Source organism: Drosophila kikkawai, chromosome 3R (genome assembly GCF_030179895.1).
Source record: "Drosophila kikkawai strain 14028-0561.14 chromosome 3R, DkikHiC1v2, whole genome shotgun sequence".
NCBI lineage: Eukaryota > Metazoa > Arthropoda > Insecta > Diptera > Drosophilidae > Drosophila > Drosophila kikkawai.
Window position 1 is genome coordinate 3,582,791 of NC_091731.1, and position 72,089 is coordinate 3,654,879.

The 72,089-nt window shown below is 40.7% G+C and overlaps 2 protein-coding genes and 1 long non-coding RNA gene across 3 annotated transcripts; all 3 read left to right on the top strand.

Moving 5' to 3' along the window:
• Window positions 1-5,138: 5,138 nt before the first annotated feature.
• On the top strand, window positions 5,139-16,188 carry LOC138929020 (trichohyalin-like). The gene is made up of 3 exons (XM_070287485.1): window positions 5,139-6,083; window positions 7,568-8,672; window positions 16,004-16,188. Exons 1-3 carry the CDS (start codon window positions 5,139-5,141, stop codon window positions 16,186-16,188), a joined length of 2,235 nt encoding a protein of 744 aa, XP_070143586.1.
• LOC138928949 (uncharacterized) lies at window positions 16,186-18,936 on the top strand. Its single transcript, XR_011445360.1, has 3 exons — window positions 16,186-16,516; window positions 16,586-16,767; window positions 16,824-18,936. It is a non-coding gene; the product is annotated as an uncharacterized lncRNA (long non-coding RNA).
• Window positions 18,937-32,233: 13,297 nt separating this feature from the next.
• LOC121503272 (uncharacterized) lies at window positions 32,234-33,245 on the top strand. The gene is made up of 2 exons (XM_041777549.1): window positions 32,234-32,672; window positions 32,755-33,245. Exons 1-2 carry the CDS (start codon window positions 32,234-32,236, stop codon window positions 33,243-33,245), a joined length of 930 nt encoding a protein of 309 aa, XP_041633483.1.
• The last annotated feature ends 38,844 nt before the right edge of the window (window positions 33,246-72,089 follow it).

Here is a 72,089-nt window from a genome sequence, read left to right on the forward strand (position 1 = left end):
TTTCTGTTCTTTCACTCGCCAGTCCAACGCCTTCCTTTGCAAGTTCGTCCGCGGTTTTGTTACCGTCTATGCCTTGGTGGCTGGGAACCCAGTAGATCCTCACTGACTTAGTCGTGCTTAGGCTATCTAGTGACTCCCTGCTTGCCAGTACATTTTTGGAACTGACGGCTGATGATTGCATGGATCTTATTGCCGCTTGACTGTCTACGAACAAATTGACCGCCTCGTGTGGACGATTTATGCTCTGCGCAAGCTCTGCTGTTTTCCTGATGGCGAATCGCCGTATATTCCGCCCGGAATATACTGCAGTAGCTTGGTAGCTTATACGACAGCCTCCTTTCAGAGTCTGAACAGTACAGCGGGCATGTACTTCCACCTTCCATCTTGGAGCCGTCGGTGTATAAATTGAGCTATTGAGCATGGTCCTGACCTGACTTCCAGTCATTTGGTCCCATGAATACTGTTGTGTTTACATCCGGGCACGTTCTGGGTATCATGTAGTCAGATGTACTGCATGTACATGTCTCGACCAATTGAACTGTGCCCGAAACCTTGTAGCGACCAGTTTCCTGATGCAACCAGACGTTGTGCCGCCTTTCCTGCTGTCAGTTGCGCTTGGATATCTAGGGAATATATACCGATTATGATTTCGAGTGCTTTGGTGAGGGTTGACCTCAGCGCCCCTGATATGCAAAGCAGTGCCTGCCGCTGGGTTCTCTCCATAAGCTTATTATACGTTTTCTTCTCCATGGCTTGCCACCACACTAAGATTTCATACAGCAGAGTCGGACGAACCACCGATATGTAGACCCAATGCATTAGAGCGGGTGAGAGGCCCCATGTGCTGCTAAGCATCTTCTTGGATGCATATAGCGCTATGGTGGCCTTGTTCCCTCTCTACTAAATTGGCCTTCCACGTCAGCTTGCTGTTAAGTACAATGCCGAGGTATTTGACTTGTGTTTTCGGGGTCAGCCTGGTTTTGTTAATTTTCGGGGGGATCCATTGCGGCACCTTGTATCTCTTGGTGAAGAGAATAAGGTCCGTCTTATCCGCATTGATATTGAGTCCTACCTTCTCCGCCCACTCACATATCTCCCTGAGTGTTGTTTCCATGATCGAGCTGAGGGTCGATGGACAGACTCTCGTGATAATTATGCTTATGTCATCCGCATAAGCTGTTATCTTTGGTGCTTTCCTCTGGAATCTTTTGATTAGGTCGTCTACCACCAGCTTCCATAGGAGGGGCGACAGAACCCCACCTTGCGGCGTGCCTCTGTGCGCTCCTCTCACCATGGAAGCGGTGCCCCAATCTGATTGTACCCGCCGGCAACTTAGAAGATTTTTTTTCCACAAGTTGATAGCGGGGGACGAGTTGGTCACTTCTAGGCGATCCATTATTGCGTCCGTACTAACGTTGTTGACTGCCCCAGATATGTCCACGAACACTGCAAGTGCATACTCCTTATTGTTTAGGGCTCTCTCAATGGTGGCTACCAATGAATGTAGTGCCGTCTCCACTGATTTCCCCTTCGTGAAGGCGTGCTGGTTGGTCTACAGTTGTCTCCCTACATCGTTCCTGATGTATAGGTCCAGCAGCTTTTCCAGCGTTTTAAGTGGGAATGACGTGAGGCTTATCGGTCTGTAATCCTTGGGGATCACGTGGCTGCACTTTCCTGCTTTGGGCAGGAAGACAATCCGAGAGGCCCTCCATTGGATAGGAATATCGCCCGTGCTTAAACAATCTGTATATATTGCGTAGAGCCATGGGGTGATCACTTCCTTTGTCGCCTGCAGCATGGCTGGGAATATTCCATCTAGTTCTGGTGCTTTTATCCTCGCAAAGGAGTCTATAGCCCAGTGGATTCTACTAGAGGATATAAGATCTTTTGGGAGATACTCTACTCCAGTTGCTAGGTCCTGGTGCTTATTTGCATCGGGTACCTCAGTGCATCCTGGGAAATGCGCATTCATTAGTGCTGTTAGGGCCTCGTCGCTGCCCTCAGTCCACTGTCCGTCGTCGCGTTTGAGCTGACTCTGTATGGTTGGCTGCTTCGATAGCAGCTTCCGGAGTCTAGCCGTTTCCGGGGCAGTCTCTATATTGGAGCAGAAGTTTCTCCATGAGTTTCTTTGCGCCTTGCGTATTTCTTTCTTTGTATTCCTCATTGATGATATAATTATTCGCCTGCTTGGCGATTTTGAAGAATTCTTTGAGTTTGTTGCGTCGGAATGAAAGGTCCTTATTGCACCAGGGTGGCCTGGTCCTCTTTCTCGTGTCCGATATAGGGCATGATGCGTGGTACGCATCCAGCAGTTCTTTGGAGAGGGTCTTTAGGGACTTTTCTATGTCTTCCGCGGATTCTACTATGCCCGGAGAGATCGCGAGCCGTGTCGCGATAGTCTCGTTGAACTTTCCCCAGTTAGTATTCCGGGGGTTCCTGAAGACTGATTGATTTGGAGAGTGTTCGAATTCGTATTGGAACCGTATGTACTTATGATCTGAGAAGGATGGTCTCTGAAGGACTCTCCATTCTGATACCAAAGTACCTTGTCCCCTTAGACAAGATCAAGACAGAGTTTGTGGGTCTAAGGTCTAAGATGTACGCCTTTACAGCGTCGAGTGCAGGTAGCGAGCCCGAAAAAAAGTGTAAAAAAAAAATAAGGGCGTGAAGCGAAGTGCTTTGAAGATAATTACATTCGGGAATTATAAAAATTGTTTGTTCATAGGACAACAAGAAAGTGATAGCATGTATTTATTTCGGTCTAGGGGGCATGAAATTAATACATATAAAATTTTAAAAATAACATTAGATAATAAGGATGATAAGAGGCTAATATGTGAAGACGGGCTTGCCACAAAAGCAATAGGACACTATTCGAGAAGAGAAGGGGAACTTATAGGATGTATCTCAACTCTAGCAGCCAAATCACGGGGGTTAAATAATGAAACTCTTGCGATAATGAGTGAAAGAAAGAGAGAAGACTTAAAAAGAAAGTTGGAGGAAACAAACAGTGCGCTCGAAGAATATGAACGAGATTTAGTTTGGCATTATATTTAAATAGCTAAACTAGAAAATCCAGAATTTGTTTTATAAAATAAAACAGTATAAACTAGATAAGGTAACCCTAAGTAAAAATCATCTGTAAAGTTCGATAAGAATATAAGTACTCGATATATTGTTATCGACCATGTACGATCGAGAGAAGTACGAAGTTAAAGAAATAAAGAGTATTACATATCAGGTGTGGGGTAAAAGGCCCGTATAAAATAGAACACCTTGGTTATGAAATACAGCGTTATAATAAAGAAGACGAGACTGGAGCTGAAAGCTATTCTGGAGCGGGACAAAGTGTTTTTCCAAGACGACGCCACTATCCATCAACTGCGCACGGCGACAAAAATTATAATGGACACGCAGAAGTTAGCTGAACTGGAGAAGCAGAACCTTGACGAACCTAGCCTTAAGCAGTTGGAACCGAATAAGCTGAACTTGAGCAAGAAAGAGACGGCGATTGTGCGTCGGCAAATGACGAAATTGTAGTATGCACATATATTGAATACCCACTGTACTTAACGGGTACACACTGTAACACTTAGTTGCAATGTTTATTCAAGGTCTCGGTCATGTGCATGTGCCTTTAAGTGTTTAATTAATATATATATCTAATTAATTCACTTTTAGCTTTTGCGTTTTCTTATCCCCTCTTTGTGTTGTCCCGTTTATTTGCTTCTAGCGGCACTTAGGCGGCTCAAGCTTGTGACGCCGGTAGGCACACAATATATCTTATAAGGAAGAAATAGAATAAAATAGAATCACTTAGGGACATAAGAAATGGATTGGCGACATTATGAAGATAATTTGAATTGAATGCGCGCGCGCGCCACTGATCGCGAGCGGAGGGTCACACTAGACCGAACGACTGGCCACACTATTCGGGGAAAATCCCGCACAGGACTCTGGCCACACTAAAGCCGCGCCAGGGCCTATATAAAGCGGACCACGGCCTGGATGAATCACTTAGCAGCCGACTGCGATTGGGTCGAGTTAACCTCCCCAGTAGTTAGCAGCGAAGTCACTTTTTGGGAACTCTGGTTCCTATTTATAAATTGTAGTTAGGATCTCTGCTGACTTGCGAGTCCAATCTGACGACTTTCGAGTCCAAAACACTGCCGACTTGCGAGTCCAATTCTCTCTGCTGACTTGCGAGTCCAATCTCTGACGACTTTCGAGTCCAAAACACTGCCGACTTTCGAGTCCGATTCTCTCGGCTGACTTGCGAGTCCGAAACACTGCCGACTTTCGAGTCCACTTCTCTCGGCTGACTTTCGAGTCCGAATCTGCCGACTTTCGAGTCCGAAACACTGCCGACTTTCGAGTCCACTTCTCTCGGCTGACTTTCGAATCCGAATCTGCAGACTTTCGAGTCCAAACGTCTCTGCTGACTTTCGAGTCCGAATCTGCAGACTTTCGAGTCCAAACGTCTTCGAGCTGACTTTCGAGTCCGAATCTGCAGACTTTCGAGTCCGAACTTCTCCGAGCTGACTTTCGAGTCCAACAAACGGCGCTGAGCTGACTGTCGAGTCCGACAACTACTGGGTTCGGTTGACTTTCGAGTCCGAACGCATTCTCTCGTGGTTGACTTTCGAGTCCGAACGCATTCGCTATCGGGTGGCTTTAAAGGCCCATACCCTGGCAGGACTATCGGCATCCCCCCTATCGGACAGCCGCACTCGGGACGAGGACGAATCGGAACTACGGCGTACCCCAGAATCGAGATCCGGCATGAAATTATTGAATTATTATTATTGTACCTTTTACGTAAATAAACATTAAGAAACATTTACGGCATAATCCTCTAGCGTTCTACTCTGGGACGGGGTCTGAATCTCTTACAGCAACCACGCCTGAACCAAATAAATATATCTGCACAGACCCTGGACGTCCCGCTGACTACCCGTGGACGACAGGACGTTACAGATTGGCGCCCGAACAGGTTGAAGTGGTTGCAAGAGATCGACACCAAGAGTAATGGCTAGCAGGCAGATTTAAGAGAGAGGCAGCAAGACCGTGAGCCAGAACAACGACCACAAGGAAACGGTCAAGGATTGTACGAGCTAGACGGACGCAAAGTGAAGATCATGGAGAGGATAAACGGGGAAATCCTGGATCAAGTACGGAGCTGGGGAATAACGTACGATGGAAGGACCAACCCGCTGGAGTTCATCCGGAAGCTGGAAGGTTGGGCGACGGGATACGGCATAGGGCACGACCAGTTGGTGCAAACCATGCCGTTCATCCTGGAAGACGCGGCGAGCGATTGGTGGAACTGCACACCAAACAAGCTTGACAGTTGGGAGAAGGTCACGGGAGAGCTGGTGGAGTACTTCTTGCCGCGGAGGTATCAGGAACAACTCAAGGAGCAGATCCAGCATCGGAGGCAAGGAGAGACCGAACCAACGAGAGGGTTCGCAATGGAGCTGATGCAAATGATGAGGTTTGCGGAGTATACGGCGGAGGAAAAATTGAACCGCATTTACCTGAATTGCCGAAGCCAGATAAAACTATATACGAGGAGGTCGGGGTTCAAAACACTTCCCGAGTTTCTCAAACTGGCAGAGGTAGTTGAGATGATCGAAGCAGAAAGTTTCGATCAACCACAGCACAGACTCGACCAAGAGATCTGCAGAGAGTCCGACGGTGGGCCTGTTAAAAGGGACCCCAAAACCATCGGATGCTGTGAGACGGCATGGAACCGATCAGAGCACACAGGGCAGGCGGTTTCGGACCAATGGAATACACCAGGAAGTGGAGAGGCCAAGGTGTACATTCGGTCAGCCGCTAGGAAAGAGGGCACCGAGGAATTAGAGGAATCCGACATGGTGATCCAACAAGACCTGGAAGAGGAATCGAGGCAAGAGGAAGGTGGAAGCACCACGGCGCTAGCAGGCGAGATAAGAAGGATGGCAGAGCAAGTGGAAGAACATCCGCACGGGCAGGAAGACGAGGATCAAGAAGAAGAAATGCTAGAGGACCAGATGAGGGCGGACGTAGAGAAGAAGGACGCGGACCAAGGAGAGGAGCCAGTACAGGAAGCAGACAACTTCGCGAGAACAACGGCAGGACGAGCATCGTGGAAAAGAGACGGCACGATTACACAAGCAACGGCGAAAGACTGGAGCGAACGGAGAGCGACGGGTCTAGTGGCATCCCGGGAAAAAGAACAAGGAGCGAAACGCAGGAAGCAACGGCACAAAGACGGAACGATGGACAGGACCCCGAACTGGAGAAGCGTATTCGACCGGGGAAAAGATCTTACGGTGTGGAATCACACCGTGTCCCAAACGGGGGGGGGGGAGTGTGACGCCGGTAGGCGCACAATATATCTTATAAGGAAGAAATAGAATAAAATAGAATCACTTAGGGACATAAGAAATGGATTGGCGACATTATGAAGATAATTTGAATTGAATGCGCGCGCGCGCCACTGATCGCGAGCGGAGGGTCTCACTAGACCGAACGACTGGCAACACTATTCGGGGAAAATCCCGCACAGGACTCTGGCCACACTAAAGCCGCGGCAGGGCCTATATAAAGCGGACCACGGCCTGGATGAATCACTTAGCAGCCGACTGCGATTGGGTCGAGTTAAAATTCCCAGTAGTTAGCAGCGAAGTCACTTTTTGGGAACTCTGGTTCCTATTTATAAATTGTAGTTAGGATCTCTGCTGACTTGCGAGTCCAATCTGACGACTTTCGAGTCCAAAACACTGCCGACTTGCGAGTCCAATTCTCTCGGCTGACTTGCGAGTCCGAAACACTGCCGACTTTCGAGTCCACTTCTCTCGGCTGACTTTCGAGTCCGAATCTGCCGACTTTCGAGTCCGAAACACTGCCGACTTTCGAGTCCACTTCTCTCGGCTGACTTTCGAATCCGAATCTGCAGACTTTCGAGTCCAAACGTCTCTGCTGACTTTCGAGTCCGAATCTGCAGACTTTCGAGTCCAAACGTCTTCGAGCTGACTTTCGAGTCCGAATCTGCAGACTTTCGAGTCCGAATTTCTCCGAGCTGACTTTCGATTCCAACAAACGGCGCTGAGCTGACTGTCGAGTCCGACAACTACTGGGTTCGGTTGACTTTCGAGTCCGAACGCATTCTCTCGTGGTTGACTTTCGAGTCCGAACGCATTCGCTATCGGGTGGCTTTAAAGGCCCATACCCTGGCAGGACTATCGGCATCCCCCCTATCGGACAGCCGCACTCGGGACGAGGACGAATCGGAACTACGGCGTACCCCAGAATCGAGATCCGGCATGAAATTATTGAATTATTATTATTGTACCTTTTACGTAAATAAACATTAAGATACATTTACGGCATAATCCTCTAGCGTTCTACTCTGGGACGGGGTCTGAATCTCTTACAGCAACCACGCCTGAACCAAATAAATATATCTGCACAGACCCTGGACGTCCCGCTGACTACCCGTGGACGACAGGACGTTACAGATTGGCGCCCGAACAGGTTGAAGTGGTTGCAAGAGATCGTCACCAAGAGTAATGGCTAGCAGGCAGATTTAAGAGAGAGGCAGCAAGACCGTGAGCCAGAACAACGACCACAAGGAAACGGTCAAGGATTGTACGAGCTAGACGGACGCAAAGTGAAGATCGTGGAGAGGATAAACGAGGAAATCCTGGATCAAGTACGGAGCTGGGGAATAACGTACGATGGAAGGACCAACCCGCTGGAGTTCATCCGGAAGCTGGAAGGTTGGGCGACGGGATACGGCATAGGGCACGACCAGTTGGTGCAAACCATGCCGTTCATCCTGGAAGACGCGGCGAGCGATTGGTGGAACTGCACACCAAACAAGCTTGACAGTTGGGAGAAGGTCACGGGAGAGCTGGTGGAGTACTTCTTGCCGCGGAGGTATCAGGAACAACTCAAGGAGCAGATCCAGCATCGGAGGCAAGGAGAGACCGAACCAACGAGAGGGTTCGCAATGGAGCTGATGCAAATGATGAGGTTTGCGGAGTATACGGCGGAGGAAAAATTGAACCGCATTTACCTGAATTGCCGAAGCCAGATAAAACTATATACGAGGAGGTCGGGGTTCAAAACACTTCCCGAGTTTCTCAAACTGGCAGAGGTAGTTGAGATGATCGAAGCAGAAAGTTTCGATCAACCACAGCACAGACTCGACCAAGAGATCTGCAGAGAGTCCGACGGTGGGCCTGTTAAAAGGGACCCCAAAACCATCGGATGCTGTGAGACGGCATGGAACCGATCAGAGCACACAGGGCAGGCGGTTTCGGACCAATGGAATACACCAGGAAGTGGAGAGGCCAAGGTGTACATTCGGTCAGCCGCTAGGAAAGAGGGCACCGAGGAATTAGAGGAATCCGACATGGTGATCCAACAAGACCTGGAAGAGGAATCGAGGCAAGAGGAAGGTGGAAGCACCACGGCGCTAGCAGGCGAGATAAGAAGGATGGCAGAGCAAGTGGAAGAACATCCGCACGGGCAGGAAGACGAGGATCAAGAAGAAGAAATGCTAGAGGACCAGATGAGGGCGGACGTAGAGAAGAAGGACGCGGACCAAGGAGAGGAGCCAGTACAGGAAGCAGACAACTTCGCGAGAACAACGGCAGGACGAGCATCGTGGAAAAGAGACGGTACGATTACACAAGCAACGGCGAAAGACTGGAGCGAACGGAGAGCGACGGGTCTAGTGGCATCCCGGGAAAAAGAACAAGGAGCGAAACGCAGGAAGCAACGGCACAAAGACGGAACGATGGACAGGACCCCGAACTGGAGAAGCGTATTCGACCGGGGAAAAGATCTTACGGTGTGGAATCACACCGTCTCCCAAACGGGGGGGGAGTGTGACGCCGGTAGGCGCACAATATATCTTATAAGGAAGAAATAGAATAAAACAGAATCACTTAGGGACATAAGAAATGGATTGGCGACATTATGAAGATAATTTGAATTGAATGCGCGCGCGCGCCACTGATCGCGAGCGGAGGGTCACACTAGACCGAACGACTGGCCACACTATTCGGGGAAAATCCCGCACAGGACTCTGGCCACACTAAAGCCGCGCCAGGGCCTATATAAAGCGGACCACGGCCTGGATGAATCACTTAGCAGCCGACTGCGATTGGGTCGAGTTAACCTCCCCAGTAGTTAGCAGCGAAGTCACTTTTTGGGAACTCTGGTTCCTATTTATAAATTGTAGTTTGGATCTCTGCTGACTTGCGAGTCCAATCTGACGACTTTCGAGTCCAAAACACTGCCGACTTGCGAGTCCAATTCTCTCTGCTGACTTGCGAGTCCAATCTCTGACGACTTTCGAGTCCAAAACACTGCCGACTTTCGAGTCCGATTCTCTCGGCTGACTTGCGAGTCCGAAACACTGCCGACTTTCGAGTCCGAATCTGCCGACTTTCGAGTCCGAAACACTGCCGACTTTCGAGTCCACTTCTCTCGGCTGACTTTCGAATCCGAATCTGCAGACTTTCGAGTCCAAACGTCTCTGCTGACTTTCGAGTCCGAATCTGCAGACTTTCGAGTCCAAACGTCTTCGAGCTGACTTTCGAGTCCGAATCTGCAGACTTTCGAGTCCGAACTTCTCCGAGCTGACTTTCGAGTCCAACAAACGGCGCTGAGCTGACTGTCGAGTCCGACAACTACTGGGTTCGGTTGACTTTCGAGTCCGAACGCATTCTCTCGTGGTTGACTTTCGAGTCCGAACGCATTCGCTATCGGGTGGCTTTAAAGGCCCATACCCTGGCAGGACTATCGGCATCCCCCCTATCGGACAGCCGCACTCGGGACGAGGACGAATCGGAACTACGGCGTACCCCAGAATCGAGATCCGGCATGAAATTATTGAATTATTATTATTGTACCTTTTACGTAAATAAACATTAAGATACATTTACGGCATAATCCTCTAGCGTTCTACTCTGGGACGGGGTCGGAATCTCTTACAGCAACCACGCCTGAACCAAATAAATATATCTGCACAGACCCTGGACGTCCCGCTGACTACCCGTGGACGACAGGACGTTACAAGCTTTCGTTTGTTTTCTCTGCTCACCCACGCTTACGCTCCCGCTCTCTTGTTTTTTTTCGGTACAGCTTATCAGCGCACAGTGGTTAAAGGTTTGTGAAAATGGTTTCAAAATTTAATTGGGATATTAAAGGCTGCCAAAAAGAGGTTTTGGGAGATCAGCCCAGCCTTCACTGCTGGCTTTGCGATGCGGTCGTTCACGCTAAGTGTCTAAGCTTAACGGGCCGTATCGCCGACGAAATTTCTGCCAAAAATGGCTTGCGCTATAGTTGCCATGCCTGTCGTGAGGTGGAGAAGGATATGTTATCCTTCATGCGGCAAACCAAAAGTCGATTTAGTGAACTTAGGGTCAATTTTCGTAAAACAAACGACCTGTTCACAGAGCTGGACGCTCAATTTAGCGGCATGAAGCTGTTAAGCGAGTCGCCAAAGCGAAAAAAAATCTGCTGTTGGTCGGCTGCAATTGGGCGAACCCCAGCTACCAAAGATTTGGCACACTCCCTCGGCACAGCCTCCGACACCGACACCGACACCAACTCTAATGGTGTTAAGATAGGGAACGGCTAAAGATTCGGCATTCGAAGGTGCCGGGGCAGAAATGGCAGCAGCTCCGCCAGTGTTAACAGTTAAGTCCGCTGCGGGGTCTCAATCTCTGACTCCGCAGACTTAAAAAAAAAATCTCAGCTATCCCAAAGGGCAAAAATAGGGCTGAACCACTAGCAGAAGTCGGTAATGCTGCGTTACCAAAGACCCTCACCGCTATTCCACCATTAAAAACAATATTTGTTTCCCGGCTTGCCCCTGATCTCGCATCGGAAGATGTACTAGCTCATTTACGGAGCAAAACACAAGCCAAAAATGTGAAAGCGGAAAAATTCAATTTCTCATACCCCAGAGATATCTCATCTTTCAAGATAAGTGTCTCCCTCGATCTTTTTGACACAATTTGTTCTGGTGACTTCTGGCCCGAGCACGCTGTAGTCAAGGAGTACGAGGTAAAGATAAAGAAAAAACGGCCTTCACGGCTGGCACAAACCACAGTGACTGCGGGCGTCACGGCAGTGCCAAAAAACTAAATACCTCCCTCCTACTTTCCTATCAGAATACTAGAGGCTTACGCAGCAAGCTCTCTAAATTATATTCTGATAGTTTTTCGTTTGCATCCCAGGTGATTGTGTTTACCGCAACCTGGTTAAAGCCGGAGATTCTCAGCTCCGAAATTTTTCCGGGTAAGTACACAACTTATAGATTGGACCGTCTTTCCCAGCGAGGTGGTGGAGTTTTAATTGCCGTTGACTCCACCCTTATTTCCGAACTGGTTCAAATTGACGATCTCACAGGTATTGAATTTATCTGTGTAAAACTATCATTTCCAGGTAGTTTTATCTATATAACTTGTTCTTACGTTCCTCCATCTGCTGAAGAGCCTATTTATTGGAAACACCTTTCGGCAATTCAGGCTGTTTCCAACATGCTTACAGATAGAGACCAACTAATAACTCTAGAGACTTCAATATACCTGGAGCTCGTTGGTCATCAGATGGTACGTCTAATGTCCTCCAAACTGCGGCACAGTATGACCTCATAGATGGTTTGCTTGACATTTCGTTGTCCCAAGTTAACCATGTCGTAAATTCTTTAAATCGCCTACTAGATCTGTGTTTCGTCTCTGATCCTGTAGGTGTAAACTTAACAAGAGTCGATCCATTGACGCTCCCGAAGACCCTTACCATCCTACTTTCGAAGTGACCATCGATTTGGGGACTGTCGTAAAGACCAAACCTGATTTGAGTTGCTCAGCGACTAAAGTTCGCTGCTTTCGTAAAGCAAATTTTTAAAGGCTAGATATCTTGATTTCTCAATTTAATTGGTCTGAACTTTACAGATGTACTGACATGGCGTCCGCCGTGGATATTTTTTACAGTGCCATGAATTCGTTCTTTGCATTGTGTGTTCCTTTAGCCTATCCGTCGGTTTCTAGTAAACCACCTTGGTTCACCAAAGAGCTGACACGCCTAAAAAACGTTAAGTCTAGGCTTTATAATCGCTATAAACGCACCGGATCTCTCACTGTTCATTCAAGATATCTTAGTGTTCGGTCGGATTTCACAGTGCTTAACGCGCAGTGTTATAAAAGTTATTTAACTCGTTGTAGGGTTCAGTTCACGCAGGACCCGGAACAGTTTTATAACTTTGTTAACACTAAGCGAAAACCCAATCGGATCTTTATCGTGTAAAACCAGTTTACTCACCGGGTCCCGATGGAATACCAGGCTGCGTGCTCAGGTATTGTGCTAGAGCTTTGTGCAATCCCCTTCTGAAATTGTTTACCTTATCTTTAGAAACCTCAGAATTTCCCCTTATTTGGAAGGAATCATTTATCATTCCTCTCCACAAAAAAAGTTGCAAATCGGACGCCAGCAACTATAGAGGAATCTCTAAGTTGTCGGCAATTCCAAAACTTTTCGATAATGTAATTACTCCCCACTTGCAGCATTTATGCAGATCCGTAATTTCACCATGTCAGCATGGTTTTATGAGGCGAAGATCGACCACTACAAATCTCCTGGAACTCACCTCTTTCGTTATTAGAGGTTTCCAACGTAACTTTCAAACCGACGTGATTTACAAAGACTTCAGTAAAGCTTTTGACTCGGTTAATCACTCTCTTCTTGTAAGGAAGCTTGATTTAATCGGGTTTCCTGTCGATCTTCTGAAATGGATTTTGAGTTATTTGAGTGACAGAACTCAAAAGGTTATTTTTAAAAATGCTCTATCCAAATTCCTCACAGTCACTTCTGGCGTCCCACACCTCGGCCCGCTGCTATTTACATTGTTTATCAATGACATCCCGCTGGTTCTAACGAATTCTAGAGTACTTATGTACGCTGATGACGTTAAGCTATGCTTGCAGTATAAGGACAGCTCTTGCCAGTCAGACCTGCAATCGGATCTTAATAACTTTCATGGTGTCGTGCTAATTTATTACATCTCAACAGCTCTAAATGCAAGCTGATAACATTTTCACGTGTCACTCCCCAGTTCGCCACTTATATGCTAAATGATTGCGCTCTTGAAAGAATATCTCTTGTTGATGATTTAGGCGTTCGCTTAGACCCGTTCGTTCTCAGAACATATTTCGTGCATGGTTAATAAAGCCAAAGGCATACTCGGTTTTATTAGGAGGTGGTCGAAGGAATTCGATTCCCCTTATATAACGAAGACCCTTTTTACTTCGTTAGTTCGCCCTATATTGGAGAATGGTTCATGCGTCTGGAGTCCTCAATCTGTACAAAAGAACTTTTTACTTTTCGCCCTCCGTGGCCTACCTTGGGATGCTGATGAGAGGCTACCGTCCTATTCAAGTAGACTCCTATGTATTAACTTACCCTCCCTAGCTAACCGTAGAACGATGCTTGGTGTCGTATTCCTTCATAACCTAATAAACGGTGTTGTTGAGAGCCCCTTTCTTTTAGGGCAGCTTAACTTCCACGTTCCCCGACTAACATCTAGAACCCTTATCCCTTTATTTGTAAATCACTGTAGGCGGGAGTTTGAAGTACATGAACCCTTTAGGGTTTTATGTATGGATTACAACCGCCTCTCTGACATTATAATTCGTAGCGATAACCCTTCTATATTAAAAACTTTAATACTTGCAGAGTTAGCTCGTAGTGTAGCACCGTAGTCTAATTTTGCATGCGTGTTTACTTTTTATTTTACCAATTTATTTATTTTTGCATGACTTGTAGTAGTTATCTCGTAGTGTAGCACTAATTTTGCATGCGTTTTTATTTTTTATATTTTGTTTATTTATTTATTTATTTATATGGTTATATATTTTTATTATAATTTCATTATTTTGCATGCGTTTTTATTTATTTATATATTTATAGTTTATTATATTTGTACTCTCCTTATGTTTCCTCGTTCATTTCGTCTTTCCTTCTAACGCGTCTATCTAGTTCGCGATTCGTGCCGTACGTCACACGGCTGCGCCCCTCGGTCGGTTGGGCGGGAGGTGGAAGCGGGACCCCGCGCGAAAAAAAAAAAAAATAAAAAATAAACCTCAAAAGGACGTAATACGAACTACCCACTTATGTATATATTGGCCCGCACACAAAGAGTGCAAGTGTCAGCATAAATGCTACACGAGCGGACCACATGTATGTGCTATGTATTTAAGAATATATATACGACTCTCCGCTGCCGCTGTTGGCGGCACAGACGAATGTGTGTTCGGAGCGACAACAAAGGTTGCTCCGACCAAACCAAAACTGAATATATCAATGACCAAGCCAAAACTGAATATACCAATAAAAGAATCCAAATCAAAACCTATTTAAAACCCTGTCTACTTATTTGCTGGAGGACTTGCTGAACCTATTACATGGCGACCTTGATGGACTTCGATAGACCACTTTAAATGAAAAACTAAACCAAGAAACAACTGAAAATCTTCGGATGGAAAACTAATAAATCTTCCGATGGGAACCAAAAGCTGGAAAACGGAGCAAAGGCAAAAACAGTGAGTAGAGTTTTATGTGTGGTAAAAGAAGTGGAGGTTAAAAAATTAAATGCCAGAAAGGCCGAATTACTGAAACTATTGAATAGCGGAAGTAACGTTCAGTGGACCCACTCGGTAAAAATACATGCCGAAGTGAAGTATATAAAAAATATACTAAATAAAGGGAAAAATAACGCAGAAAAAAACACAGAGACACCCGCAGTTAAAAACCTAGCAAAAATTAATCCGAGATTGCTTTGGAAAAAGCGGAAATCCCAAAATTGAAAAAGGAGTGCCCTAAGGACTGCCCGGGACCTCTGGAGAGCCCATTCTGCATAGCCACATGTTTGAAGCCTGTCCGATGACCAGCACCGGCACCGCCTGAGCTTATAGGCGCAGGACAACTGTAGCCGAATCTACAAGTGTGAGGGGCGGGCCGCCCCTTACGCCTTCGAAGGAGCGTCAGCAAAGCCAGGCCGGCGACGACCAGCTGTCGCAAAGGACATCAGCCTGCATTTCTACAAACATTTTGCACTGCGCACAGTAGCGCCTCTCGAACAATTAGCGTTGCAAAAATCAAAAAAGTCATGTTTGCAAAAACGATTTTAACCATACTTATTCGACAGGAAATTTAACAAGGATTCAGAATCTGCAATAAAATCAATTTTACGATTTTTTTTTTAGAAGTTATGAGCATTTAAAGTTGAACTTTGTTTCGTTTTTTGCATCATCAAAAAAAAAATGTGTAAATTGGTCGACTTTCAGGTAATATTACAAAAAAACCATAGAACCAATGGTCATGGTTTTTACTTTAAATGATAGATACATTCATAAACTATTAGGGAACCTAAAAAAAACGACACTTTGATTTGGGCTTCTACAGGTAAATCGCTACCTGCCAGGTGTCCATTTTTTTCACCTTTTTCTGCCTAAAGTAGTCTATATCTTCTGACGCCAATGAAAGCCACTGACTACACTATGTCTACAAGTTACGTGGATCTTTCCTGGACCAGAATTAACTTTCATCGGCTGCGTCGAGCTGCGTCTGCGGAAATGCAACGCAAAAAACCAAAACAACTCAGGGTAAAATATACCAAAATACCGACACAATTTCATACATTTCAAGAAATATACTAACTGTAGCGCGTGGCGGTTACACTTCGAATTAAAAAAAAAAATTTTTTTTTCAGTTTTCAAATTATTTTTATTTGAGCAAATACATAAAAATAAACATAAAAAATTAAATAAAAATTTTTGTTTAAAAATGGTTTTTATTGAAAAAAAATTATTTTTTCACTTTGATACCCTTTAAAAAGGCGTATTTGTGGGCGTGGTACTTTATGCAGTACATATATATATTTTACAACAATTACCTGTCCAATGCCGTTTAAATTATTCGTTTACCTTATTTGGTTCAAAAGATATGATTTTTGCAACGCTAAATGAGAAAAGGCGCTACTGTGCGACGGTAGACTTGGCCTTTCTGAACCCGTACTGGGAGTCAGAGAGCCCTCCTGCCGCTACGATAGCCCTCTCCAGTCTCGAGCAGATTGGGTATTCCAGCACCTTGCTGGCCCCGTCTATCAGGCATATGGGTCTGAAGTAGACATATACGCCGCCGCGCCACGCCGCCGCCGCCGCCGATTTTTGCCTTATTTGACGCGCCGCCGCCGAATTATGAAAAAAACGGCGCGCCGCGGCGCGCCGCTGGTGCGGCACCGGCGTAGCACCGGCGCGGCCTTCGGTGATATTATTCTTAATATAACTTAAAAACAAAAATAAATAAATCATACAAATGGCCAAATACTCGATATAAATAATCGATTAATCGTTAGGATTGTCTCATCTCCCATCTCCCTATGTCCCATCTCTAGAACAGCTATTTGGTGTGGTTTACTTTCTAAAGCTGTGTTTTTTGTGCGTAAATATGCAAAGTAAGTTTTAAAATACTATTACTAGTGTTAGGAACATATGTATTAATTAAATATTCTCTAAACAAATAGATGGATCAGCCATTGAGTATGTACTCAATTAAACACAACCATTACTCAAATCGAAAGAGCAAAGTGTGGGAGTTTTTCGGCGCATTGCAATTAGAGAACAACTGCATTGAAGTGGACAAGGTGTTCTGCCGATTATGTTTGGATGTTCAGAAAAAAGACGACGAAAGAACAATCTTTTCATGGTAATAATTAAGTTCCTTTTTTTAAGATTCAAGTAAGATTTTGTAAATTGTTTCAGTGCTAAAATTCAGTCGTATTCCACGAACTGTTCCACAGGGAATTTAAGTCGACACCTCAAAAATGAACACAACATTCGAGATATCGACAGTCCGAGTACTTCATTGGCTACACGTGGATCAATATCAAATTTTTTCAAAAAATCGACGCCAATTATATCTCCAAAAGATAGTAAGTGGGCGCTGGGACGAGAGCTAGCTTTGTGGATGGCTAGAGATTTGCTACCATTTCATATAATTTGTCACAGTGGACTTAAAGACTTTTTAAAAAAATATAGAGTTGTGGCAACTGATGCTGACATTCCACACTACAAAACGCTGTCAACAACTGCACTAGACGATGTGTATGAATGCATTTTACGAGCAGTTACACGGATAGTATCTGGACAAAAACATTTTGCCTTAACTTTCGACTTGTGGACAGATAACTATAGAAGAAGAAGTTATATAACGTTCACCTTCCATTTTCTGTCAGCGAATTTTGAGATGAAGCATTTAACGCTGGAAACAAAATATTTGTCAAAATCGCACACGGCAAGTAACATTTTAACAGAGGTGGAAGAAGTTACTCAAATGTATAATTTGCAAATGGGATCTAATTATGTCGTAACCGACCAAGGCAGCAATATCAAAAAAGCTATTAATTTGGGGTGTATAAAAAACCACTTCTGCCTTGGACATGGACTACATAATTTGCTAAATGTTGATGGTTACAATTCAGAGCCGGAAATTAAAAATTTGATTGTGAAGTGCAAAAATATTGTGAGTGCCTTACGATTCAAGACACATGTTTTGAGATGTCAAGCTGACGAACTTCAAAAGGAAGTTTTGTCAAATATCGACAATTTAGAAGAACTGCTGGCATCCGAAGATAATGAATGGGTCGACTACGATGATGATTTTGGCCCGTTAGATGATGTTCCCTTGCAAACTTACAAGAATATTAACAACCCTAATGACTTACAAAGTAGTTTGGTGGACAAGAGAAATGTTTCACTTAAGAACTCGGTCCCAACAAGGTGGCACAGCGTGTTAACAATGTTAGACAGTCTTGGGTGCCAAAGAGCCGCATTAAATAAGTTGCTCACAAGCAGCAATAAGACTCATTTAATATTATTAGAAAATGAAGCACAGCTTTTATATAAATTATGCGACTTCTTAAAAAAATTTAAAGATGCAGTTACCGTTTTGTCTGGAGATTTGTATCCATCAATAAGTCTTGCGTTAGTGATAAGAACTGAAATCGTCTCAATATTGGAAGAACCTGAGAACAATGAGCCGCTTGCTTTGACTCTCATGAAAAGCCATATAAAAAATAGATTTGATTCAAGGTTCCCGATATCGGATATACTAGTCTGCGCATCCCTATTAGATCCGCGATTCAACTCACTTGATTGTGTGTTGGAGTATTGCGAGAAACAAAGTTTAAAAAGAAACGATTTTTTGTTAAAAATGTTTAAAGAGCTGATTGGAGATGTTGAACAAGATAGCGATCAGCAGCAAGAGTCTCATTCTGCAAGCAAAATCTTAAAGCTTGCTCAACGGCATTCGACCAATACCAAAGATAACAATTTGGAAGCTGAATGCCATCTACTCCTAAGCTTATCTTCATGTCAAGACGTATTGACATTTTGGAAGGAAAAGGCACCTGCAATGCCCTTACTTTCGATGCTGGCACAAAAAGTGTTGTGTATTCCTGCAACGAGCACTCCAAGTGAGCGAGTTTTTTCTATTGCTGGTCTTACAATTACGCAGAAACGGTCGCAGCTCAGTCCTCACAACGTAAATAAAGTAATTTTTATACATGACAATTACGACACTTGCAAAGAAAGTTTAACTTAAATTTACAAATTGAAGAGATAAAAATGAACTGAATTGAAAACTGAACATTAATTATGTGAATTATGAATGAAACTTATTCAAGTCAAGGAAAAAGACTGCTATTTTTATGTTTATTTTTATTTGTTACTTAATTTTTATTTATTTTCATTTCATTTACCCAATTAATTTACTCACTTATGTTCATTTTATTGTTATTGTTAATAAAGGCGTTATAAACTGATATAATACAATAATACTAATTTTATTTAATTTGAAAAAAATCTGTACGCCGCCGCCGCCGATTCTTTCTGCCTACTACGCCGCCGCCGCCGAGTCATTTTAACCTCTACGCCGCCGCCGAAGTCTTTAACCATCGGCGTAAACCTCTAGTCTGAAGGATGCTGGATCATCCAACGGCTTTCCCGGCTTGGGCAGCAGAACCAGTCTCTGCGCTTTCCATCTTGAGGGGAAGAGCCCCTCCCGCATGCATTTCCCGAACAGCACCGCGAATATGTCTGGGCGAAGACAAATGTCTAGCTTGAGCGCCCTGTTGGGAATGCAATCCGGGCCTGGCGCCTTCGTCACCTTAATCCTAACCGCCATCGCCATCATCTCCTCTTCGGAGACGGGCTCGAGCTTATGCATCGGGTAGGTGCCAGCCCCTGTGGCAAGCTCAGGGTTAGGCATCCTGGGGAATAGGTGCGAAACTATCTTCCCGAGGCTTTCCGCGTCCAGTGGGGCGCAGTTGTTCGCTCTGCCGACTTTCTTTACAATTAATTTGTAAGCGTTTTAAAAAAAATTTTTTTCAGTTTTCAAATTATTTTTATTTGAGAAAATACATAAAAATAAACATAAAAGATTAAATAAAAAATATTTTTTAAAAATTGTTTTCATTAAAAAAAATTATTTTTTCACTTTGATACCCTTTAAAAAGGCGTAGTTGTGGGCGTGGTACATTATGCAGTACATATATACATTTTACAATAATTACCTGTCCAATGCCGTTTAAATTATTCGATTACCTTATTTGGTTCAAAAGATATGATTTTTGCAACGCTAAATGAGAAAAGGCGCTACTGTGCTGCGTTGCATATTTTTTTTACATTGCACTGTGATGCGTATTTTTTTTTATAATATATTAAAACAATTGTAAAATTGAGCGACATTAAACTTGCCCAATTAGCGTGTGGCCTGAAAGCCATACAACCACTAGGCAGGAAAACATGTAAAAATTTTTTTTAATGAAAAAATTCATATGCAAAATACATATTTAAAAATTACAAATTCTCCTAATATTTTCTATTAGCCATTGGCAAATAAATTCAAAGCCAAGAGCCACGCATATGTTAATGGCATAAAATTAGCAGAAGAGGATTTTAAAAAATTTGAAAACGAAGTTAAACAAGACACAGCCACTATGGCATTGATAGACACAAAGTCAGTGGACTCCACTGCAAACGTAATTAATAAAATCGAATCAACTATTGATTCTAATTTAAGAAATATCTTATTAGCAGTTTGTCTGGTTATGCAGCCCGCACCTGATGACCCAGCGGCCAAACGACAACAATAAATTTGCTCTGCGTAGCAAAGCTTTACCTCTCCTCCTGCCTTCTGCATAGCATAAACTTTATCACTCTCTCGCTCTATTTGCATAGCTGCCCTTGGCCGTCCGCTAACTGCAGCAAAAATTCTTTTCTCAGTTCGTCTTCGTTTGTCTTCGCCTATGCTTGATAGCGATCAACTCAAATATTTGCCTATAACTATTCTCGGACCAATTTGGGTCATAAATATCCGCAGCGGCAATTCGGCTCGCCTGCGCTGATAAATAATAGAAACTTCGCGGCTTAATAAATATTGCATTTAATTTATAACGTTTAAAACAAGTGCGTATTTTTGGGTCAAAAGAAATTGGACAATTCGACAGCTATTGAAAAAGCTCAGTAGCTCAACCTTTAGTGACCCCGACGTGATTGGCTATTAAAAACATTAAACATTTCGGTTTAATAATTGTGCCAAGCGCGTAAACAATTTCGTTTAGTGCATTGCTTGTGGCTGTACTTTGCCGCGCCGCGCTAGGCAAACGGACATACATACATACATATGCACCGGTACTTTGGCGTGCACTCTTTGCTCTCGTTCGTCTGCTTGCTGTTCATTTGCCGTCGCACAGTAGCGCCTTTTCTCATTTAACGTTTCAAAAATCATAACTTTTGAACAAAACAAGATAACTAAATAATTTAAACGCCATTTGACAGGTAATTGTTGTAAAATTAACATATGTATTGGAAAATCTGCTACGCCCACTCATTCGCCTTTTTAAAGGGTATCAAAGTAAAGAAATATTTTTTTCTCAATGAAGACTATTTTTAAAAAATATGTTTTATTTAATTTTTTATCTTTATTTTAATGTATTTGCTTAAATAAAAATAATTTGAAAACTGAAAAAAAAATTTTTTTTGTTCTAAGTTTAACCGCCACAGAACCGTGAGCGCTACAGTTAGTATTTTTTGTTGGTTTGTATGAAATTGTGTCGGTATTTTGGTATATTTTACCCTGAGTTGTTTCAGTGTTTTGCTTCGCAATGCCAGAGTCGCAGCTGGACGCAGACTTTCTAAACGGATTCTGATTCAGGAAAGACACACGCAGTGCGTAGTCATAGTGTAGTCGCCGGCTCTGGGCAGCTTCAGAAGTTATAGACTACTTTAACCAGAAAAAGGTGAAAAAAATTGACACCTGGCAGGAAGCGATTTACCTGTACAAGCCCACGCAAAACTACCCTTTTTTTTTTAATTTGAATAAGAGGTAATGAATATACCTGTCTTTTAAAAGAAAAATCAAGACCATTGGTTATCTAGTTTTTGTGTAATATTACCTGAAAGTCGACTAATTTACCAATTTTTTGTTGTATGACGCATACACGGAAAACAATTTCGACTTTGAATGCTCATATCTTCCTCAAAAAAAATCTGAAAATTTTTTTGGTTAAAGATTCGGAATCCTTGGGAAATTCTCTGTCGATTTCTTATGGTTTAAATCGATTTTGCGATTATGACTTTTTCGATTTTTGCAACGGCTTTTGTTCGAGAGGCGCTACTGTGCGTCGGTAACAGCTATTTGAATTCGCTCCCCGCTTATTTTATGCAGTAACTCTAACTGACAAAATTATTTCGCTTGTGTGCGGGCATCGTTGCGGTACAAAAAAAAATCTGCAGTGCATGCCAAACTGTTGACTGCAGTTTCCATTGTGAACTAATAAAATAAAGATGTCGACTCCAGAAACTCCTCAGTTTTCGTCGCCCAATCGAGTTACGTTTTTTAAGCGGAAGGCAAACGCGATAGCTGCCCATGCTAAAAAAATTGCTTCTGGCCTTACTGCCGATAGAGTTAAGGCCGTTCCTGAGGAGGAGCTCACACTGCAACTTGAGCTTATAAATAAAACCGAAGCCTCTTTCTTATTGGCTCATGATTCGTTATAGGAACTCGATTATGAGGAAATTGGTGTTCTCCATGAGATCGTTGGTTTTTTTTTTTTTTTCGCATAATATTTATTGGTTTTATAAACTTTGCTGCTTTAAGCTTAATATCTACTATTCAATCATTGGTTCAATAACATGTAGCTAGGGATGTCGAAAATATATCAAAATATCAATATATCGATATTTTTTGCGAAAAAAAATAAATATTTTTATCGTGATATTTTTTTTGAAAAATTATCATATTTTATCGATATTTTTTTGAGATATTTTTTGATATTTAAGGCGGTTACACTTTTTATCGGGACAAGGAAAGAAAACATGTATTTGTTATCTTTCATATAAGATACTGTTAAAGCCTTAGTTCGGCGGAAAAAATGAAACTGAACCTAAAACAAGAAAGGAAGCTAACTTCGGCACCACGAAGTTTGTAAACTCTTGGAGATATTAGTTCATTACATTTTACCTATTCCTATTATGTTTACAGTTTTACAGTTACAGTTTTTCATTCCCAGCTTTACATTTTCTCTACGTCTATTGATCGTTTCTATGGCAGATATATGGCAGTTGTCCGATTTTCATAAAATGTATACCAAAATTCTGAAATAATAAAATAAGCCTATATCCTCAGAGTAGATGAAAAAACGTTGAAAAACAACGAAGTTGTTTTCATAAAACATACCAAAATTCTGAAATATAAAATGGCCATATTTCAAAAATGATGCAAAAATGTTGAAAAACAGTCAAGTTCGAATTTTTTTTTCTAAAAATGTAGCGAACATTTGTATGGCAGCTATATGATATAGTCGTCCGATCCGGCCCGTTTCGAGTATATAGAAGACTTTATGCGGAGTTTCATTCAGATAGCTTTTAAACTGAGGGACTAGTTTGCGTAGAAACGGACAGACGGACATGGCTCGATCGACTCGGCTGTTGATGCTGATCAAGAATATATGTATATACTTTATAGGCTCGGAAAGGTCTCCTTCCTTGCGTTGCAAAACTTCTGACTGAAATTATAATACCCTGCAAGGGTATAATGAAAACGTTTGCTTTATTATTATTTAAGCATGTTTTTATTATCTTTCATATAAGATAAATTTTTGTTCTGATTTGATTTTAATATAAATAAAAGCAAAAGAAAGTAAAAATAAATATTGTTTTCTTTCATTTATTAATAAATATAAAATAAAAATCGAAAAATATAATTTAAGATCGTATGAGAGTTAATGTTTAGTGGTTATTGAAATTATTTATTTATTTATTTATTTATTTATTTATTAAGAATAGCAAATATCTGCCATTTTGAATCCATATCCTTACCTCAGACCGGATAAGGAGTGTTTTTTAATGATATGCTCCGACTCACATCAGGTGGTCAGAGGCAAGGATAGGTGTCTTAAAATATTATTTTTGTTAAAGTCTAATGACATTTCAAAATATAAAAGAGAGTACATGTCGTTGTAAAGCGAACATAAAACGCGAAAAGGATCGTGTGCCTCGAAATTAGTTTTACAAATATCCAAAGCTATAGGCCGAAAGTAACGTGATGGCCTAGAAGGAACTGAAAAGCGTATTTGCTTAAGAAGATTACTGGAAAAAATATATCCATTTATTAATTTATGCAGGAACATCACGCCATGGCAGGTACGACGATCCTTAAGAGAGGGCAGGTCCAGAAGGCGTAGTCTGTCGGCATACGGAGGAAGGTGGCGATGAGGGTCCCAGTCTAAACCCCGAAGAGCGAACAAAAGGAATTGTTTCTGTACCGATTCGATAAGATCCTGATACTTTGCATATTGAGGGGACCATACGCACGAACAATATTCGAGTATGGGCCGAACCAGGGATATATATAAAAGTTTTGTAGTGTAGGGATCATCGAATTCCTTAGACCATCGTTTTACGAAAGCAAAAACTCCCTTTGCTTTACCAACAATTATACCGATGTGATCGGTGAAGCTCAAGTTGTGGGTAAATAGAACACCAAGATCCGTTACAGAGTGGATACGTTCAAGAACACTCGTGCCTAAGGAATAGTTAGCCTGGAAACAATTTCTGCGGTAAAACGACATGTATTTACATTTGGAGTTGTTGAGAAACAATAAATTGTGAGTGCACCAGGACATCATGTTGTTTAAATCAGCTTGCAAGAGCTGAGCAGAGTCAGGATTCACAAGAGGCAAACATAGTTTTACGTCATCAGCATACATCAAGACGTAAGAGTGGAGAATAACTTGGGGCAGATCATTTATAAAAATGCCAAATAGAAGAGGACCGAGGTGGCTCCCTTGAGGAACGCCAGAAGTCACGTGAACAAGGTTTGAGAATGAACCCTTGAATGCAACTCTTTGAGTACGGTTCGACAAATATGTAGAAATCCACTTGATCAACGTAACCGGAAAACCCAACAGACAAAGTTTCTTCAGCAGTAATTGATGATTCACCGAATCGAAAGCTTTGCTGAAATCTGTAAAGATAACATCGGTTTGGGTGTTATTTTTAAATGCGTTTCTAATGACAGCAACAAACTCAAGGAGATTTGTAGACGTTGATTTACGTTTCATGAAGCCATGCTGTGAGGGGGACATTATTGAGCTACATTGGTGCTGAAGCTGAGTAGTAATTAGAAATTCGAATAATTTGGGAATCGCACTAAGTTTTGCAATACCTCTATAGTGCTCAATATTAGATTTACTGCCCTTTTTATGAAGCGGAATGATAAACGATTCTTTCCAAACTTTGGGGAAAAACGAATGCTGAAGTGATAACTGAAAAAGTCTAGACAATGGTCTACATAATGAGCTGGCACAATTTCTCAGAACACAGCTAGGTACAAGATCTGGACCAGAGGAAAAGGAAAGTTTGATTGTTCTAAGATTATGAAGAACATCATCTTCGCTGATTACAGGCATAAAAATGCAATTGGAATGCGGGAGTGGAAAAGAATACTCTGAGTTATTATCGAAATTAGTTTGTGAGTATGTAGTCTGGAAGAACTTTGCGAACAGGTTCGCGATATCAGGCTCATTGGAAGCGGAGGCATTATCGAAATGAAGACATGAAGGAAATTGTTGAGATTTCCGTTTCGAGTTTACAAAAGCGTAAAATTGCTTCGGGTTAGCCTGAAACTCAATTTTGCACCGATTTAAGTGGTTTCTGTAGCATTCAGAATTGTGTGCTAGGAAATTTGTACGAGCAGTTAAATATCTCGAATGGTCGACTTGAAGACCAGATTTGCTATACTTTTTAAACAGTCTGGATTTCAGATTTTTTAGATATGAAAGCCGACGAGAAAACCAAGGGGGCTTATGAGAAACTTCTGGTGAGGGAAATGAAGGGACATACATGTCGAAAACTGAGTACATTATTTCATAGAAACGCTTAACAATGTCTGAGGGATCCTCTGTGGAGTTCAAGAAAGTCCAATCCGTTAAGGATAAGTGGTGGTTCATTTCTGTAAACTTAGCTTTTCGAAAGCAACGAAACGTTGCAGGCTCAGCTTCCGGACACAATAATAATGGTGTGGAGGCTTCGAGGGTTAGCTCCAAAGTGGGATGATAAGCGTCCTCAGGACTAGAAAGAGGGTCAATTCTAGTGACGTAGGCATTGGCAAACTCAGAGACAAAGATGAGGTCTAAGACGTTATTACTGCAGTTTCTAACAAAATTTAATTGTCCCAATGAATGGTCAATGAGACCATGAATTAAATCGTGGGGTGAGGTGGGAACAAGAACATTTGAATCAGGTAAGGGCATCCAGGAAATGGAGGGTAGATTAAAATCACCCGTGACGATAAGGTGGTCATTAATACCAAGGGAAGAATGAATTTCTTGAATTAAGGATAAATGCTGCATATAAATATCAGTGTCAGACCTAGGTGGAATATACGAGCATGAAACGTAGATAGAATAATCGTAAACCTGGATGCGAACCGCCACAAACTCTATATCAGTGTCCGTTTTAGAAATGATATTGGAAACCAGATCGGATTTAACCGCAATGAGAACACCACCGCCTGTCCGTATAGGACGATCACGTCTAAAGATGGCATAGTTCCCTGAAAAAATCTCAGAGTCAGACACAGAGGAGTTGAGCCATGTTTCTGTAAAGACAATAACATTGGCATCGAAAGAGACACTATTGACGTGCAGCCTACTGAGCTTGCCAAGTAAACTACGAACATTCTGATAGTGAAGAACAAAAGAGTCTATTAGTTTTTTGGAGGCCTAGTTGAGGGAGTTTGAGGCCCGCGAGCACGAGGAGTACTTTTGTGTTCGAATTCATGAACAATTGCATGCTTAGGCCACACAGAAGGATCAAGAGCCTTAGAAAATAGTTGGTCAGAAATTGTAATTTTAAACGAAGATATATCACGTCTTTCCTTAAAATTGAATTTGGAGACACTAAATTCAGTAACAGAAACATTCAATTTGCTGCTCAAGTGGGTCTTAACGTCGCCCTCAGAAGCATCTGGATTGAGGCGGGAAACAAATATCTGTTTTTTCGGAGCAACACCAGCCAAAGGCACCGGTCCGCGTTTGGCAACGCCAGAAATTGTCGACTGTTGGGGGCCGCTTCTGGTAACGGCCGGCACCGAGATAGTGACCACCGGGGGAGCCACTGGGTTGGGATTTGACACCACCGACGCGTCGTTGATGGCAGCAGCACGCGACGTGGATGCCTGATCGGTGTAGACAGGCTGCTGAACCGGGAGCATGGTGGCTTCGCCCCCTCCGAGAATGGGGACTGGTGCAGCAACTTCAGCAGAGGCAGCAGCGTGCAACGTGGACGCCTGGACAACGTTGACAGGCTGCTGATCCAACGGCCTGACAAGATCTTCAACCATAGAAGTTGTGATCGATGATGCATCATCACCAGAGCCGTTATCCACGGCTGCAGGCTTGGCACGTGGGGTGAACTGCATAAGGGGGCATTCAGGGTCTGGAAGAGATAAGAACTTTTCAGACAGGTTGCTCTTGTTTTTGTTTACGGGGTCACTTAGCAGTTTAAGCGACTTGAAATGGTGTTCCGCCTTCTGGAAGCGAGTTGACAACTCCTTAAAGCCGGCCGCCAACGACTGAAACTCCAGGTGAGTCTGCCTCATGAAGACCCGCATATCGGATTTGATATGCAGGCAGCTCGGGCACGTCCAGTCCAATCCAGGATTTTCGCGAATGCGGTCGGTGATACGCGATCCATTTTGCCCCAGATCGGCGCATCCAATGTGGGCGATATTATCACAGAGCCAGCAGTAGACAGTGACATGCCGCGAAGAAATTTTTTGGCCGTTCTGGCACTTAGGGAAACAACACGTAGCCATTATTGGAATAAAAAAATACTTTATCCAAGTAAATTACGAATTGGATTAATTTATTTGCGCGACGAGATGGCCGATCAAAACAAATTATACAATTGTTTTTTTGAAAAAAAAAATTGTTTAAGTTTCGCGGCGAACAGACCGATCAAAACAGAAAGCGAAGAGCGCACAAATAAAAGCTTTTATCTAAGCGCCAAAAAATAAGAAATTTGTGTTATTGATTTAGCTAGCGCCAACAACAAATACAAGGCGATGCAGCGATAAGCGGTAAACACAATGCACAAGAATAGGAAGGCAAGGCAATTGTAAAATCGAAATTGTTTTACGACGATAAAGTCACAGACTTTATTTACAAAGGACCGGTTGTTTATTGATTATGAAGTTCACGGAAACACCGACCACTTGCCAAAAATTTGGGTTTTGATAAATAGGATTTCACTAAGAAAACTTTGAATAAATGTAGAGCGATATAAAGCACGTCCAACTCAAAGCTTGGCGAAACGAATTGTCTAAAAAAAAAAATAATAATAAAACAAAAATATCAAAAATATTTGATATATCGATTTTTTTTTTTGATATATCAAATATCATTTTGATATTTTTTTTTTTGAAAAAAAAAAATATCATCGATACGATATTTTTAAATATTTCGACAACCCTACATGTAGCAGAGGAAACAATTCAAAAAAATATTTAACTAGGTTATTCGCCGGGTGGGCAGCTCCCGTATGATGACTCTCCTAAACCGAAGCCTCTTTCTCATTGGCTCATGATTCGTTGGTGGAACTCCATTATGAGGAAATTGGCAGCAAAGTGCGGGACGACTTTGAGGAGTTGGTGTTCTCCATGAGATCGTTGGTGCTGCAAGAGCTGGGGAAGCGCAAATTCCCAGGAGTTCCGTGTTCAACCATGCATCCAGAGGTGGCCATGGAGGCCGGTGCGCCTGCTCCAAGAAGATCGTGCCTTCCTGAGCTTAAGTTGCCAACCTTCAGCGGCGGCTACACTGAGTACGCCGATTTTATTTCGATGTTCCTGACAATTATTGATAGGAATAGTGATCTGGCTCCAATTGAGAAGCTGCAGCACCTGAAATCATGCCTGAAAGGTACAGCTTTAGATGCCGTTCGTTCGCTGGAGATCACTGACTCTAACTATGGAGTAGCTCTGGAATTACTTGACAATCGCTTCAATAATAAACGCCTTATTTTTCAGGCTCACATAACAGATATTTTTGGTTTGTCAAAGGTGGAAAGTGCATCAGCTGTGAAGCTTCGTGAGCTCTCCGACAAGATCAATGCCAATCTTCGAGCGCTTCAGAGCTTGGGTACCTTGGAGGAGATAGCTGGTTGCATTCTTGTTCATACGCTGCTGCAAAAGGTTGACCCGACTACCCAGGCTAAATGGGAAGAGTCTGCCTCGCTGGACCGAATACCCACCTGCACAGAATTTACTAAATTTCTGGAGAAGCGATGCCAGAAACTTGAAAATGTGGAGCATGCTGCTGTATCTAATGGTAGCAATTCGCAAGCGTCAAGGACCAGGAGGTTCAGCAGTCATGGGAGAAGTTCGTTCGTCGCCACCAGCATCACAGCCTCGACCAGATCGTGCGTTATGTGCCAGGGTGCAAATCATGGCATTTATAATTGCGCTCAATTCGCCAGCCTTTCTCCTCAAGCTCGTCTGCGTGAAGCTAAACGGCTAGCCTTATGCCTAAACTGCCTCAAATCTGGACATCAAATGAGGAATTGTAGTTCGGGCTCCTGTCGAGCATGTGGATCTAAACGTCATAGCCTTCTACACTTTCCCGCACCGCCTGTAACAGCGCCCCCACAACCTGCTCCACCTAACGTGCCATCTTCGTCAAATGCTGTTTCAAACTCTTCGCTCGCTTCGTCGTCATCGCAATCCGCTGCTTTGGTCGCTCAGAATCTTGATACGGATTGTGTTTTGCTTGCCACTGCAGTCATCAGTGTGCAAAATCGCTCTGGTTCGTGGGTTCCTTGCCGCGCCCTGCTCGACTCGGGATCTCAATTGCATATCATTACTTCTCGCCTCGCACACTCGCTTCAGTTGCCGAAGGTCAAATCCGCGGCCACTATATCTGGACTTCGAGACTCTAAATTTTGCTCGGATGGTTTTTCGGTAAATATTACTTTAAAGTCTCAAGCTTCAGATTTCGTCTCCAGTATCTCGGCTTTGGTTGCGCCTGCCATCACGGACGACCAGCCAAGCTTCACCGTCAGCCCAGAGGACTGGAACATACCCTCCAACATTCGAATGGCCGATCCACAGTTCTTCAGATCGCAAAGAATTGACTTATTAATTGTAGCAAGTCTATTCTTTGAGCTGTTATGTGCTGGCCAAATTAATTTGTCTGATGGGCTCCCTCTGTTGCAAAAAACCCGACTGGGATGGGTTGTCACTGGCGGAGGATCAGCGCCACGCCAGTCAGCGGCCTTGGCTGTCCAATCTATTGCAGGGACGTTAGTCGGAGATGACGCTGGTCTGGAGAGCGTTGTGCGGAAGTTTTGGGAAGTGGAAAACGTTGGAGAGTCTGGATCTGAAGCTCATTTCAACGACAGCTTTACTCGGCTGCCGTCAGGAGATACTCGGTTCGCCTGCCAACTAAGCATAGTGTTGAAATCCTGGGAGATTCATATCAACAAGCTTATCGTCGTTTCGTCAACCTGGAGAACAAACTTGATCGTCATCCTCATCTCAAAGCGCAGTACTCGGCATTTATTCGTGAGTACCTCGATCTGAATCATATGTCTCTTGTGGATTTAGACTCACGGAATTTATGCAAGTTTTATTTGCGACATCACTGCGTCATTAAAGAGGATAGCCCAACTACTAAGCTGCGTGTTGTTTTTGATGGGTCTGCCAAATCGTCGTCTGGATACTCATTGAATGAGGTGCTCATGGCAGGTCCCACCATGCAGCCGAGATTGTTCAACACACTGTTGCAGTTTCGCACATTTCCTGTCGCCCTACCCGGCGATATTTGCAAAATGTATAGATGCGTTCGGATTGCTGAGCCGGATAGCTACTTGCAATGCATTTTGTGGCGTGACTCACGGCAAGAGGAAATTCGTGTTTATAGGCTGGACACTGTCACCTATGGAACTAAACCTGCCTCGTTTCTGTCAGTTCGAGCCATGCATCAGTTGGCAGAGGATGAGAAGGCATCGTTTCCCCTTGGCGCCAAAATACTTTTGCGAGACTTCTACGTGGATGATCTCATCACAGGAGGCAACTCGACACAAGACGTCTTGGAGATCATGCGGCAGACCACTGGACTTCTCGAAAGGGGCAATTTCAAGTTGAGAAAATGGTGCTCAAACGATCCTGCGTTGCTGCAATAAATCCCAGAGGCCGAAAGGGATTCATTCTTGAAGTTCGACGATGGCAGCGACATTACAAAAACGCTTGGACTTGCTTGGGATTCGTCGTCTGACGTTTTACTGTTCTCCACATCGCCAATGAAAATTATTGCCAAACCAACCAAGCGCTCAGTCTTGTCTACGATCGCTTGCTTTTATGATCCTCTAGGTCTTATTTGTCCTGTAATTACTAAAGCCAAAATATTTTTACAGAAGATCTGGAGATAGAGACTCGACTGGGACGAAAGCTTGCCGGCAGCGCTAAATTCTTCGTGGCTAAGTTTGTCGGCCAATATTTGTGAAACGCAAAAGCTCCAGTTTCCTCGGCTAGCACTGAACGCAAACAAAGTGATCAAAGTCCACGGATTCAGTGATGCCAGTATTGACGCATACGGAGGCTGCATTTACGTCGTTTCCATGGAGGATGACCGAAGGATTGCCCATCTCCTCTGCGCTAAATCTCGTGTGGCGCCACTGAACCCTCTCACGGTCCCTAAGTTGGAGTTGTCTGCTGCCGTGCTGCTGGCTCAACTCATTCAAGAAGTACAACGAATGGGGTTATTCTCGTGCTCCTACTACTGCTGGTCGGATTCTGCAGTTGTTTTGTCCTGGATTAGAGATGAGTCGTCACGTTTTCAAATATTTACTGCTAACCGAATCTCTTTAATTCAGTCGATTACAAATGGAATGGAGTGGCGCTACGTCCCTACGAGCTGCAATCCCGCAGATATCCTATCAAAAGGTGCTCTTCCCAGTGAACTGGTAGCTTCTAACCTATGGGCTCATGGACCTGACTATCTTCGAAAGGAAAAATCTCAATGGCCAGAGTCCTGCCTTGCATTGAAGACTCTTCCTGACCTTAAAAAGATTGCTTTGGTTGGCATCTCGACAGCTGCTGATGTATCCTTGTACTGCAAATTCTTCAACTCGTGGGAAAATTCAAAGCATGTCTTCGGCTACATATACAAATTTCGCCATCGCATCAGGCAGCCAGGTCTCACTTCGGAGCATGTTCGCTGTGGCACCCAAATGCTCATCCGCTCCATCCAGATGGTTCATCTTAATGACGAATATCATTGCCTGCTTCGAGGACGGCCAATAAGGGCCTCCAGCTCCATCGCATCGCTCTCGCCCATTATCGACGAACTTGGGCTTTTACGTGTTGGCGGCCGACTCAAAAACTCTGCTCTGGACTATGAGGCACCCATCCACTGATATTACCTCGTCAGCATCCTGTAACTCGCGCAATAATCCTGCATTTTCATCGGCGCAACCTACACTCTGGACCACGCTCCCTGCTCGCTTCAATCCGGCAGCAGTTTTGGCCAATTGGTGGCCTCAAGACGGTTGCGAGTGCTGTGAGCAAATGCATAATTTGTTTTCGGGCCAAGCCACATGTTGCTGGCCACATTATGGCTGATCTTCCGAAGGACCACGTCAGCGCATCTTACGCCTTCCAGGTGACTGGAGTGGATTTTTGCGGCCCTTTCTATCACAAGTCGGAAGTTCGGAATAAGGCACCCATCAAGTGCTACGTCTCCATTTTTATCTGCTTTTCCACAAAGGCTGTGCACCTCGAGCTGGTCCAGGATCTCTCCACTTCAGCGTTTCTTAGCGCATTGAGGCGCTTTATACTGATTCGTGGCAAGCCTGCTCGCATATGGTCGGACAATGCGACTAATTTTGTTGGCGCTAAGAACGAGTTGGCTGAGCTAAAGCGATTGTTCCTGAATGCCAGCCACCAAACCGCAATAGATGAATTCTGCTTGACTGACAGCATCAGATGGCGATTTATTCCTCCTCGCTCTCCCCACTTTGGAGGTCTACTTCTACCGATCTGTTGGACCTGCAGTACTGCCCGCTGATGACCTGCGCACTCTCGTTTGCCACATCGCGGCAATCATTAATTCTCGTCCTTTAGTCTCACTTTCAGAACACCCTGGCGATCTTGATGTGTTGACACCGGCGCATTTCTTGGGTACTGCTCCTCTGGCTTTGTTTCCTGAGCCTGACTACACTAACTTGAACTTCAATCGGTTGGATCGGTGGCAGAAAATTTCGTTCTACCAGCAACTGTTCTGGTCCCGCTGGAAAAAGGAGTACCTGACGCTCCTTCAACAGCGCTCCAAGTGGCGCACACAGAAGACGGATATTCAACTCGGTGATGTCGTTCTGGTTAAGGACGAAAACCTGCCCTCCCTCAAGTGGCCACTAGCTCGAGTGGTCAACCTCGTCGCTGGATCCGACAATGTGGCTCGAGTCGCTGTACTGAAGACCGCCACTGGCCTCATCAATAGCTCAGTTGCTAAGCTGTGTGTGCTGCCGAAGCAGGATGAAGTTGAAAGGCCGTGTCTTCCAACGGGGGGAGAATGTCTGGTTATGCAGCCCGCACCTGATGACCCAGCGGCCAAACGACAACAATAAATTTGCTCTGCGTAGCAAAGCTTTACTTCTCCTCCTGCCTTCTGCATAACATAAACTTTATCACTCTCTCGCTCTATTCGCATAGCTGCCCTTGGCCGTCCGCTAACTGCAGCAAAAATTCTTTTCTCAGTTCGTCTTCGTTTGTCTTCGCCTATGCTTGATAGCGATCAACTCAAATATTTGCCTATAACTATTCTCGGACCAATTCGGGTCATAAATATCCGCAGCGGCAATTCGGCTCGCCTGCGCTGATAAATAATAGAAACTTCGTGGCTTAATAAATATTGCATTTAATTTATAACGTTTAAAACAAGTGCGTATTTTTGGGTCAAAAGAAATTGGACAATTCGACAGCTATTGAAAAAGCTCAGTAGCTCAACACAGTTATTGTTTTCATAATGAGTGCTTTCATTTTGTACAAGGCCTACGTTTTTCATAATAAATGCATTTCAAAAAGGGCCATAAATAAAAGCCAGGCTAACGACCTGCACAAAATTTAAAAAAGAAAGCACAAACAATTATTGAAAATAAAATTAGAATTGTTATTATGTATATCTTTGCAGAGATGCATTAAGAACAAAAATAAAAATTACTTATCCTATATCCTTGAAAAGATAATGAAAATAAAATAAATAAATAAATAAAACAACTTAAAAAAAACATTTAATAACAAAAAAGTAAGCTAACTTCGGCACGCCGAAGTTTGTATACCCTTGGAGATTGGTTTTGATGTTTATATTATAGATTTAAATGATGAAAACACTCACAAAACAGAGTTGCATTACATTTTACCTATACTTATTATGTTTACAGTTTGACAGTTACAGTTTTACATTCCCAGCTTTACATATTTTATACATTTACCGATCGGTTTATATGGCAGCTATATGATATAGTTGCCCGATTTCTATGAAATTTATACCAAAATTCTAGAATAATAAAAAAAGCTTATATCTCAGAGTAGATAAAAATACGTTGAAAAACAACGAAGCTATAATTTTTTTCCTATTAATTTCCCGACTGTTCCTATGGCAGCTATATCATATAGTCGTCCGATTTTCATAAAATTTTTACCAAAATTCTGAAATAATATAAAATGGCCATATCAAAAATTTTGAAAAACAGCCAAGTTATAATTTTTTTTCTAAAAATTTATCGAACATTTGTATGGCAGCTATACGTCCGATCCGGCCCGTGCCGACATATATAGTAGTGAGAGTATATAGAAGACTATATGCAAAGTTTCATTCAGATAGCTTTGAAACTGAGGGACTAGTTTGCGTAGAAACAGACAGACGGACAGACGGACATGGCTAAATCGACTCGGCTGTTGATGCTGATCAAAAATATATATACTTTATAGGATCGGAAACGTCTCCTTTACTGCGTTGCAAACTTCTGACTGAAATTATAATACCCTGCAAGGGTATAAAAACAATAAGCAAAATGGGTAGTAGCAACGCTGACATTCGGAGTACTGACATGAGTCAGGAAATGCAGGAAAGCACCATTGATAAATTCGAAATTGTATCGCAGATTGCCAAATATATTAAAAACGAGTTCGATGCAAAATTCAAACCCAACTGGCATTGCATTGTCGGCAGTGACTTCGGATCACCTGTGTCCCACGAGCCAGATCATCTCATATACTTCTATTTAGGCCAGTTAGCGATTTTATTGTTTAAGACAGGTTCGTAGAAAAAGCCATTCCATTTATTTAAGTTCGAGAATAAATTCCAACAATGTTCTAAACAAAATTCCATTAAATAATGGAATGGGGTGAGCTTTATAAAGAATTGAATAACATAAAAGCTGATTTTGACAGATCATACAAGTCATTATCAAGGACCCGGCTAGCACAGCAAAATAATGTGATTAAGCATGCCGAAATATTAGTAAACCGCTTTAACGCAGCGCGTATATTAATACATGAAACAGCCGAGAAATTCACATCGGACATAGATAACTTACGAAAGCTCCTTGAAGCTTCGTATATTGATGAAGGACTTTCGTCCGAACACGCTGACAAATTCAGCACAAAGGAAGCCATCACCACAATAGTTAAAAATGGTGAGCATGGCCGACTTAAAACAATATTGGAAGCAGGCAGCTTCACAAACATGAATGAAGCCGTCACTAAGTACATACAATGTAGTACAAAAATGACGGGTAATGCCAATTCAATATTGTACGCCCACAGAGGTAACAACTATCGCGGTAACAACTACAGAAACAGTTATCGCGGTAGGAGTAATAGCCGAGGTTTTTTTTTTTTACCATTCTTCCTTCAAAGTGAACGGACGTGTTTTTTTCTTGCGCTCCCGATTTGTGTAGAATTTGTCTAAAAACCTCCGGGGTTTACTAACATTTAATATTTGGTGTTTCAAATAATTCCCGTTCACTTCGCGTGTGCATGCTACTTGTTTATTTTGTGCTATTTAATTCAATTTAAATTGCATTTTAGTTTGGGCTGCTGCGGTTTCTTTGCATTTTGCTCTTTTTGCATTCCCTTTTGTGCATTTAGCGTTTGTTGTTGTTTGCGTTGCCGCGACAGCTATAAACGGTTCTACTCAGTGCTTATCTCTCGCTCTCCTGCTCTTTGCCCCCCCGCTCATCAAGTGCCGCTGCATTTAATCCCTTGCGCCCTCTCTTAAATAGTTGAAGTACAGTGGTAAGTCCTTATAATGTCCCATAATATGGTCTGCTTCGCCAAAAATTGTAAGAAAAATATTACTTACGGTGAACTCACCATCACCTGTTGGCTGTGTGACAACATAGTACATGCCAAGTGCATTGGCGTTGTTGCACGGACAGTCGATGACGTGGCCAAAAATATCGGCGTACGTTACTGCTGCGAGGCCTGCCGCGAGGTGGAGAGGGAAATGATGTCTTTTATGCGGCAAACCAGGGGTGGTTTTAAAGAGCTATTATTGAGCTTTCGCAAAACTCAAGATATGCTCTTGGCGCTGGATACTCAATTTAATAGCCTCAAGCTGTTAAATGAGTCTCCTAGGCGCAACTGGTGGGCAGCATATTGGCGGATGCCAGCCACCAGTGATAGGCACTGCACAGCAGCCTCCCTCGACTCTGCCCCCGACCCCGGGACAAATTCCAAGAATCCTGAGATCGAGCGCTAAAAAAGATTCGGTAGCGTCGCGGGTGCGACCGTGCCCCCGGTGTTGCCCAGTTCCGTTTTGTCCACTGGGGGTCCCAACTGTTGTCTCAGCCCTCTCAGAGCCCTAATCCCATTCCCTGCCAGGGTATCAGGCCCGGACTACCGGCCGAAAGTGGTATGGTGGGTCAGTCTGCCGTGCCAAAACCCCTTACGGCAATTCCACCAACAAAACAGTTATTTGTTTCGCGGCTTTCCCCTGATCAGACATCGGAAGATGTCATAGCTTTTATCCAAGGCAAAGTAAAAGTCAATAGAGAAAAAATTAAGGTGGAAAAATTTAAATTTTCTTACCCTAGGAACATTTCGTCTTTCAAGATAAATGTTCCTGACGAAGTCTTTGGCACTCTATGCTCTGCCCAAACCTGGCCACAGTATGTGGTTGTCAAAGAGTTTGAAGGTACGAAAAAGAAAAAGCGGCCTGTAGGAATTACTCTTTCTAGGCCAGATTTGCCCAATGCTCCGTCTACGTCTTTCAATTCCGTCACAAAAAACTAACCAGTTCCCTTGGTATTTCCTGTCAGAATGCAAGAGGCTTACGCAGTAAGCTTCCTAAATTGTATTTCGACAGCGTCGCATTTGCTTCCCAAGTTATTGTGTTCACAGAAACCTGGTTAAAGCCGGAGATTCTGAGCTCCGAAGTTTTTCCAGCTGCGTTCACAGTATACCGGCTAGATCGGCCTATCAGACGTGGGGGAGGTGTCCTTATAGCGGTCGACTCCACTCTCACGTCCGAGTTAATAATTTTCGAGGAATCCAACAATGTTGAATTCCTTTGCGTGAAGCTATCAGTTAATGGTAGTTCCATTTTTGTTACATGTTCCAACATTCCTCCATTGTCGGAACTTCCTATTTATTGGAACCATCTTTCCGCCATTCAGTTGGTCTCCAAAAGACTTTCGGATAGGGACCATTTAGTAGTTCTTGGTGATTTTAACATCCCAGGGGCTATTTGGTCCCTAGATAATTCCACTAACACACTTCTTACGACAACACATCATGATTTTATTGCTGGCTTGTTTGATATTTCGCTGTCCCAAGTCAATCATGTTCGAAATTCCTTAGAGCGCTTGCGTGATCTTTGTTTTGTCTCAGATCCGGAAAGAGTTAGTTTAGCTAGGTTGGCGCCCCTGACGCAACCCGAAGATCCCTATCATCCCACTTTCGATGTGACTATCGACATGGGGACTGTTTCACGGAATAAATCTCACAGTCCAGCCCAAGAAGTCTTCTGCTTTAGCAAGACGGATTTCGTACGGCTGAATAATTTCAAAATTAATTACAACTGGTCCGATCTATACACATAGTCAAGTACGACCTCAACCGTTACTCCAGTGATTGCCCGAATTGGATGCTAATTTAATATGTATATGCCTACCTGCAAATATTTCGGTACTTTTCTACTTCTCTTTACTATTCTTCTTTGATAAGAAAACGCGTGATTTATTTTATGTATTCTTTCGACACATTTTTCACTACCGATCGAACTAGCAAAGCGTTCGCTTCGTCTTAAACGGCTCCGGAATTGTAAAATTTATAAACTGACATAAATAAAGCCTTATTAAATATATTATAAATAAATACAAATTAAAATACATAATTGGCGCAGTCGGCAAAAGTGATAAAAACTAATCGTCCATTGACTATTAAATGTTTTGGGAAGAGCATATAAAGCTGTTTTTCCTATAAAACATGCAAAGTGCGGTTAAATTGGCCAGTAATATTAAAGTCTTACCGAGCCTCCTTATAAGCCCCACATATTTTTGCAAAACCACAATTGCACATTAATACACCAAGCCAGCCACCATCGAATCGGAAAAATCTGTATCAACGGAGAACCGTAATAATTGGTGACTATACCATCTGCATTAACGGAGCTGGAAATTTCAACGGTGAACCGTTGGTTGGCGACTGTACCAGCTCAAAACTAGAGGCCGACTATAAGCATACCTCGGAGAAGTGGCTGTGACCGAAAATTTTCCTCTAAGATGTCTACAATTTGGGACCTTCTAGCTGACGTACAGGACTTTGGTGGAAAAACAGAAGAGCTGCTAACTTTCATCAAACATGTGGACGTACTGCGAAAACTGGCTGAGACCGCAGATGCAAGCAATATTGAGCTGTTTGACCTTAGAGTAAGATGCAAAATTCGAGATAGGGCAAATATCGTATTAATTAATAATAACAACCCTTCCGAGTGGATAGCTGTAAAACACATCTTACAATCAAACTTTAATATAGCCGAAAGTTTCGAAATTATAGTAAATAAAATAAAAACATCTGAATTAAGAAATAATATCAATGATTTGTACGAATATCTCACAAACCAGTTAACTAAGTTAAATTTAAAATCTCAAATGGAAGAAAATGAGTGGTACACAAGTGACACAAACGAAAATATGGTTTTAAAAATGTTTATCGCTAAGCTACCTAACGAGCCAAAATTAATTCTTCAAGCTAGAAACCCGAAAACACTTCTTAAAGCTAAGGAAATGTTAATTGAAACCGATTATTTCTTTAAAAACTATAATTTACGACTATATACTAATAATAAGCAGACATTTCCTTCTAACGTCGAAACTCCATTAAGGAACTTTAATAATAGAAACTATCCTATTCGAAACTACCCTGTAAGATCAGACAAATTAACCAAAATATTTCTCAATTTCCCTCGAGCTCTCGCAGGCCATCAGAAAGAGTTAACACCGAACATAACACAAGCTCTAACGGATATGGTCAGACCTCCACAACTAGCAGAGTCTCTGAAATGGAAGTCGGTTCGCTTCAGCCCGAAGCAGCGGCAAATTTTCAGCTAGCAGCGTCCGAGCTCTTCCCTATATAATTGTTAGGACCCAATCAATACCTCTTAAGGGGGGATATACATGTAAGCGGTCAAAATTTGGCCATTTTTCGAGAATTTTTTTTATAAGAAATAGTCAAGCAATCGTCGTGAAACTTTGGATATATTTAAAAGAAGAATCAGAAATGATAAAAAAAATTAGTTATAAACAATATTTTACAAAATGGCGGATTTATGGAACATATTCCGTAGCGCCTCGAGCTTTGAGTTGCCGTGCTATGGACACGATAGAGCTCGTAATTCCTGCCCGAAATCCGTAAACTAAATTTTTTTGTATTCATTACACCTGTATCTTCTATTTGAACCTAAAAAACCAAAAGGAAATCAAGACAAAAAAATTAAATTTTGATTTGAAGGAAAAAAAGCCATTTTCAGGTGATCAGTTTTCACTTCCCACCCTCTTAAAAAATAGTAATACTCAGTTTTATAACAACCATGTAGGTTCAAATAGAAGATAATTTCATGCTGATCATAATAATTTTTGATTCACTCCGATATGTTACATAGTTTTTTGTGAATCGTGTCCAGAGCATAGGTAAAAATTCAAGAATTTAAAGCTGAGAAAAAGACGTTTAAAGTTTTTGATGCGCTCACGTTTACACTTGTATACCTTGCGTACATACTTGATTTGAGGCACTTAGAGTTGGCATTTTATAATGAAACTTATATAGTATATTCTTTAAGTAATAAACTATATTTGAAAGCAAAAAAAAAAATTTTGCCCAAAAATTTTGGTTTACATGTATATCCCCCCTTAAGCTTCTCATAGACTCGGGCGCAGGTACATCCATAATAAAGAAAAACCTATTCCACCATTCGTTCCGCTCACACTTGGAAGCCCCTTTAACTATCAAAACTATTAATTCAATAACAGTGGTTTCAACTAAAGTAACAATCCCAATGTTTAAGGAATTTAGCCTACCAAATGCAAAAATAGAAATGTTAGAAGCAGACCTAGTATCGGATTTTGATGGCATTATCGGTTGTAATATTTTGAAACCTTTAAAGGCAATAATAAACTTTGACAAACAAATTCTTATTACAAAAAATGCTGTATGTAACTTAATTTTTTCCAATTCAGATAACATGATAGAAAATATCTCATTTGACGATACCATAAGATTCTCTTCTGATGTCGAATTTGTTAGGCCAGACATTAAACACATAACAAATAAACTAACATTAGACCATCTGAATCCAGAAGAAATTGAAAAGCTTACAAGACTTTTAGGAAAATTTAACAGTGTGTTCTACTATGACGGTGATAAATTAACTACTATTAGCAAATATCAGCACAGCATACCGACAGTCAACGACCTTCCAGTATATTCAAAAATTTATAGAGTCGCTGAAGCGCAAAAAAAAGAGGTAGATAAACAAATAAATGAGATGTTGGAATCCGGGGTAATAGTAAAGTCAACGAGCCCTTATAATGCTCCTATCTGGATTGTTCCCAAAAAAGGAACTTCAGAAACCGATACTTGGCGAGTAGTTATTGATTTTAGAAATCTAAATGCCAATACGATAGAGGATAAATTCCCAATACCAAATATGGAGGACCTATTTTCAAAGCTGGGTAACTCACAATATTTTACGACTTTGGACTTAGCTAAGGGATTTCACCAGATCCTGATTAAGCCTGAGGACCGTCACAAGACAGCGTTTTCTACAACTACTGGCCACTTTGAATTTACGAGAATGCCGTTCGGCTTAAAAAACGCCCCAGCATCCTTTCAGCGAATGATGAATGAAGTTCTTCACGACTACATTAATACGATATGTGTCGTATATCTTGACGATATACTTATATTTTCGACTTCGCTAGATGAACATATTGACTCTATTGCTAAGATACTTAAAAGATTATCTCAGTTTAATATGAAAGTACAAAGTCATAAATGTCATTTTTTAAAACGTCAATCGGAGTATTTAGGCCATATTATTTCAGCCGAAGGTATCAGGCCTAACCCTGGAAAAATTGACATTGTTCACGCCAGAAAGGCGCTTAATTTCGGGAGGCAGTGCGCTCTCTCTTTCTCTCCCTCTCCCTCCGGACTTCCAGTCCAAAGCTCCTCCGCTTGCGCTCTCGCTCTCCAAGCTGATGCTTCGGCCGCTCGCGCACTCCTATTGTGATCTCCCGCTCCCGCTTGTAATTAGTTCTAAACCTGAAGCCAAATAAAGCGGACCAAGTCCATGCATTTATATATTGAAAATTACCCCTACGCCCCCGGCCTATTCTTTTCTTGTGGTGGTTTTCTGTGGAACCTTCGACTGCGTCGCGGGAGTGAATACATTTTTTGGTGCCTATTCTACGGAAGCCAGCTCTCCAGCTCCCCCCAGCCGAACAGACATTATTAAAAAAATTCCTGTTCCGAAAACTATTAAACAAATTCGGTCATTTCTGGGATTAACAGGATTTTATAGAAAGTTTATAAGAGATTACAGTAAGGTCGCTCTCCCTCTTACATCATGCCTAAAAAAAGGTTCAAAAGTAACTCCTACAAAAGATTTCTTAGAATCTTTTGAAAAACTTAAGGAACTTTTATGTTCAAACCCGATTCTGGCTTATCCAGATTTTTGTAAAACATTTACTCTCACAACCGATGCAAGCAACGCAGCCTTGGGAGCTGTTTTGTCGCAAGCCGACCACCCCATAGCATTCGCTTCTCGTACTCTGAATAATCACGAATTAAATTATAGCACCATTGAAAAGGAGCTATTAAGTATTGTCTGGGCAACCAAATATTTTCGCCCGTACTTATATGGAAGGAAATTTTATATTCAAACAGATCACCGTCCTCTTGTGTGGTTAAATTCATTACGGGAACCTAATATGAAAATGCAACGCTGGAAAATTAGTTTAAATGAGTATAACTTTGAAATCCAATACATTAAAGGGAAAACAAACCAAGTGGCCGATTTTCTTAGTAGAGTCCAAATAAATGCTCTGGGTGAGGAAGATGACCCTAGATCTGATGTTGTCACCATTAATACGGAAATCGATCCTAATAATCGCATTTTCTTAAGTGAATCTCCTATAAATATATACAAACATCAGCTCGTAATAGAAAAGTCGTCTAGAGAAAACTACTCAAAGAAAATAATTTATAGGAAAAAAATCCGTTTTACTATTTCACTGCCGCAATACAATGAAGATTTTGTAATACACGCTTTGAACGAGTTCCTGCCACTAAAGGGATCCGTAGGAATTTTTTGTGATGAAGTGGAGTTGTTCCCGGCTATTCGGATGACCATAAATAGATATTTTGCAGATTCAAATAAAATTCGCTTCTTGAAATGTGAGAAGTTTTTAAAAGATATATTTGATAGGGAAAGCCTCCTCGCAAAAATAGAAGACCACCATGCAAAAAAAAACCATAGGGGAATACACGAGACGTATCTTGAACTCAAGGATGAAATATATTTTCCCAATCTTAAATTAGAAATCCATAAATTTATTAATAACTGCATAGTATGTAATATGTGCAAATACGATAGACATCCAAGTAAATTAAAATTACTCATAACGGAAACTCCGGCAAAATCCAATGAAATTGTTCATATAGACATTTGGTTTTTCACTAAAACATTAATGTTTTTAACCTGTGTCGATAAGCTATCAAAACATGCTTCTATTCACTATCTAGCAGACCGAAACTCTATAACAATAGCCAGTGCTCTAAGAGAACGATTCGCAAATCTAGGCAAGCCAAAAAAAATTATTGCCGACAATGAGTTTTGTACAGCATATATAAAGGATTTCCTTAATATTGAAGGCATCGAATATCATTTTACTTCACCAAATACGCACACAGGAAACTCGGACATCGAACGGTTTCATTTAACGTTAAACGAGCACATTAGAGCCTTTAAATTGGACGACAAGACTAGGGAAATTGACAATAGGACCCTTGCACTTAAATCGGTAGAAATATATAATGATACAATACACACAACACTTAACCAGAAACCTAATGACTTATTACACAATAATGTTGATGAATCTGTTTGGAAAAACTTACAGAAAAAAATACAAAATAAAAAAAATCTAAATATTAATAAAATAAATGAAAACAGAGTTGACCACAATGAATTTGGAAATCGTGAACTAGTTAAAAACTTGGGGTTTCAAAATATAAAACAGAGACCGAAATACATAATTAAAACTGTGAAAGACAAGAACAAAACATTTTTTATAGACGAAAAAGGCTGCAAAAGAGACAGAACTGTTGTTAAAAGAAAATATAAATATCAGAACAGTATTGAAGATGTTCATTTCGATAGGAAAATAACAGGTCGAAATACAAAGACTCGTTAAACTTTTCTCAAAATATAAATATATTGTAATATTAGTAAATAAATATATATTGTAACATAAAAATATAATTAAGCAAACATAATTGTAAAATAATCTTAAGTCTACAATTTTAGGTAACTAGATCGTATAACAAGCAAATATTGAGAAAATATGAGATTGTTTTTGAAATAACATTCCAGGAGTAATGTAAATTCAACGGGGGGGGGGGGAGTCAACTACGACCTCAACCGTTACTCCAGTGATTGCCCGAATTGGATGCTAATTTAATATGTATATGCCTACCTGCAAATATTTCGGTACTTTTCTACTTCTCTTTACTATTCTTCTTTGATAAGAAAACGCGTGATTTATTTTATGTATTCTTTCGACACATTTTTCACTACCGATCGAACTAGCAAAGCGTTCGCTTCGTCTTAAACGGCTCCGGAATTGTAAAATTTATAAACTGACATAAATAAAGCCTTATTAAATATATTATAAATAAATACAAATTTAAATACATAATTACATGCACTGACATGGCGGAAGCCGTGGGTATTTTTTTTCGTGTTATGAATTCATTTTTTATTGACTGTGTTCCGTTATACTGTCCGTCTACATCAAACAAGCCTCCTTGATTTTCCAAAGAGTTGACCCGCCTCAAAAATAGAAAATCAAATCTATATGCTAAATATCAACGTACCGGTTCTCCGATTGTCCTGTCTAGTTATTTATCAGCTCGATCCACTTGTGTATAACGCGCAGTGCTACAATAATTATTTGACTCGTTGCAGGTCCCAGTTTTCTGAGGATCCAAAACAGTTTTATAATTTTGTTAAATCTAAGCGTAAATCCATTACTCGTCCGTCTTTGCTCTCTTTTGGTAATTCAGCAGCAGATAATGATCAGGCAATAGCCGATCTTTTTGCTCAGTTTTTTGAAACCACTTACTCCAACTCAATAGACCCAAATCAGGCTTATCCTTACATCATCCCCAAATCGAACCAAATCTTCAGTCCTACCATTAACGAAAGCTCTCTTCTTAGAGATCTTCATCGTGTTAAGCCAGTTTTTTTACCAGGTCCCGACGGAAGACCAGGCTGTGTGCTTAGGAATTGTGCCGAAGCCCTGCTCAATCCACTTCTCAAATTGTTTACCTTATCCTTAGAAACCTCTCACTTTCCCCTTATTTGGAAGGAATCATTCGTTATTCCTCTCCACAAAAAAAAGGTAGCAAATTGGATGCCAACAATTACAGAGGTATCTCTAAGTTGTCGGCCATCCCTAAACTGTTCGAAAATGTTATTACTCCTCATCTGCAGCACCTGTGTAGGTCAATTATTTCTCCATGTCAACATGGTTTTATTAGACGAAGATCAATTACAACGAATCTGTTGGACCTTACTTCCTTTATTATAAAGGGATACCGAAATAACTTTCAGACAGATGTAATCTATACTGATTTCATTAAAGCATTTGACTCTGTTAACCATTCTCTTCTTGTTCGGAAACTCGATTTAATGGGATTTCCGACAGATCTTCTTAATTGGATCGCAGGTTATCTAAATGGCAGGACGCAGAAGGTCCTTTCGAAAATAAACTATCTAATGTTCTTAGGGTTACATCTGGCGTCATTTGGAGTCATTTGGGTCCCCTACTGTTTACATTATTTATCAACGATCTGCCCGAAGTTTTGACCAACTCCAGAGTACTTATGTATGCTGTACTTATGTATGCTTTGTGTGCAATATAACGATGCTACTTGCCAATCAGAATTACAGACAGATCTTAACAATTTTCAAACATGGTGCTGCGTGAACTTATTAAACTTAAACGGCTCTAAGTGCAAGCTAATGACATTCACCCGTGTCACTCCTAAGCCTGCAACTTATACGCTAAACGGCTGCTCTTTGGAAAAAATTAATATAGTTGATGATTTAGGTGTCCGTCTGGATCCTAAACTCGACTTTATCGACCATATTTCGTGCATGGTGAATAAAGCCAGGGGTGTGCTTGGTTTCATTAAACGGTGGTCGAAGGAATTCAATGACCCCTACGTTACAAAAACGTTATATACTTCACTTGCTCGTCCTATCTTAGAATATGGATCCTGCGTTTGGAGCCCTCAGTATGGCGTCCATAGTAAACGCATAGAATCGGTTCAAAAGAACTTCTTACTTTTCGCTTTACGCGGTTTAAACTGGGATGCAAACCAGAGGTTACCGTCTTATTCTAGTAGACTCTTACTAATTAACTTACCCTCCTTATCCAATCGTAGAACCATGCTAGGTATTACATTCTTATACAACTTAATCCGTGGTGACGTGGAAAGTACTGACTTGCTCGGTCAGCTAAATTTTCACGTACCAATACGAAACACTAGATCCTTTTTACCATTAGTTTTGCCCCACTGTAGAACATCCTTTGAACTGCATGAACCCTTTAGAGTCCTCTGTGCAAATTATAACGATTTGTACACAATAATATCTAACGTTGATAGCCTCCCAAATCTAAAAACTTCAATCTTAACCTACTTACGCTTGCAAGCAACCAATCCGGCAGTACGCCAGTAGTAGTTTCCCCGCATCCTTTTTTATAAGTCATTCGCGTTTACTTATTGCTAACAGAACAAGCACGTGCTTGGTGTCGCAAGTTCCACTTGATATGTACTGTACATAGTGCATCAACGTCTTGCAATAATTACCGAAACAATGGCTATAACCAAAATAACGGTTACAACCGAAACTAACCGTGAACCGGAAATAACCGTGGTGGAAACAACTGCGGCAGAAACAACCGCGGGGCAAACACCAACAATCAAAACAATGTTCGAGTAGCCCAAGGTAACTCGGAAAACCAGCAGAACCCTTCAGCTATTTAGAGCCAAAAAATATCACTATAAAAACCGTCAACCTTAACCTAAGACTAGATTAACCTAACTAGATTTCACTCAAAGTGGCGACTCACTGATTCTTCGCCCAAACAGCTTAACTTATCCAATTGAATAACAAATACTTCACACTTGTGAAAATAATGCCACAGTACTCCCAGCTCGTTCTTCGTGAAATACAAATTCCCTCAATAAAAAATCAAATTCTGATATTAAATCAAGAAAATGATGAAGGAATTTATATCGCAAACACGATATCCAATCACAAAAATACTTATGTCCGTATTATAAACACAACAAACCACTAAAATTGTAAACTTAAATAACATAAAATACGAAACTCGGAATGATTATGATATAATAAAAGAAAATAACGGAGGAAGAAATGACTTCGTTATAAAAAAGTTAATTAAAACTTTCCGCCTTCGTTTAAAACTCAATCAAAAGATCTATGCACCAGATATACAGACATATTCGGACTAGAAACCGAATCTATAACAACAAATAACTTTTACAAGCAAAAGCTTAGAGTGAAGGATGATGAGCCCGTATACATTAAGAACTATAGAAGTCCTCACAGCCAAGTGCAAGAAATTCAAGCCTAAGTGCAAAAATTGATAGACGACAAAATAGTCGAACCATCAGCCTCAGCTTATAATAGCCCACTTTTATTAGTTCCGAAGAAGTCTCTTCCGGACTCTGACAAGAAAAAATGACGATTAGTAATCGACTATCGTTAAATTAATAAAAAATTATTGTCAGATAAATTCCCACTACCTAGAATTAATGATACTCTAGATCAACTAGGTAGAGCAAAATATTTTTCATGCCTAGACTTAATGTCTGGTTTTCAGCAAATTGAACTTAAAAAAAGTTCCAGGGATATAACGTCATTTTCAACGAGCAATGGTTCGTATCGCTTTACGCGATTACCATTTGGCTTGAAATTAGCCCCAAATTCATTCCAGAGAATGATGACTATCGCTTTCTCAGGATTAGAACCGTCTCAAGCATTTCTTTATATGGATGACTTAATAGTCATAGGATGTTCCGAAAAACATATGCTCAAGAATTTAACTGATGTCTTCGAAAAATGTAGGAAACATAACCTAAAGTTACATCCTGAAAAATGGTCATTTTTCATGCATGAAGTCACATTTTTGGGACATAAATGCACTGATAAAGACATCTTGCCAGACGACAAAAAATATGACGTTATAAAGAACTATCCAGTCCCACATTATGCAGACAGAGCTAGACGATTCGTTGCATTTTGCAATTACTATAGGCGCTTTATAAAAAATGTTGCCGACTATTCTCGTCACATAAACAGGTTATGTAAAAAAGATGTAAAAGATGTAGATTCGAGTGGACATCTAAATGCCAGAATATTACTGGAACTATAAATAAAGTCACTACAAGAAATCAAAGTAGACAGCAATCCTGCGCAGGAGAACAACAAACAGAATTGCCTAGGCAATCTGAAGAAAAAGCTTCAAAGCCCAACGTATATGAAGTCATTAATAATGATGAAGTACGTAAAGTAGTGACTATGCATGTAAATAATAAAATGTGTTTATTCAAACCTTTGACTTAGGTCAATTCTTCCCAAGGCTTGAAAAGCAGGCCGGTAATAACAAAATCAGCCAACTCATGGTGGCACCGTGGGAAAATATCTTTGATCTAGTTTCAATTGATAATTTTAAAATAATGGGCAATAAAATATTGAAATTATTAAGAGTAGCGCTACTCAACCCGGCGACCATAATAAACAATAAAAAAGAACAAGAAGCAATACTGTCTACATTCTATGACGATCCCATACAAGGAGATCACACAGGCATTACAAAAACCTTGGCCAAGGTCCAGAGACACTACTACTGGAAAAATATGTCCAAAGATATAAAAGAGTACATAAGAAAATGTCCAAAATGCTAGAAGTCCAAAACGACTAAAAATACGAAGACTCCACTAACAATATCAGAAACTCTGCAAAGAGCTTTTGACAGGGTAATTGTGGATACAATTGGTCCACTACCAAAATCTAACAATGGAAATGAATACGCGGTAACATTAATATGCGATTTGACAAAGTATTTGGTGGCAATACCAATACAAAATAAAAGTGCAAACACAGTAGCGAAAGCTATATTCGAAGATTTTATTCTAAAGTACGGTCCAATGAAAACGTTCATTACGGACATGGGAACAGAATATAAAAATTCGATAATTGAAGACTTATGTAAATACTTAAATATCAAAAACATAACTTCTACTGCACACCATCACCAGACTGTCGGAACAGTGGAACGAAGCCACAGAACACTTAACGAGTTCATACTCTCATATATCTCAGTTGATAAAAAAGACTGGGATGTATGGCTATAATACTTCGTATATTGTTTTAATACAACCACCTCTATGGCACATGATTATTGTCCATACGAGTTAGTCTTTGGTAAATCTTCAGCCAAGTTATAATTTTTTTTCTAAAAATTTATCGAACATTTGTATGGCAGCTATACGTCCGATCCGGCCCGTGCCGACATATATAGTAGTGAGAGTATATAGAAGACTATATGCAAAGTTTCATTCAGATAGCTTTGAAACTGAGGGACTAGTTTGCGTAGAAACAGACAGACGGACAGACGGACATGGCTAAATCGACTCGGCTGTTGATGCTGATCAAAAATATATATACTTTATAGGATCGGAAACGTCTCCTTTACTGCGTTGCAAACTTCTGACTGAAATTATAATACCCTGCAAGGGTATAAAAACAATAAGCAAAATGGGTAGTAGCAACGCTGACATTCGGAGTACTGACATGAGTCAGGAAATGCAGGAAAGCACCATTGATAAATTCGAAATTGTATCGCAGATTGCCAAATATATTAAAAACGAGTTCGATGCAAAATTCAAACCCAACTGGCATTGCATTGTCGGCAGTGACTTCGGATCACCTGTGTCCCACGAGCCAGATCATCTCATATACTTCTATTTAGGCCAGTTAGCGATTTTATTGTTTAAGACAGGTTCGTAGAAAAAGCAATTCCATTTATTTAAGTTCGAGAATAAATTCCAACAATGTTCTAAACAAAATTCCATTAAATAATGGAATGGGGTGAGCTTTATAAAGAATTGAATAACATAAAAGCTGATTTTGACAGATCATACAAGTCATTATCAAGGACCCGGCTAGCACAGCAAAATAATGTGATTAAGCATGCCGAAATATTAGTAAACCGCTTTAACGCAGCGCGTATATTAATACATGAAACAGCCGAGAAATTCACATCGGACATAGATAACTTACGAAAGCTCCTTGAAGCTTCGTATATTGATGAAGGCCTTTCGTCCGAACACGCTGACAAATTCAGCACAAAGGAAGCCATCACCACAATAGTTAAAAATGGTGAGCATGGCCGACTTAAAACAATATTGGAAGCAGGCAACTTCACAAACATGAATGAAGCCGTCACTAAGTACATACAATGTAGTACAAAAATGACGGGTAATGCCAATTCAATATTGTACGCCCACAGAGGTAACAACTATCGCGGTAACAACTACAGAAACAGTTATCGCGGTAGGAGTAATAGCCGAGGTTTTTTTTTTTTACCATTCTTCCTTCAAAGTGAACGGACGTGTTTTTTTCTTGCGCTCCCGATTTGTGTAGAATTTGTCTAAAAACCTCCGGGGTTTACTAACATTTAATATTTGGTGTTTCAAATAATTCCCGTTCACTTCGCGTGTGCATGCTACTTGTTTATTTTGTGCTATTTAATTCAATTTAAATTGCATTTTAGTTTGGGCTGCTGCGGTTTCTTTGCATTTTGCTTTTTTTGCATTCCCTTTTGTGCATTTAGCGTTTGTTGTTGTTTGCGTTGCCGCGACAGCTATAAACGGTTCTACTCAGTGCTTATCTCTCGCTCTCCTGCTACATGCCAAGTGCATTGGCGTTGTTGCACGGACAGTCGATGACGTGGCCAAAAATATCGGCGTACGTTACTGCTGCGAGGCCTGCCGCGAGGTGGAGAAGGAAATGATGTCTTTTATGCGGCAAGCCAGGGGTGGTTTTAAAGAGCTATTATTGAGCTTTCGCAAAACTCAAGATATGCTCTTGGCGCTGGATACTCAATTTAATAGCCTCAAGCTGTTAAATGAGTCTCCTAGGCGCAACTGGTGGGCAGCATATTGGCGGATGCCAGCCACCAGTGATAGGCACTGCACAGCAGCCTCCCTCGACTCTGCCCCCGACCCCGGGACAAATTCCAAGAATCCTGAGATCGAGCGCTAAAAAAGATTCGGTATCCGAATGCGTCGCGGGTGCGACCGTGCCCCCGGTGTTGCCCAGTTCCGTTTTGTCCACTGGGGGTCCCAACTGTTGTCTCAGCCCTCTCAGAGCCCTAATCCCATTCCCTGCCAGGGTATCAGGCCCGGACTACCGGCCGAAAGTGGTATGGTGGGTCAGTCTGCCGTGCCAAAACCCCTTACGGCAATTCCACCAACAAAACAGTTATTTGTTTCGCGGCTTTCCCCTGATCAGACATCGGAAGATGTCATAGCTTTTATCCAAGGCAAAGTAAAAGTCAATAGAGAAAAAATTAAGGTGGAAAAATTTAAATTTTCTTACCCTAGGAACATTTCGTCATTCAAGATAAATGTTCCTGACGAAGTCTTTGGCACTCTATGCTCTGCCCAAACCTGGCCACAGTATGTGGTTGTCAACGAGTTTGAAGGTACGAAAAAGAAAAAGCGGCCTGTAGGAATTACTCTTTCTAGGCCAGATTTGCCCAATGCTCCGTCTACGTCTTTCAATTCCGTCCCAAAAAACTAACCAGTTCCCTTGGTATTTCCTGTCAGAATGCAAGAGGCTTACGCAGTAAGCTTCCTAAATTGTATTTCGACAGCGTCGCATTTGCTTCCCAAGTTATTGTGTTCACAGAAACCTGGTTAAAGCCGGAGATTCTGAGCTCCGAAGTTTTTCCAGCTGCGTTCACAGTATACCGGCTAGATCGGCCTATCAGACGTGGGGGAGGTGTCCTTATAGCGGTCGACTCCACTCTCACGTCCGAGTTAATAATTTTCGAGGAATCCAACAATGTTGAATTCCTTTGCGTGAAGCTATCAGTTAATGGTAGTTCCATTTTTGTTACATGTTCCAACATTCCTCCATTGTCGGAACTTCCTATTTATTGGAACCATCTTTCCGCCATTCAGTTGGTCTCCAAAAGACTTTCGGATAGGGACCATTTAGTAGTTCTTGGTGATTTTAACATCCCAGGGGCTATTTGGTCCCTAGATAATTCCACTAACACACTTCTTACGACAACACATCATGATTTTATTGCTGGCTTGTTTGATATTTCGCTGTCCCAAGTCAATCATGTTCGAAATTCCTTAGAGCGCTTGCGTGATCTTTGTTTTGTCTCAGATCCGGAAAGAGTTAGTTTAGCTAGGTTGGCGCCCCTGACGCAACCCGAAGATCCCTATCATCCCACTTTCGATGTGACTATCGACATGGGGACTGTTTCACGGAATAAATCTGACAGTCCAGCCCAAGAAGTCTTCTGCTTTAGCAAGACGGATTTCGTACGGCTGAATAATTTCATAATTAATTACAACTGGTCCGATCTATACACATGCACTGACATGGCGGAAGCCGTGGGTATTTTTTTTCGTGTTATGAATTCATTTTTTATTGACTGTGTTCCGTTATACTGTCCGTCTACATCAAACAAGCCTCCTTGATTTTCCAAAGAGTTGACCCGCCTCAAAAATAGAAAATCAAATCTATATGCTAAATATCAACGTACCGGTTCTCCGATTGTCCTGTCTAGTTATTTATCAGCTCGATCCACTTGTGTATAACGCGCAGTGCTACAATAATTATTTGACTCGTTGCAGGTCCCAGTTTTCTGAGGATCCAAAACAGTTTTATAATTTTGTTAAATCTAAGCGTAAATCCATTACTCGTCCGTCTTTGCTCTCTTTTGGTAATTCAGCAGCAGATAATGATCAGGCAATAGCCGATCTTTTTGCTCAGTTTTTTGAAACCACTTACTCCAACTCAATAGACCCAAATCAGGCTTATCCTTACATCATCCCCAAATCGAACCAAATCTTCAGTCCTACCATTAACGAAAGCTCTCTTCTTAGAGATCTTCATCGTGTTAAGCCAGTTTTTTTACCAGGTCCCGACGGAAGACCAGGCTGTGTGCTTAGGAATTGTGCCGAAGCCCTGCTCAATCCACTTCTCAAATTGTTTACCTTATCCTTAGAAACCTCTCACTTTCCCCTTATTTGGAAGGAATCATTCGTTATTCCTCTCCACAAAAAAAAGGTAGCAAATTGGATGCCAACAATTACAGAGGTATCTCTAAGTTGTCGGCCATCCCTAAACTGTTCGAAAATGTTATTACTCCTCATCTGCAGCACCTGTGTAGGTCAATTATTTCTCCATGTCAACATGGTTTTATTAGACGAAGATCAATTACAACGAATCTGTTGGAGCTTACTTCCTTTATTATAAAGGGATACCGAAATAACTTTCAGACAGATGTAATCTATACTGATTTCATTAAAGCATTTGACTCTGTTAACCATTCTCTTCTTGTTCGGAAACTCGATTTAATGGGATTTCCGACAGATCTTCTTAATTGGATCGCAGGTTATCTCAATGGCAGGACGCAGAAGGTCCTTTCGAAAATAAACTATCTAATGTTCTTAGGGTTACATCTGGCGTCATTTGGAGTCATTTGGGTCCCCTACTGTTTACATTATTTATCAACGATCTGCCCGAAGTTTTGACCAACTCCAGAGTACTTATGTATGCTGTACTTATGTATGCTTTGTGTGCAATATAACGATGCTACTTGCCAATCAGAATTACAGACAGATCTTAACAATTTTCAAACATGGTGCTGCGTGAACTTATTAAACTTAAACGGCTCTAAGTGCAAGCTAATGACATTCACCCGTGTCACTCCTAAGCCTGCAACTTATACGCTAAACGGCTGCTCTTTGGAAAAACTTAATATAGTTGATGATTTAGGTGTCCGTCTGGATCCTAAACTCGACTTTATCGACCATATTTCGTGCATGGTGAATAAAGCCAGGGGTGTGCTTGGTTTCATTAAACGGTGGTCGAAGGAATTCAATGACCCCTACGTTACAAAAACGTTATATACTTCACTTGTTCGTCCTATATTAGAATATGGATCCTGCGTTTGGAGCCCTCAGTATGGCGTCCATAGTAAACGCATAGAATCGGTTCAAAAGAACTTCTTACTTTTCGCTTTACGCGGTTTAAACTGGGATGCAAACCAGAGGTTACCGTCTTATTCTAGTAGACTCTTACTAATTAACTTACCCTCCTTATCCAATCGTAGAACCATGCTAGGTATTACATTCTTATACAACTTAATCCGTGGTGACGTGGAAAGTACTGACTTGCTCGGTCAGCTAAATTTTCACGTACCAATACGAAACACTAGATCCTTTTTACCATTAGTTTTGCCCCACTGTAGAACATCCTTTGAACTGCATGAACCCTTTAGAGTCCTCTGTGCAAATTATAACGATTTGTACACAATAATATCTAACGTTGATAGCCTCCCAAATCTAAAAACTTCAATCTTAACCTACTTACGCTTGCAAGCAACCAATCCGGCAGTACGCCAGTAGTAGTTTCCCCGCATCCTTTTTTTTAAGTCATTCGCGTTTACTTATTGCTAACAGAACAAGCACGTGCTTGGTGTCGCAAGTTCCACTTGATATGTACTGTACATAGTGCATCAACGTCTTGCAATAACTACCGAAACAATGGCTATAACCAAAATAACGGTTACAACCGAAACTAACCGTGAACCGGAAATAACCGTGGTGGAAACAACTGCGGCGGAAACAACCGCGGGGCAAACACCAACAATCAAAACAATGTTCGAGTAGCCCAAGGTAACTCGGAAAACCAGCAGAACCCTTCAGCTATTTAGAGCCAAAAAATATCACTATAAAAACCGTCAACCTTAACCTAAGACTAGATTAACCTAACTAGATTTCACTCAAAGTGGCGACTCACTGATTCTTCGCCCAAACAGCTTAACTTATCCAATTGAATAACAAATACTTCACACTTGTGAAAATAATGCCACAGTACTCCCAGCTCGTTCTTCGTGAAATACAAATTCCCTCAATAAAAAATCAAATTCTGATATTAAATCAAGAAAATGATGAAGGAATTTATATCGCAAACACGATATCCAATCACAAAAATACTTATGTCCGTATTATAAACACAACAAACCACTAAAATTGTAAACTTAAATAACATAAAATACGAAACTCGGAATGATTATGATATAATAAAAGAAAATAACGGAGGAAGAAATGACTTCGTTATAAAAAAGTTAATTAAAACTTTCCGCCTTCGTTTAAAACTCAATCAAAAGATCTATGCACCAGATATACAGACATATTCGGACTAGAAACCGAATCTATAACAACAAATAACTTTTACAAGCAAAAGCTTAGAGTGAAGGATGATGAGCCCGTATACATTAAGAACTATAGAAGTCCTCACAGCCAAGTGCAAGAAATTCAAGCCTAAGTGCAAAAATTGATAGACGACAAAATAGTCGAACCATCAGCCTCAGCTTATAATAGCCCACTTTTATTAGTTCCGAAGAAGTCTCTTCCGGACTCTGACAAGAAAAAATGACGATTAGTAATCGACTATCGTTAAATTAATAAAAAATTATTGTCAGATAAATTCCCACTACCTAGAATTAATGATACTCTAGATCAACTAGGTAGAGCAAAATATTTTTCATGCCTAGACTTAATGTCTGGTTTTCAGCAAATTGAACTTAAAAAAAGTTCCAGGGATATAACGTCATTTTCAACGAGCAATGGTTCGTATCGCTTTACGCGATTACCATTTGGCTTGAAATTAGCCCCAAATTCATTCCAGAGAATGATGACTATCGCTTTCTCAGGATTAGAACCGTCTCAAGCATTTCTTTATATGGATGACTTAATAGTCATAGGATGTTCCGAAAAACATATGCTCAAGAATTTAACTGATGTCTTCGAAAAATGTAGGAAACATAACCTAAAGTTACATCCTGAAAAATGGTCATTTTTCATGCATGAAGTCACATTTTTGGGACATAAATGCACTGATAAAGACATCTTGCCAGACGACAAAAAATATGACGTTATAAAGAACTATCCAGTCCCACATTATGCAGACAGAGCTAGACGATTCGTTGCATTTTGCAATTACTATAGGCGCTTTATAAAAAATGTTGCCGACTATTCTCGTCACATAAACAGGTTATGTAAAAAAGATGTAAAAGATGTAGATTCGAGTGGACATCTAAATGCCAGAATATTACTGGAACTATAAATAAAGTCACTACAAGAAATCAAAGTAGACAGCAATCCTGCGCAGGAGAACAACAAACAGAATTGCCTAGGCAATCTGAAGAAAAAGCTTCAAAGCCCAACGTATATGAAGTCATTAATAATGATGAAGTACGTAAAGTAGTGACTATGCATGTAAATAATAAAATGTGTTTATTCAAACCTTTGACTTAGGTCAATTCTTCCCAAGGCTTGAAAAGCAGGCCGGTAATAACAAAATCAGCCAACTCATGGTGGCACCGTGGGAAAATATCTTTGATCTAGTTTCAATTGATAATTTTAAAATAATGGGCAATAAAATATTGAAATTATTAAGAGTAGCGCTACTCAACCCGGCGACCATAATAAACAATAAAAAAGAACAAGAAGCAATACTGTCTACATTCTATGACGATCCCATACAAGGAGATCACACAGGCATTACAAAAACCTTGGCCAAGGTCCAGAGACACTACTACTGGAAAAATATGTCCAAAGATATAAAAGAGTACATAAGAAAATGTCCAAAATGCTAGAAGTCCAAAACGACTAAAAATACGAAGACTCCACTAACAATATCAGAAACTCTGCAAAGAGCTTTTGACAGGGTAATTGTGGATACAATTGGTCCACTACCAAAATCTAACAATGGAAATGAATACGCGGAAACATTAATATGCGATTTGACAAAGTATTTGGTGGCAATACCAATACAAAATAAAAGTGCAAACACAGTAGCGAAAGCTATATTCGAAGATTTTATTCTAAAGTACGGTCCAATGAAAACGTTCATTACGGACATGGGAACAGAATATAAAAATTCGATAATTGAAGACTTATGTAAATACTTAAATATCAAAAACATAACTTCTACTGCACACCATCACCAGACTGTCGGAACAGTGGAACGAAGCCACAGAACACTTAACGAGTTCATACTCTCATATATCTCAGTTGATAAAAAAGACTGGGATGTATGGCTATAATACTTCGTATATTGTTTTAATACAACCACCTCTATGGCACATGATTATTGTCCATACGAGTTAGTCTTTGGTAAATCTTCAGCCAAGTTATAATTTTTTTTCTAAAAATTTATCGAACATTTGTATGGCAGCTATACGTCCGATCCGGCCCGTGCCGACATATATAGTAGTGAGAGTATATAGAAGACTATATGCAAAGTTTCATTCAGATAGCTTTGAAACTGAGGGACTAGTTTGCGTAGAAACAGACAGACGGACAGACGGACATGGCTAAATCGACTCGGCTGTTGATGCTGATCAAAAATATATATACTTTATAGGATCGGAAACGTCTCCTTTACTGCGTTGCAAACTTCTGACTGAAATTATAATACCCTGCAAGGGTATAAAAACAATAAGCAAAATGGGTAGTAGCAACGCTGACATTCGGAGTACTGACATGAGTCAGGAAATGCAGGAAAGCACCATTGATAAATTCGAAATTGTATCGCAGATTGCCAAATATATTAAAAACGAGTTCGATGCAAAATTCAAACCCAACTGGCATTGCATTGTCGGCAGTGACTTCGGATCACCTGTGTCCCACGAGCCAGATCATCTCATATACTTCTATTTAGGCCAGTTAGCGATTTTATTGTTTAAGACAGGTTCGTAGAAAAAGCAATTCCATTTATTTAAGTTCGAGAATAAATTCCAACAATGTTCTAAACAAAATTCCATTAAATAATGGAATGGGGTGAGCTTTATAAAGAATTGAATAACATAAAAGCTGATTTTGACAGATCATACAAGTCATTATCAAGGACCCGGCTAGCACAGCAAAATAATGTGATTAAGCATGCCGAAATATTAGTAAACCGCTTTAACGCAGCGCGTATATTAATACATGAAACAGCCGAGAAATTCACATCGGACATAGATAACTTACGAAAGCTCCTTGAAGCTTCGTATATTGATGAAGGCCTTTCGTCCGAACACGCTGACAAATTCAGCACAAAGGAAGCCATCACCACAATAGTTAAAAATGGTGAGCATGGCCGACTTAAAACAATATTGGAAGCAGGCAACTTCACAAACATGAATGAAGCCGTCACTAAGTACATACAATGTAGTACAAAAATGACGGGTAATGCCAATTCAATATTGTACGCCCACAGAGGTAACAACTATCGCGGTAACAACTACAGAAACAGTTATCGCGGTAGGAGTAATAGCCGAGGTTTTTTTTTTTTACCATTCTTCCTTCAAAGTGAACGGACGTGTTTTTTTCTTGCGCTCCCGATTTGTGTAGAATTTGTCTAAAAACCTCCGGGGTTTACTAACATTTAATATTTGGTGTTTCAAATAATTCCCGTTCACTTCGCGTGTGCATGCTACTTGTTTATTTTGTGCTATTTAATTCAATTTAAATTGCATTTTAGTTTGGGCTGCTGCGGTTTCTTTGCATTTTGCTCTTTTTGCATTCCCTTTTCGGCATTTAGCGTTTGTTGTTGTTTGCGTTGCCGCGACAGCTATAAACGGTTCTACTCAGTGCTTATCTCTCGCTCTCCTGCTCTTTGCCCCCCCGCTCATCAAGTGCCGCTGCATTTAATCCCTTGCGCCCTCTCTTAAATAGTTGAAGTACAGTGGTAAGTCCTTATAATGTCCCATAATATGGTCTGCTTCGCCAAAAATTGTAAGAAAAATATTACTTACGGTGAACTCACCATCACCTGTTGGCTGTGTGACAACATAGTACATGCCAAGTGCATTGGCGTTGTTGCACGGACAGTCGATGACGTGGCCAAAAATATCGGCGTACGTTACTGCTGCGAGGCCTGCCGCGAGGTGGAGAAGGAAATGATGTCTTTTATGCGGCAAACCAGGGGTGGTTTTAAAGAGCTATTATTGAGCTTTCGCAAAACTCAAGATATGCTCTTGGCGCTGGATACTCAATTTAATAGCCTCAAGCTGTTAAATGAGTCTCCTAGGCGCAACTGGTGGGCAGCATATTGGCGGATGCCAGCCACCAGTGATAGGCACTGCACAGCAGCCTCCCTCGACTCTGCCCCCGACCCCGGGACAAATTCCAAGAATCCTGAGATCGAGCGCTAAAAAAGATTCGGTATCCGAATGCGTCGCGGGTGCGACCGTGCCCCCGGTGTTGCCCAGTTCCGTTTTGTCCACTGGGGGTCCCAACTGTTGTCTCAGCCCTCTCAGAGCCCTAATCCCATTCCCTGCCAGGGTATCAGGCCCGGACTACCGGCCGAAAGTGGTATGGTGGGTCAGTCTGCCGTGCCAAAACCCCTTACGGCAATTCCACCAACAAAACAGTTATTTGTTTCGCGGCTTTCCCCTGATCAGACATCGGAAGATGTCATAGCTTTTATCCAAGGCAAAGTAAAAGTCAATAGAGAAAAAATTAAGGTGGAAAAATTTAAATTTTCTTACCCTAGGAACATTTCGTCTTTCAAGATAAATGTTCCTGACGAAGTCTTTGGCACTCTATGCTCTGCCCAAACCTGGCCACAGTATGTGGTTGTCAAAGAGTTTGAAGGTACGAAAAAGAAAAAGCGGCCTGTAGGAATTACTCTTTCTAGGCCAGATTTGCCCAATGCTCCGTCTACGTCTTTCAATTCCGTCCCAAAAAACTAACCAGTTCCCTTGGTATTTCCTGTCAGAATGCAAGAGGCTTACGCAGTAAGCTTCCTAAATTGTATTTCGACAGCGTCGCACTTGCTTCCCAAGTTATTGTGTTCACAGAAACCTGGTTAAAGCCGGAGATTCTGAGCTCCGAAGTTTTTCCAGCTGCGTTCACAGTATACCGGCTAGATCGGCCTATCAGACGTGGGGGAGGTGTCCTTATAGCGGTCGACTCCACTCTCACGTCCGAGTTAATAATTTTCGAGGAATCCAACAATGTTGAATTCCTTTGCGTGAAGCTATCAGTTAATGGTAGTTCCATTTTTGTTACATGTTCCAACATTCCTCCATTGTCGGAACTTCCTATTTATTGGAACCATCTTTCCGCCATTCAGTTGGTCTCCAAAAGACTTTCGGATAGGGACCATTTAGTAGTTCTTGGTGATTTTAACATCCCAGGGGCTATTTGGTCCCTAGATAATTCCACTAACACACTTCTTACGACAACACATCATGATTTTATTGCTGGCTTGTTTGATATTTCGCTGTCCCAAGTCAATCATGTTCGAAATTCCTTAGAGCGCTTGCGTGATCTTTGTTTTGTCTCAGATCCGGAAAGAGTTAGTTTAGCTAGGTTGGCGCCCCTGACGCAACCCGAAGATCCCTATCATCCCACTTTCGATGTGACTATCGACATGGGGACTGTTTCACGGAATAAATCTGACAGTCCAGCCCAAGAAGTCTTCTGCTTTAGCAAGACGGATTTCGTACGGCTGAATAATTTCATAATTAATTACAACTGGTCCGATCTATACACATGCACTGACATGGCGGAAGCCGTGGGTATTTTTTTTCGTGTTATGAATTCATTTTTTATTGACTGTGTTCCGTTATACTGTCCGTCTACATCAAACAAGCCTCCTTGATTTTCCAAAGAGTTGACCCGCCTCAAAAATAGAAAATCAAATCTATATGCTAAATATCAACGTACCGGTTCTCCGATTGTCCTGTCTAGTTATTTATCAGCTCGATCCACTTGTGTATAACGCGCAGTGCTACAATAATTATTTGACTCGTTGCAGGTCCCAGTTTTCTGAGGATCCAAAACAGTTTTATAATTTTGTTAAATCTAAGCGTAAATCCATTACTCGTCCGTCTTTGCTCTCTTTTGGTAATTCAGCAGCAGATAATGATCAGGCAATAGCCGATCTTTTTGCTCAGTTTTTTGAAACCACTTACTCCAACTCAATAGACCCAAATCAGGCTTATCCTTACATCATCCCCAAATCGAACCAAATCTTCAGTCCTACCATTAACGAAAGCTCTCTTCTTAGAGATCTTCATCGTGTTAAGCCAGTTTTTTTACCAGGTCCCGACGGAAGACCAGGCTGTGTGCTTAGGAATTGTGCCGAAGCCCTGCTCAATCCACTTCTCAAATTGTTTACCTTATCCTTAGAAACCTCTCACTTTCCCCTTATTTGGAAGGAATCATTCGTTATTCCTCTCCACAAAAAGAAGGTAGCAAATTGGATGCCAACAATTACAGAGGTATCTCTAAGTTGTCGGCCATCCCTAAACTGTTCGAAAATGTTATTACTCCTCATCTGCAGCACCTGTGTAGGTCAATTATTTCTCCATGTCAACATGGTTTTATTAGACGAAGATCAATTACAACGAATCTGTTGGAGCTTACTTCCTTTATTATAAAGGGATACCGAAATAACTTTCAGACAGATGTAATCTATACTGATTTCATTAAAGCATTTGACTCTGTTAACCATTCTCTTCTTGTTCGGAAACTCGATTTAATGGGATTTCCGACAGATCTTCTTAATTGGATCGCAGGTTATCTAAATGGCAGGACGCAGAAGGTCCTTTCGAAAATAAACTATCTAATGTTCTTAGGGTTACATCTGGCGTCATTTGGAGTCATTTGGGTCCCCTACTGTTTACATTATTTATCAACGATCTGCCCGAAGTTTTGACCAACTCCAGAGTACTTATGTATGCTGTACTTATGTATGCTTTGTGTGCAATATAACGATGCTACTTGCCAATCAGAATTACAGACAGATCTTAACAATTTTCAAACATGGTGCTGCGTGAACTTATTAAACTTAAACGGCTCTAAGTGCAAGCTAATGACATTCACCCGTGTCACTCCTAAGCCTGCAACTTATACGCTAAACGGCTGCTCTTTGGAAAAAATTAATATAGTTGATGATTTAGGTGTCCGTCTGGATCCTAGACTCGACTTTATCGACCATATTTCGTGCATGGTGAATAAAGCCAGGGGTGTGCTTGGTTTCATTAAACGGTGGTCGAAGGAATTCAATGACCCCTACGTTACAAAAACGTTATATACTTCACTTGATCGTCCTATATTAGAATATGGATCCTGCGTTTGGAGCCCTCAGTATGGCGTCCATAGTAAACGCATAGAATCGGTTCAAAAGAACTTCTTACTTTTCGCTTTACGCGGTTTAAACTGGGATGCAAACCAGAGGTTACCGTCTTATTCTAGTAGACTCTTACTAATTAACTTACCCTCCTTATCCAATCGTAGAACCATGCTAGGTATTACATTCTTATACAACTTAATCCGTGGTGACGTGGAAAGTACTGACTTGCTCGGTCAGCTAAATTTTCACGTACCAATACGAAACACTAGATCCTTTTTACCATTAGTTTTGCCCCACTGTAGAACATCCTTTGAACTGCATGAACCCTTTAGAGTCCTCTGTGCAAATTATAACGATTTGTACACAATAATATCTAACGTTGATAGCCTCCCAAATCTAAAAACTTCAATCTTAACCTACTTACGCTTGCAAGCAACCAATCCGGCAGTACGCCAGTAGTAGTTTCCCCGCATCCTTTTTTTTAAGTCATTCGCGTTTACTTATTGCTAACAGAACAAGCACGTGCTTGGTGTCGCAAGTTCCACTTGATATGTACTGTACATAGTGCATCAACGTCTTGCAATAACTACCGAAACAATGGCTATAACCAAAATAACGGTTACAACCGAAACTAACCGTGAACCGGAAATAACCGTGGTGGAAACAACTGCGGCGGAAACAACCGCGGGGCAAACACCAACAATCAAAACAATGTTCGAGTAGCCCAAGGTAACTCGGAAAACCAGCAGAACCCTTCAGCTATTTAGAGCCAAAAAATATCACTATAAAAACCGTCAACCTTAACCTAAGACTAGATTAACCTAACTAGATTTCACTCAAAGTGGCGACTCACTGATTCTTCGCCCAAACAGCTTAACTTATCCAATTGAATAACAAATACTTCACACTTGTGAAAATAATGCCACAGTACTCCCAGCTCGTTCTTCGTGAAATACAAATTCCCTCAATAAAAAATCAAATTCTGATATTAAATCAAGAAAATGAAGGAATTTATATCGCAAACACGATATCCAATCACAAAAATACTTATGTCCGTATTATAAACACAACAAACCACTAAAATTGTAAACTTAAATAACATAAAATACGAAACTCGGAATGATTATGATATAATAAAAGAAAATAACGGAGGAAGAAATGACTTCGTTATAAAAAAGTTAATTAAAACTTTCCGCCTTCGTTTAAAACTCAATCAAAAGATCTATGCACCAGATATACAGACATATTCGGACTAGAAACCGAATCTATAACAACAAATAACTTTTACAAGCAAAAGCTTAGAGTGAAGGATGATGAGCCCGTATACATTAAGAACTATAGAAGTCCTCACAGCCAAGTGCAAGAAATTCAAGCCTAAGTGCAAAAATTGATAGACGACAAAATAGTCGAACCATCAGCCTCAGCTTATAATAGCCCACTTTTATTAGTTCCGAAGAAGTCTCTTCCGGACTCTGACAAGAAAAAATGACGATTAGTAATCGACTATCGTTAAATTAATAAAAAATTATTGTCAGATAAATTCCCACTACCTAGAATTAATGATACTCTAGATCAACTAGGTAGAGCAAAATATTTTTCATGCCTAGACTTAATGTCTGGTTTTCAGCAAATTGAACTTAAAAAAAGTTCCAGGGATATAACGTCATTTTCAACGAGCAATGGTTCGTATCGCTTTACGCGATTACCATTTGGCTTGAAATTAGCCCCAAATTCATTCCAGAGAATGATGACTATCGCTTTCTCAGGATTAGAACCGTCTCAAGCATTTCTTTATATGGATGACTTAATAGTCATAGGATGTTCCGAAAAACATATGCTCAAGAATTTAACTGATGTCTTCGAAAAATGTAGGAAACATAACCTAAAGTTACATCCTGAAAAATGGTCATTTTTCATGCATGAAGTCACATTTTTGGGACATAAATGCACTGATAAAGACATCTTGCCAGACGACAAAAAATATGACGTTATAAAGAACTATCCAGTCCCACATTATGCAGACAGAGCTAGACGATTCGTTGCATTTTGCAATTACTATAGGCGCTTTATAAAAAATGTTGCCGACTATTCTCGTCACATAAACAGGTTATGTAAAAAAGATGTAAAAGATGTAGATTCGAGTGGACATCTAAATGCCAGAATATTACTGGAACTATAAATAAAGTCACTACAAGAAATCAAAGTAGACAGCAATCCTGCGCAGGAGAACAACAAACAGAATTGCCTAGGCAATCTGAAGAAAAAGCTTCAAAGCCCAACGTATATGAAGTCATTAATAATGATGAAGTACGTAAAGTAGTGACTATGCATATAAATAATAAAATGTGTTTATTCAAACCTTTGACTTAGGTCAATTCTTCCCAAGGCTTGAAAAGCAGGCCGGTAATAACAAAATCAGCCAACTCATGGTGGCACCGTGGGAAAATATCTTTGATCTAGTTTCAATTGATAATTTTAAAATAATGGGCAATAAAATATTGAAATTATTAAGAGTAGCGCTACTCAACCCGGCGACCATAATAAACAATAAAAAAGAACAAGAAGCAATACTGTCTACATTCTATGACGATCCCATACAAGGAGATCACACAGGCATTACAAAAACCTTGGCCAAGGTCCAGAGACACTACTACTGGAAAAATATGTCCAAAGATATAAAAGAGTACATAAGAAAATGTCCAAAATGCTAGAAGTCCAAAACGACTAAAAATACGAAGACTCCACTAACAATATCAGAAACTCTGCAAAGAGCTTTTGACAGGGTAATTGTGGATACAATTGCTCCACTACCAAAATCTAACAATGGAAATGAATACGCGGTAACATTAATATGCGATTTGACAAAGTATTTGGTGGCAATACCAATACAAAATAAAAGTGCAAACACAGTAGCGAAAGCTATATTCGAAGATTTTATTCTAAAGTACGGTCCAATGAAAACGTTCATTACGGACATGGGAACAGAATATAAAAATTCGATAATTGAAGACTTATGTAAATACTTAAATATCAAAAACATAACTTCTACTGCACACCATCACCAGACTGTCGGAACAGTGGAACGAAGCCACAGAATACTTAACGAGTTCATACTCTCATATATCTCAGTTGATAAAAAAGACTGGGATGTATGGCTATAATACTTCGTATATTGTTTTAATACAACCACCTCTATGGCACATGATTATTGTCCATACGAGTTAGTCTTTGGTAAATCTTCAAATTTGCCAAAACATTTTAATAGCATAGATAGAATAGATCCATTATATAATATAGAAGACTATGCTAAGGAATCTAAACTTAGATTGGAACAGGCGTATAAGAGAGCTAGAATAATGCTAGATATTAACAAACAAAAACAAAAACATAGGTACGACAAAAATAGCTTAGACTTTGAATTAAAAATAGGAGACCAGGTTTTATTAAAAAATGAAACTGGTCATAAGTTAGACTTTAAATATACAGGTCCTTATAAGGTAGAATCAATAGGAGTTAGTGATAACATAACTATAACAAATATTAAAAATAAAAGACAAGTAGTACACAACGATAGATTAAAACCATTTATTTCATAACCAATTTAGTTCTTTTTATATTTCACGTATGGCCATACATAGCATAAATACTATTAAAATCATCATACATAAGGTAACTAAAATCACAAAAAAGAAAAAATTGAAAAATTTTAAAACTCAAAAACAATTTTTATATAAATATATATGGTATATAATTATAAAATAATTTCACTATATTACGTTATTTTTCAAAAGGAGGGAGATGTAGTATGCACATATATTGAATACCCACTGTACTTAACGGGTACACACTGTAACACTTAGTTTCAATGTTTTTTCAAGGTCTCGGTCATAAACCTTAAGTGGACGAAATACGAACTACCCACTTATGTATATATTGGCCCGCACACAAAGAGTGCAAGTGTCAGCATAAATGCTACACGAGCGGACCACATGTATGTGCTATGTATTTAAGAATATTTAAGAATATATATACGACTCTCCGCTGCCGCTTTTGGCAGCGCAGCTAAGGGACCTAGACTCCCCTAGCTTTAAATTCATATTGATCAAGACACAGACGAATGTGAGTTCGGAACGACAACAAAGGTTGCTCCGACCAAACCAAAACAGAATATATCAATGACCAAACCAAAACTGAATATACCAATAAAAGAAACCAAATCAAAACCTACTTAAAACCCTGTCTACTTATTTGCTGGAGGTCTTGCTGAACCTATTACCAAATTCTGAGAAGTATTGATGTGTCGGCGGTGGACATGCAGAATCATGAACGAGTGTCGGCGAATGACGAAAATCTGAGAAACTTTGATGTGGCGGCGGTGGACATGCAGAGCCGTGAACGAGTGTCGGCGAACTTAGAGGCAGAGCTACAACACCTTCAGCAAATTCAAAAGTTGTACGCTGCGCGTAAACGGGTGGCTGATTTGGAAAAAGCGTTGAACGAAGGCCAAACTCAAGAAACCATTATCGATATCCGTGATCTGAACGCCCTAATTCAACCGTTTTTTGGGGACAATGGATACCCTGTATTGCGTTGGATTGACGATTTTTCAAACATCATGGATATATACGGCGTGTGGGAGAAAAATCGTTTTATTTTCGCCAAACGTTTGTTGACCGGATCTGCAAGAGCATTCATGAACGAAACAGCAGCCCTAAATTGGCCGAGGCTGCAAGCAGAAGTAATTGCCGTTTTTGACCTCAAGATCAGTGCATTTGATGTGTTCAAACAGCTGGAAGCCAGGAAGAAATTATCTGGAGAAAGTGCCCTACAATATTTTTTTGCCATGTGCGGCATTGGACGACAGGTGGATCTGCCGGAGGAGCAGACTAAATTGGGGAAGCCCCAAGCACGTGTGCTTGTTCTTGAAGCCATTCGCTGCTATAATTGCTGGCAAATGGGGCACATGGCTAGAGATTGCGGACGACCTTTCTGCTTAAAATTTTTTCCAATATAATATATAATATTTAAGTCCTAAGTGCTAAACTAAAAAATAATTGCCGGGGACCATAATACACCGGCGAATCCCTCACGATCTGCGCCGTACGCTCGGCCTGTTTGAAGATCTAGCTCGTAACGGGGCATAATTTGTCCAGATATGATGTCCAACAATGATCGAATATGGTGTTTTCCTACAAACGATCCATATTACACTCGACAAGGACCAAATTTTCAAATTCCGGGGGTGTAGCTGCTACCGACACCATGCAACTTCCCACCACCGTGCTTTTCCATAGGAATAACATAGGAATAAGATGCTTGGTGGGGGTTTCATGGTGTGGGGCGTAGTTAACGCCTCGGGAATAGGAATTTAGGCCTTTATCGAGTGTAATATGGATCGTTTGTAGGAAAACACCATATTCGATCATTGTTGGACATCATATCTGGACAAATTATGCCCCGTTACGGGCTAGATCTTCAAACAGGACGAGCGTACGGCGCAGATCGTGAGGGATTCGCTGGTGTATTATGGTCCCCGGCAATTATTTTTTAGTTTAGGACTTAGGACTTAAATATTATATATTATATTGGACAACATTTTAAGCAGAAAGGTCGAAAACACGCAATGAGTAGTGCTCCTATCCTTAAATAGAGGCTACAAGAAGAGTGGGCTAAAATAAGGAAGAGGGAGCAGGATAATTGGGTGGCTTTGATGCCCAGACATTTACAAGCAGTTATTGATGTCCATGGTAACCCAAAAATATATTAACTTTTGTTCCTTATATCAATATTATATCATAAAAGTGCATAGTAAGCAATCGTACGTACACTTTTGTCACTGTCTTTTTTTCGTTTTTTGTTTATAACTTTAGAAGTTAATGTTGAATTCGAATGAAATTTTAGTTGTAGTATAGTAATAGCATTTAAAACAAGCCTGCATCATTACTTTTCTTGTCAAATCTATAGGAGTGGGTAAAACCCAAAAAAAGGGGTCGTACGTAGACTTTTGTCCGTGACTGTATGTATATATGTGGGGTGTTTTATTTATAGTGATAGTTTTATTTAAGTAGTAGGGGAATCTAACATCCAGGCCAGTTTTATCTTAATTGCTAATTAGGGTCATTAATTAAATAGATAGGGGTGATCTGACCCCTGTCACCTTAAAAGGGTAGGGTAATAAAAATTGATTAGGGTGTGATTGAATGGATTGAGGACACGTGAGAAACGTGTGCGGAAGCGGTACCGCCCCGAAGACGCACTCGAGCGAGGGAGCGATAACGCACACGATACGTCTTCGAGTGCGTATGCGAGGGAGCGATATCGTTCGACCCGCGCGCGAGCGGGAGCGTTACCGCCTCGAAGACGCACTCGAAACGGCTTCGAGAGGGAGCGATAACGTTCGATCCGCGCGGGAGCGGGAACGTTACCGCCCCGAAGGCGCACTCGAAACGGCTCGAAACGAGGGAGCGATAGCGTTCGACCCGCACGCATTCGTTTCCCACAATCAAATCCCACACCAAAAGGGGATGGAGGGTGAAAAGGTCAGTGCAATCCTTAAAGGGATGAAGATGACACCGCGTACACCTGCAAACGCACAATGCAATGAAGAGGGAGGGATGAAAAGGTCAGCCGAGATTTTTGGCTGTGATAAATATGGAGTCAAAAGGTTACAGCTCATTTATCAATGGGTGGGTGAATGGGGAGAAAAGGGTACCATTGATCGAGATTTTCGGTGTTGATAAAAAAGGATCACTTTCCCTTTCAACAAAGGACACATGCCAACGAATGCTTACTAAAAAGAAATTCAGGGATCGTCTAGCAAAAAAGGTAAGCGATCTCACACATTTACAGCACCTTCTTTTTCTTATAATGAAAAACAAAAACAAATCTTGAAAGAGCATGAGTAAATTTAGTGCTATCATCGACCCTACTCTTATATAATGGTGTGGGGTATGAGTACAAACGATCAACTAAATGCCAACTACCCAAGATAAAATAGCCGGGTTCCTGTCCATTACGTTAAAAGCAAAACTGACAAAAAATAAAAAAAAATTTTGCATCTTATGCGAATGATTTCGGGTCTACGAGGAAAATCCTAGATCCTAAGGATTCACTCACAGTTTGTGGCCCGAACAATTTGTACACGCCGGTGTTTACCTTAAAAAAATTATAAAACAAAATTTTACGTTTAAAAAGTGAATAAGTGTATGTAAAATTGGTTTTAAGAAAAAAAAAACAAAAATTCAAAAAGTGAAATTTGTTTACATAAAAACAAACATTGACAAAAATATAAAACATTAAAAACAAAATACAAAAAATGTATTAACATTATTACAACAAAAGCAAAAATATAAAAAATTAAAAACAAAAGAAAAAAAACAATAACAAAAAACAAAAAATTTATAAACATTCAAAAAAAAAAAAACGTGAACGTCAACGTGAACAACAAAAACATCATCATCAACAACGTGCATATCATCACCATAAACACCTATATTGCCTTCAACGAAATCAACAAAAACATCATCATGAACAACTACAACAATTACAACAACTACAACCAGTTCAGCAACTACAACAATATGAATGGCATTTACTGCCAATCCTGCCAGATGGTTCTGGCTGTGGGTGTGCAATGGCATCATCATGTCCGCACAGAATCCCACAAGTTTTATGCAACGCGACTTGTAGATGGGAGCGTTAAACAAATTTTGGATGGATTCAAGGGTCGAATCCTTCAATACATGTATGTTAATGAGGGAGTTCCTGTTAGAAATCCCTGCGAATTTTTAAATGAGGCGAGTCTAGCGCTGATCCCTCATATTGAGAGAGTGTTAACCTCTCACATTTCATCGAAAATAAATTTCGAGTTGTTTGCTGAGTATATGCTTGTAAAGGAGCATGTAACTCAAGTGGAGATAAAGTCATTCCAAAGTAAAATGACAATGGTTTCATCAGCCTCCAATTTGATAATGCTGTTCAATTTCCACAAAGATGAAATCGAAACAAAAATGAGTGAGTTCCAGGAAAGGGACAGCGGATGGACTCTAACCCGCATAATTAGAGTCGAGTTAAATATGTTAAAATGTGACCCATTGAAAGGAAGCGGACCCTTTAAACTACCACAAAAACTTCAAAACAAAAATGCTGTGATTAACGTCCAAAACAAAGACGAATATTGCTTTAAGTGGGCAATATTATCCAGCTTTTCGAAAAGCAAAAAGTCACAAAGATGTTCAACATATAAAGTGAACATTTCATCAAGCGTGATTTATGTAGGTCCATCCACGAAATTAGATTTCACTGGCTTAAATTTCCCAATGGAAATACGTGAAGTTGGGAAGTTCACTGCTCAAAACCCACACATTAGCATAAATGTGTTTGGGTATAATGAAAAACTGGGTAAAGTGTTTGGACCACTTTTTTCGGATGCTGTCGAAAAGGAATTCCACATCAATTTATTATTTGTGGATGGACCAACTGCAAACATTCTAGGACATGTCGTCTGGATAAAACATATGTCAAGGTAAGTAAAATATAAAAAATTAAAAAAAAAAAAAAAAATATATATATATATATATATATATATATATATATATATATATATATATATATATATATATATACATTCTAATTTGTATACTAATTAAATTTTATATTTTTATTTATAGACTACTTACATCACAAATTGGGAATCAAAGAATTCAACGTATGTTCTGCAACAGATGTTTAAGCTACTCAACAAGCGATGAGAGGTTTGAAAAGCATCACGAAGTCTGCAGCAAAGTGGTCACCACAGGACCTCATGTGAAAGCCACAACGCTGGAGTTTTCAAATTATCATAGTCAACTGGAGGTCCCTTTTACAGTTTACGCAGACTTTGAGTGTATCCTGGAGCCTGCCTCAATAGCAGTAAGTGAAAAATCACAAATTGTAAATAAGCATATTCCTATTTCATTTTCATATTAAGCCTAGTACTCTGACGAGAAAAAACCGCTGTATAAATTTAGACAGCGGCCAAACTCCATATAAAAAAACGGTGTCGAAAAAAAAGAAGAAGAACTTTTAGACACGTCGTTTTTTTCGGTACTCTGACGACGAAAATGAAGCCTGCGAAAATGAATGGCGTTGCCAGATCAAGATAGTAAACAGCTGATATCGCGCTGTCTAAATAATTCATTTGATTTATTTAGACACCCCTAATGGAGGGAAAGTTGAAGGAAAAAGGTGGCATTGATAGGGGCTGTCAAGGGGAAGCCCATAATATGGAATTTAACCCACAAAATACATTTTAATGCAATATTTATTAATATTTTTAATATTTTTTTTGAATATTTGTTTACAAACAGCTGTCCAGTGTGACCATAAACAGTACATTTTCATGGCATTTCAGGGTTTTCCTTAATTTTTTTTGGTCACACTACCTCGGTAGTGAAATAAACAGCGATTCCGCTGTCTAATTTAGACAGCGGGTTTTTTCTCGTCAGAGTACTAGGCTTTATATAAAGTGTGCATTTGATTCTAGTTTAGATAAGTCAGTTTTAAAAACAGGTGGAAATGTTAGTCGCACTTTCATTGAAAATTTAACGTCCGATTTGTCCGAGATATATCAAAATCATATGTCAAAAATAATACCATTATCAATGAGTCAACAGGATGAAATAAAATTTGCGTCCGCTATGAATTGTCATATATGTAAGGGTGAATTAGGAAATGATAGAGTGAGAGATCACTGCCATTTCACAGGCCAATTTCGAGGTGCAGCTCATAACGAGTGTAATCTAAGATATAAAACAGGTAATTTCATACCCGTGTTCTTTCACAACCTTTCCAAGTATGATGCGCATTTGTTTGTGAAAGAGCTCGGGGAAACAGAAGGCGAAATACGTGTAATTCCATGCAATAAAGAATTATATATATCATTATCTAAATATATACCTGTAGGAAATAATACCCTAGAAATTAGATTTTTAGACTCTTTCCGATTCATGTCCTCTAGTCTAGACACACTGGCAAGTAATTTAAATGATGATGAGTTGAATGTATTTGTTTACGCCAGGAGGCCCCTGTTCCCCCTCTGCCCACCGAGCGTCTGAGCGTCCAAAACCTCAAGCGCTCCCAGCGTAGCAACGCTCGCCCGCTCTCGCCCTCTTGATCTCCCGCGCTCGCTCTCCCGCAGCGCTAAGCGCTTTCGCACTCTCGAGCGCGG

Coding starts and splice junctions, on each gene's coding strand:
- LOC138929020 (XM_070287485.1), top strand. CDS start 5,139: ATGGAGAGGATAAACGGGGAAATCCTGGATCAAGTACGGAGCTGGGGA. Junction 6,084..7,567: donor CGGACCAAGGAGAGGAGCCA/GTACAGGAAGCA, acceptor AATGGCTAGCAG/GCAGATTTAAGAGAGAGGCA. Junction 8,673..16,003: donor AGCATCGTGGAAAAGAGACG/GTACGATTACAC, acceptor TTGGTTCAAAAG/ATATGATTTTTGCAACGCTA.
- LOC121503272 (XM_041777549.1), top strand. CDS start 32,234: ATGGCTGATCTTCCGAAGGACCACGTCAGCGCATCTTACGCCTTCCAG. Junction 32,673..32,754: donor ACCGATCTGTTGGACCTGCA/GTACTGCCCGCT, acceptor TCTCACTTTCAG/AACACCCTGGCGATCTTGAT.